Here is a 72,089-nt window from a genome sequence, read left to right on the forward strand (position 1 = left end):
CCCATTTCATTTTGTAAACTTGTATCATGTTTTGTAAATTACATTATTTTTGGAAACAGTACCAGCATGTTATTATATTCAATATACAGTATGTTTTCAGCATGTCAGACCATACAGTCAACCAGTTTGTAGCATCTCGACTCGGTGCATTCGGGTTTACGGGTGGACCGGGAAGGGGTGTTACAGAAACTCTGCGAAAAGGAGGTTCTAGCGTGTAACTTTTCAGTTGCAGGAGTACCTTTGCCTTTTGGTTATGCAGACACATGAATGACTTGTCATGAAAATTCTAAAATTTCGCCAAGCAAGACACGTATACCTCGGGAAGAACAAACTTGTCAAGAGCTAGAGGTATGCAGTAGAGTCAATATTCAATGTACCTAGCTTGGGGAACCAAAATGAGTGGTATTTGACAAGCCTACAGAAAGCATGACCGAACATATCAGACCATTATATAATACTGCACACATTAATGGAAAGCTGACTTTGAGAGTTCTTATGGACAATGTATTGATGTTGAACATAATGTTATTAAAAAATCTCTTAATTCTCGAGAAGCTAAAGGAAGATCTATAGCCACCATCATTTTGGTATTAAAATTTTCCTATGATATGTCATAAGAATATTGCTAGTGGAGATCGCTATTGGTAGCAGGATATATTTGTGGACTTTCTTTATTATTAAGTCCATTACTAGCTACAATATGTTACTAGGAAGAGACTGGATTCTTGCAAACTAGTCTATGTTGTCCTCTTTGCATAAGTTCCCGTGATTCTAAAAAATTGATAATATGAAAGTCATTTGGGTAGATCTTAAAATTTCTAAGCTAACTACAACACCCAAGAAGCATAATTATATGATGTGTTCACTCTGATTTATTTTATTAAAGTTGAAAACAAAGGACATGAGGAGGGATTTAGAAGAATTTATAGATAGTTTCTCTTATAAGGAAGGTGGTGCCACAAAATAGTTAGAATGCGTAATTATTAAAGTTTTAGAGGACCTTAACTCATCTTTTAATAGCTAATCATCTGTGAATACATCTAAAGTTGGTTCAATACCATCGTTGGCCATTGTGCCTTATAAAAGCGAAGGTGAGAGCCTGATGTCCCAGAGCTCCATGATTAAGAAACCATACATTAATAAGGAGGTGGTGGCAGTTGCAGCTACTATCTTTAAAGTTTTTCTGTAGTAACTGTTTGATAAGTTAGTGATCACCACTACATATTCACAACAAATTCACACTTAAATTGGATGATACTCGCAAAAAATATGAGGCTATTATAATATCAAAAGAAAAAACCAAGGTAAAGGAAGCAAAAAATCGAAAATTTTAAAATAATCAAATGGTTATAAATTGAAATTTAAAACAATCCTAAACATTCTAAACCAATTTATTGTTTTGAGAAAAGTGAATTTAGAACTTTAAACATATCATAATAAAAGTAATTAAGAGATTAAAATCCAACAACTGCTTTTATGGAGAATCAAGAGTAAAAACATTCTAGGGTTTTGTATTTCACTTCTTAGTTTTTATGTTAGTTTACGTATACCAATATATGAGAATTGTCATTATATAATTAGTTTAATCCCAAAACATTAATTAAATAGAAGCGGTTATCTTGCAAACTAGCAAATCAATTTATCAAGAATATAATCAAACCAATACCTTCTTTATTAGGTTATCTAGTTGCCACATTCATAACCTAATCTCTATTATTAAATCATGTATTATTCTTCATTTCGGTCAGTTCCTCAACTAATATTATATTCAAAGTTGGACATGAACATCATTAATACAATGAATTTAAGGATTTAATTAAAAGAGAAAGCAATATAAATTCAACCAATAAATCAACTAAAGAAGATTCATACACCCCTAGAATAAAGAAATTAGTTTATAGAAAAAGAATTAAATAGAGCAACTTATATGATATTGTAAAACATTATTGATCCCAATTGTTTACATAAAATAACAAAGTAAATGAATTGAAATAAATCTCAAATAGTACCTCAAAACTTCCTTGATCCAAAGGCAAAGGAAACTAACCGTTCTTACAAAACTCAGCAAAAAAATGAATAAAAGGGACCGCTTCTTTCAATTGGCTCTAATTTGCATTTTTGTGATATTTCCTCTTGATGTTTTTCTCTTTGTAATGAAGAATGAAGTCTAAGTTTACCCCCTTGTGATATCTTGTTCTCCCTCCTTATAACTCTCCTTTCTAACAACTCTATTTAAAATTTGAAAAGCAAACGTGTTTCACAATCTTCTTTAATTGAAAATATTTTAAAATTTTAGAGAACACGGGTGTTCTTCACACTGATGTTTCAACTTGATGATGAGATAAGAAAAATGAAACTTTGGTCTTAACACGACACGTCTGATAACACGTATATGTTAACCCAATGACTTGATGTTGTGATCTTAACACGACCTTCAGTATAGACCTATCATAGGTCATGTAACCCAATGGAAGTTGTGCTCAAATTCAACACAACCGTGTTGCTCTCTTTGGTAAATCATATTGAGGTCAGAATTGCTTCAATAACAAGTGTTTTCGCATCTATTTGAGAAACACAACACTTAATAACTTTTTAGCACACATTAGTTAGATTCCACTATACTTGACTCAAAACCACAAAATATAAATAAATAAACAAAAATAACTAACATAAACAAAATTAAGAACTAAAATACTTAAAATAAACTTTAAAAAAATACTATAGCAATAAGGTCACAACAATTCCTCTACACTTAAACGCTTTTTTATCCTTAAGTAAAACAAAAATGAAATAAGAAATAAAAACTAAAACATATACTTTATTTGGCTTCCTAAAAGTACAATGTACATGCAATCTTAATATATAACTCATTGTCAAAGAAGTAAATTATTAGATCCATGCATTCCAAATCAAAATTTCAAATTCACAACTTACTAAGTTATTCAAATTGAAATAACTTTACACACCTATATAGTCTAGTCTCACCAACTCACAATTATACTGAAGTCTTTACAAAGTTGATGATTTAATGCACATATCGCTCACTATTCAAGTACAACATCCATAAGCTTGCTTGTTATATAACCTGCACCAATTTAATTAGACACAACTAGGTCTAAAGGTCTTTTATTTGATTATAAAGGGGTTAAAGTGAAGGTTTGCTGCAAAGGAAAATTTAGCATAATCCTAATATGAAAGTCTTTAAGTTCTTAGGAAAAACTTTTAACTTCTAAGCTTATTCATATAAGTTTTCCCCATTTATTCCTTCTTTTTTTTCTAGCATTTTTTCTTTTTTTTTTTATTAAACTTTATAAAGCTCATATTATAAGTATCCACAAAATTTGACACTTATTTTCGAAAATCTCCCTAAAACAACTTTTAACAACTTCCTTACTCTTCTTACTTCTTAGGAGGGTAGCAAAATAGAAAAAAATAAATAAATAAAGTTTAGGTTATTTGTAAGATGATAAAAAAAAGATTAGTTTATTTAATCTCACAAGAGATTTCTATGGGTTAGCTTATACAAGGTAGGCTCTCTTTAAGCTAAATGGTTAATCCTAGATGTCTTTCTCATTCCTAGACATGTAGCTAAAGTCATGTGATCTTAGCAAGCCTCTACGAGCAAGTTCTAGTGTCCTACAACTATCATATGAACTCATTCTCAAAATATTCAAAGTATATATTTTTAATTTCTCATTTAAAGTGTACAACTACAATTAAAGGTGTTCGTGCTATTTTAACATAAAAATCAAAGTAAATAAAGTATAAAAACTTATTATGAAACGAAAATTCAATTTACTTTTTAAAATGGATTGTTCTCATTTTGTAAATTGCTTTCAGATCAAGGTCTCTTTACAAAATAACAATTTTTTTTTTTTTTTTTTGCATATGTAGACATATTTGTATCAAATTCTTAGAGTGTCAAAATATTGCCTTTAGCATAAGAAAATCATATATAATCTAAATAATTATTATTTGTCATATGCATTAGGTTTTGCCAAATTTAAATTTACATATTCTGATAATATACTCTTCCCTAACTCTTATTAATGTTTTGGACCAGCATGTGATATTAGAGCTCAAATCTAATGCTTTGTGAAAGGCTGACCAAATTGTAGGTGAAAATCCTTTACCTTTACCTCATTCTCATTATATTTTCAAATACTAATTTATATCCGTAAAGCCAAGTACATGATTGACTATCAGATTGCAGCTTGCATTTTCACCATTACAGTGGGCATGCTTGCTGCCTGCTTCGGAACATATTCATCAGTTGCAAAATTGGCTAACAATGTGATGGAAGGAAAATAAAAATCTTGATCTACTTGTGCTAAAAGCTAAATATATTCGATTATAAACAATTCCTGCCAATGACCTTGGATTTTTTTTATTTGTGTTATTCAATATGACTAATCTAAGAATATAGCGTTCTGTCAATCGGGAAAGGTTTTTAGTGACAAGAGTTGAAGATATCAGAAGTGAGAGGTCCTTCAATAATGAATGACAAGATGATTTTACTTAATTGAATTCTTTCGTAGACTTTTTTTTTAGGAAATTAGAAAAAAAAAAGTATTAGAAACAACTCTTCTTTATATACAAAATTATAAAAACCTACTTGGTAGACCTATGAGGTTACTCACAAAAAACTTAATTGTTTTATTTCTAATCAAAAATTTTTAGTAGTGTTGTTCAATAAGACTAAATCTAAGAATATGCATTTACTTGGTAGACCTATGAGGTTACTTACAGAAAACTCATATTTTTTTGTTTCTATTCAAAAATTTTGATTTGTTTACCTTCTCCTCTTAGATTCGGAATTTAATTTTTCTTTTTATCTACCTTTTGGATTGGGAATTTTATTTTATTTTATATTTTGCAATTTTGAATTGAATTCATTTATTGCATAATTTTTATTTTGGATGGTGTTTTATTAGCTTTTAATTTCATTTGAATTTTAATTGTGTTGAATAATACAATAACCGTTCTTCACTATCTCCAACGACTCAGACTATTTTTGGTGACTTCAGTCTGCAATATATATTGAAAACAATTTCTGCATGGAGACTCAATCCGTGATATAAATTGAATATTTTGCAATTTCTGCATCTGAAACAAATGATGTATATATAAAATTTCGTTGTAAGATACTTTGAGATAGTTTCAACTTGATATGCATGTACAATAGGTTCTCGGTAAGTGTTCTGAATCTATATGGTTTAGTAGTTGAAGAACCTTCATCAAAGTTTTAGAGTTCATATCTCAATAGATGATTGACTAATATGTAGACTCAGTTCATGTAAAAAATTTACAAATTGAAGAGAGCTGAGCCTATATATAATTAAAATTACCACTTAAATATTGTTGAAAGTAAATAGAAATATTAGATAATTGCAATCTGGATGCTGCTGGTTTTATTTGTTCAAATTATCTATTTTTCACCCTTTCTTCAATCTTTGCTTTAATCTTAAAGCATTATCCTCTACCTGCAAATGGTGATTTTATTATTTATTAGAGTAGCATTACAATGACGTATTTTTTCTATATGAAGTTGGTTTGTTTTATAAATGACATGTTTAATTTGATATTTATTTTGACTTGTAGATTGATGTCGGTAATGATATACAAAAGATAAAAGGGAAATTCTCTTTACACTTTAACTTCTATTTTTGCATATTTTTCTTGGGAGAAAATTAAAAGCATCTAATAGATTCTATCTACTTTTTTCGATGTATCATCTTATGGTGACCAATATTACACTTACGATTAATGAAATTATGAAAAGAGTTCACTACTCATACTTTTATTTATTTATTTTATTTTATTTTTTATTTTTTTTTTGTATTGGGTATGGAGAATGAGGATTCGAACTTGAATCAATTGTAAGATCATTACACATATCATAAAATATTTCTAATTATTTTTATTTCCTTGCGCACGAAGCGCGATATTACAGCTTGTTAAGTATAAGGTTATTAGAATTCAACTCTACAAAATTAGAATTTTTAAGTCCTCATATACATGTTTAACACATCTTCATGTTTACCTTAATTTGGAATATTAAGATTATCATCATCAAGTGAATCATCTAAATGAGTGCTAGTATTTCATTGATAAGACTCATCGTCATATGTCCATTGAGTATAATTCTCAACAAACCCATAAAAAAATAACCCTTGCTTCACCTCTATTAATTTTTTAAAGTAATAATTTATACACTTTTTACATGAACATCAAATCCTGCCATTAGTATCAACATGATCTTTTGTAAGATCTAAGAAATGGTTCTCTCTTCCTTACATTTTTTTTTTCTCCGACACTGAATTTGTTTCTTTAATTGACATATTAGCTTGAACTAAAGAATTAGAATGAAGAACCATATAAAATAAACTTTTCCGTTAATCTTTGGCCGAATGCATAATTTAACTCTTTAATTTTGAGAAAAGAAAAATATTGTGGTACTCTAACTTTTAAATCAACGTTGTGGTACCTTGAACTTCCCTTCTTATAATAATCTCACACTTCCATATAATAAAAATAACAATTTTAAGTTTTTTTAGTTTTTATATGCAAAATATTGATTTTATATTTGTTTAATACAACTTTTGAAATAATATTTTTTAACTATTCAATAAGTATTTAATCAATCTAATTTTACAAATTGAGGTATTCAATGGATCAAATAAAATATCCAATATTATAAGTTGAAGTGTTTAACTGGTCAAATTAAAAGTTCAAACTACAGGGATGAATTGTAGAACCTAAAAAACAGGTATTGAGCCCTTGCTTTTTTGGTTTTATACGAAGTACATAGTTATAGAATCTTACGGCAAAAACGGGAGCCTTCTACAAAATATCAGATAACAAAAGTTAAAAGTGACAGTAGAAAATATCACAGCAACGGAAAACACAGCAGTAGTTTCTTGGTGCCAAAAATCTTAGTATAAAACGTTTCTAATAAAATCTCAACCACCTAACACTGCAGGCTCAGCATTATTTCTGTAAATAGTTTTACAGAAGGCACTACTTTTGTCGTACCCTTTCCACCGTATGCACTTCCTGGGAATTAATCAAAATGCAATAATGGGTAGAGAAAGTTCTTTTCTATTAAATGCCATCAAGAAACTTACAAGGTATGAACTTAAAACACAACCAGAACTTTCATGAATCTTTCACTCATTGCTCATAAAATGTGACTCTAGTTACACCAAAGCAATATTGACTTGCTGGGAGCAATAGGATTCAAATGTCCTACCTTTATTAGCAAAAGGTTATATTTGTATACTACATAGGAAATCCTTCAAGTTTCTTGAGCTTTAAGCAGAATCTTCGTTCTTCCTCCTTGTTCCACTTCCTCCGCATAAATCTGGTCTGTAGCCAGCCTCTAGGATCTTCTCTACCTCCTCAAATTGTAGGCCTTTTGTTTCGGGTACAAACCAGAAAATGCATGCAAGTCCAATGCAAGAAATCCCAGCAAATAGCAAAAATGTGCCCCCAGCGCCAAGATGCTCGGTTAGAGTTAAATAAGTTTCGCTCACTAAAAGATTTGAACTCCAGTTTGTCACTGCAGCTATCCCTCCACAAATGCCTCTATACCGTAATGGGTATATTTCGGAGTTGACTATCCATGGTACAGTACCCATTCCAGGTGCATACGAAATTATATAGAGTGCAAGAAGTACAATAGCAAGAAATCCAAACTTACTGGGGCAACCTTTCTCGAAAAACACACGATGTTCTGCTCCACATGCACTTTTCATGGCCTTGGTTGAATCCACGCAGGCTCCAGGATGGTACTGATAGCAGAAAAACTTGAGTCAGTCAAAATCAAAAAGTGCATTGGTTGCTAGTTCTCAAATTTTTAGATTATTTTGACCAAACAATGCGATTATACAACTATACTTACTTCACTGGCTTTATTTGAACAGAAAGCACAATCTACTTTCAAACAAGACATGCAGTTCCATTTTGATGCATCAGTTGCTTTCAAATATGTTGGACAAGTAGAGTTTGCACCAAAATGTGCAGTGTCAATTGAACTGATCTTAGGAGCATGCGCAGAAGCTTCCATAAACACAATAGACAAGGCCACAAGGAAAGTTATGACCCCAACCATAGAAACGAGCATTAGCCTTCTCCTTCCGTATCTGTCAATAAAAGCCATACTGATAACAGTGCCCAAAGCATTGAGGCCAGAAGTAATCAGAGAGAGTGCCAATGCCACTGAGTTTGAAGCAAATCCGGCAAACTGGACTATTGTTGGGGAATAGTACATGACTGTGTTTATACCCACAAACTGCTGAGCAACTTGAACTGTAATGCCTGCATAGAGTCCCCTGCGGACTACGGTGTTTGAAAATGCACTTTTTAGTTTAGCCATTAGGCTATCCCCTATAGCTGCTTCATCTGCCTTTTCTGCTTGAACAGATGCAGCCAAGGCCTTCATCTCAATTTCAACTTCATCAGCAGAATATGTTCTCTCCAAGATTGCCCTCGCTTCCTTCTCCTTGTTCTGATGAAAGAGGAAAATTAATTATTATCTTGCATGAAAAAACTGATTGAACTGATATAACTATTATTATCAAGCTAATAGTTAGAACTATCATTCAAGACCATATTAGCAGTGACACAGAACAATCTCCTATACGAAAAGCACATTATACTGTATTTTCCTTGCCCTAAATAAAGAGATGCAATGATATAAAGGGAAAAATATTGTTGAAAGACTAATTTAGAACCTGTCTATAGAGCCATCTAGGGGACTCAGGAAGTGATAGCATCAGCACGAACTGAATAAGTGCCGGCACGCTAGCTACCCCAAGCATCCAGCGCCAAGTGCCATTAGCCTGCCCATTTTGCAATATATTAGTACAATTTAGAAGTTCATAATTTCAAAGAAACAAGTAGATTTCATTTTCATTACCCTGGTGAAGGCAAGATTGATCAGGTAAGATAAAAATTGGCCCGAAGTAATTAGCAAACCATTTGTGCTAACAAGAGCCCCTCGAATTCTTGCTGGTGAGGCCTCTGAAATGTAAAGAGGAGATGTCATTGATGCCATTCCAACTCCCAAGCCAACAAGAAGTCTTCCCACAATTATAACCCAGGGAGCAGGAGCGATAGCCATGATTATAGCACCAACAAAAAATACAACATCTGCACATAAAATAGATAACTTTCTTCCAAACTTATCATTAATAAATCCACCACAAGCAGCTCCAACAATAGCTCCGGCAACAGCCATACTCACAATGGTCTCCTGCTCATTAAGAAATGAAATATTTAAAATATTTGCTCCTCTTTTCTGAAAATTCAGTATAAAATGTAGTTATGGTAGCAAACCTGTAGCCATGTTTTCTGGTTTACAGATTCGAAATCCTCACGGATGTATAGCAAAGCACCGGAAATAACTCCTAAATCCAAATCAATAAACAAAGTTAGCTTCATAAAACACAAAACAATTAGATTATTATTAATAAACATATTTAAGAGACGAGAGGATTGGCTATCAAACAGTTAACCTGTATCATAACCGAACAGAAACCCTCCAATACCAGCTGATAGTGCAAGCCTCATAATATATGGAGTTTTCCAGGCCATCCGCCAGCACTCTGTAAACTCCGTCTTGTCTGCTTTTGCAATACCCCCTTCCACCATTTTTTCCGGCTGTCAGAGATGCTAATTGCAGAAAATAAAATTGAGCAGAGGAACTCCTGGTGAATTCAAGAACAATCTGCAGGGAAACATTCAGAAACAGAGTCATCAATTATGTATTCAAAAACATAAAGAATAAAATATATATCAAACCAAAAAATTTAAAAGCTTTTCTTTTTTTCAAGAATGAAGCAGACAGCCATTTTTAACTGGCACAAGAATGAACCATAAAGATGTAGAACCAAAAATTAAAAAAAAAAAAAAAATCAATAGATTTGTCCTAATAGGAAAAGGTAAAACAAAAATTATATGACAGTGAAATTCCCTTGACTAATACTCCATTAACACCAAAATCCCATAAACAATTCCATAAAGATACCAAGATGATTAATTAATCTAGAGCTTCAGATTGATCAAACACTAGATGCTGAAAGCAAAAAAAGGATTGATCTCTTTCTTTTGAATTTTTCTTTCACATATTTGCTTGCCAAACAGCAGCATTTGCAATGACAGTGATTACTCAAACTAATCACAAGACAAGGACAACAGCCATAAAAATATAATCAAGGCAAGCCATATTATAAATTTTATAATCTAAAAATAGCAATAATAAAAATATAAAAGGCAATTATTCTTCATCCCAAAAACTGGGATGCCACGAAGAACTAAGAAATGGTTACATTTGGTAGCTTAAATAATTTTTAAACAAAGAAGGCTCAAAAAGAGAAAGAAAAGAGGAGAAAGAAGGCAATGTCTACACAAACTTTTCATGTCTTTAAAAGAAAAATAAAGAAAAGTTTCTACCTTTACAGATGATCTGTGGACCAGCTAATTCTTCTGAACATGCATCTAAAGTTCTTGCCTTTCTCTTAAATGGGGAATGGAAATGCAGCGTTCAAGAATCATTCTAGTCCTAAACTACATATTTGTAGACTGGAAGATAAAATCTTAATTAAATTTCCATTTAAGGATTTTATTTTTTTTATTAATTAGTTTTAGAGTTCCAGGTGAAAATTAAACATTGGCAAGTGAAAAAAGTTGATGAAACCAAAATCTAGGGGGAAAAAACAAAATCCTTAATTGGATGTTTGGATATGTTTGTGCAAGACTGCAAGAGTTTTGTCCCAACTAGTTTTCTTTTTATTTTTTATTTTGTTCAAGGAAATCCTTTGGGAAAATATTAAAAATATTTAAAACATAGAAAGTCAGTAATATTTATTAAATTGCAATAATTTTTCTGATTCCTCAATTAATGCTTATTCACGGGATCTGTAGAGTCGATATGTTTACCATTTACATGCATATTGTCAATTATATTAATATTAATTCACATTGTGGATAATAAGAAAAATATATTACCTCAATCTTTTTTTTAAATCCAATTTCTAAATATGTGGACCTCATCTATATTTTTCTCTATATATGGTAAAGTATTTTAAAAATAAAATAATTTTAAAAAATAAAGATGACGTTAATGCTTTTAATTACTTTATTTTTCTAAAAAAATTATTGGTATCCAAAAATAATAATTTGACTTTTCTAACCTTTCTTTCTTGAAACTCTACTTCCTTAATTGCAATTGAGGATGAAATTGAAATAAAAATGTATTCTTTTCATTTCTTAAGATGTTATGTAAGTCAAAATGTATTTACATACTAAAATATAATTATTTTTTCACATAGTTTTATTGTCTTGCAACCACGAAATTTTTTCACATTGTAAAATAATTTTTTAGAACTGACTAATCAGTTTTTTAATTTAATTATATTATTATAAGTATGAATTCTAACTTTGATATTTTAGTTTGCCCTATAGTATCTTATTATTGAATAAATTATAATTATAATAATATTAATCATTGACTAATCAGTTTTTCCAACTTTACTTTCTGTTGCAATTTTGGAAAAATAAAAATAAATTAAAAAAGCAATGCAATTTGTCTAAATACTTTTTGGTACTGAATTGTTAATTATATGTATTTCTCTAAGGCTATAACCTGTACAATTATTTATATAATGCATTTAAAAAAATTATAACCAAATAAATAACACAACTTCATATGATAATATAAGAATTAATATAAATAATATTTTTAAATTTTTAAATAAATAGCATCATATTCAATCGTTACAATTAGTTAATTTTAGCATTAAATTATTGATACAGATAATGTTATCCAAAAGTGAGAAAAGTTTTTGTTAGGGAGACTACCTTTTTCTAGATTATCTTCTAGCTCTTTAATTTACCAACAAAAAAATAAAATAAAATTTATTTTAATGATGCATTATTTATTTTACAGATTACACATTTCTTAAAATATTGATAATATGCTGAAATAATGCGATATTATTTATTTTTCATGATCTTTTTCTATAATTACCTTTTTTTTTAATATAAAAGAATAAAATATATTTCTTTCCAAATGTGATAGTCATATTTATCAATGTTAAACCTAAAATAATATTGAAATACTAAGATTTTCCTAAATAGGACAGAATATATCATATATGGATAGAATTTCAGCAATGGATACATTTAATTTTCTATGGATTTTGGCAAATACAGAGTTAATTCCTTATCCGTACTCTATCTCTGTCACGACCCATTTCCATGGACCGGACCGGCACTAGGACCTGGGTGGGCTTAAGGCCCCCGAAGCCCGTAGTAAGCCTAACTCATTTAAGTTCCACATTCTATTCATAATTATGGATTAAGGCCCATTAACTTATTATACATATGCATCCAAAATACAGTTCATATATTAAATCTGGACTTTCATTATGCACTTACAACCCAACTGGAATACAATTGCGGAACTCTACCTTTACATTTACATATTTATTTCTGTCATTAACAGTCTTCTATAATACGTATTTCAACTCCATAGGGCTTTCCTTTCTTTCTATTACCTGAAAAAAAATAGTAGGCAGGGGTGAGCGCCAAACTCAATGAGTAGGGTTAGATAACCCTCTCACCCCACACAATCACACAGATGCTAAAATATTTCTATTTGGACACCATTTAATTATATGATCATGCAATTTGTCACACAAATGGCAATACAACAGCAATCACAGTTATTATCACCTTCATATAATCACATCACGTGGAAATTAGTCAGTGGCACCACCTGAAACCCCAACGAGCCGTCCTCACACATGGCTCGCCCTCTCATACATGTGCACCAGGGAGCCGATCCCCCATACGGCCAACTGGTCTAATCCTCACTGACCAGTCCTCTCATTGTTTTTTTTTTTCATTCTCTCTTTTCTTTTCCATACCAACAGGAGGCAACCCGGTGGTCTCCATCCAATCTAGATCATCAAGTGCTCACAACAGGAGGCCACCCTGCGGGCTACAATCAAATCTAGATTATCAGGTGCGCAACAACAAGAAGCCATCCTGTGGTTTTCCTTACAATCCATATCATCAGGTGCACACGGGGGCGCCGATCTCCCATTTTCCCGGCCGACGGTCAAATATCATATCATATCATATTTAGGATCCATATCACATGGACCGTCCTCACAAACCCATGGTGGTCCACTTCATCCCAATTCCACACAAACAAGGCATAGTATGTTCATAGCACAAGTAATCAAACAATTTTTAATATCAACAAATAGTGCATCATAATATGGCAACTCAATAAATTAATGCATGATAACATTTAGCCGTGAATGCATGAATGCAGGCGGATGGTACTAGTTATCTAACACTACTCACAGTTCTTTATTGTCCTTTACAAGGACTGCCTTTTTAGCCACATGCTTCCAGCTTTTGTCCTCGCATTTTGTATTTTATAAACCTTTAAAATAAACAAGAAAATTCTAAATAAGAGTTTTAATTCAAAAACTTATATTTCACATTCGTTTATTTATTTTTGCTACCGGTCATTTAATTCACTTGTTATATATGCATATATATCTAGTTTCTCTCATTTATATAAATAACTATTCTAATTTATAACCTTTAGATAAAATCTCTAAATATTCGGTGAGAAATATTGTATAATGATAATGCTAATATTGTATAGTATTTCTTAATACCTCAAATTTTCGTCGTCACTACTTCTTAAGAATATAACTAAAATTCGGCAGCATTTCCTCTATAAACTGGACTATCCAAATTTTTCAAATTTTCACAAATCCACACACACAGTTCATCCATCGGGCAACTTCATATCCACTAATCCCGTCCGTCATAACCGTCATTTATTCGGTCACTTAATTCACATAATCCATTATAATTAATTGTTCTATAACTATTTATTTGTTAATAAAATTCCTAAAATTTATTATTAGCTAGGAATATATATATATATATATATTTTTTTTTTTGTACCAACCTTATAGTTATAATTAATATTCATAAAATATATTTAATAATATTTAATTTAATTTACTTAAATACTTAATTAAGTTCATTAATTAATTAATTCGGGATTTATTCAAAAATTGCAAATTAAGCTTTAGAGTGTACCGATTGAAAATCAGATTTCATTTCCGTCATCCGCGTGAAGAGGAGAGCATTCTGTCTCTTGAAGTCTCGCCGGAGTCTCGCCGGCCGGTCGCCGGACCGCCGCCGCCGCCGCCGTGCACGGTGGCCGAAAAATTTAACCTTCACCAAAATTGACAAACAATACATCATTTCATTCGTTTCGATGAGAGGATCACTAATATGTGTTCAAATCAAGGTGGGTGTGAACCAGTTGGCCGAAAATTGGCCGGAAATGTTCGATGGTACCCACTTTGGGTTTTCCGATTCCGGCCACCATACTCAACACCGTAACAGTCAAATGAAAGAAGGAGAAGAGAGGAGTCGATCGGCACCTACCTTGAAGTCTCAGGTCGCCGGAAACGGCGTGAATGGCTGAAAGAATTGCTACTATGGCGTCGCACCTTTCGATTGAATTTTCTCTCAATCCAGGCTCAAATCGCGCAAACCAAGGCTTGAATCATACTCCTTGCGATGAGTAGATATTTTTAGAGTATTTATTTGCCGGATTTGGTGGCCGGTGGTCGGAGAACGAGAAGAAAAGGGGAGGGGGGTTGTTGAGAGAGAAGAGCGAGAGAGAGACCACTGAATCTCTCTTCTCGTTTCTCTTTTCTTTTTTTTTTTTCTTTTTTTTTTTTCTAGAATTTTCTAATTGGTGGATGGGGTTTGGGTCGATTCGAGTCTGATTTGGTTTAAATCGTGGTTTTAGCTTGGTTTTTCAATTGGTTTATGGATTTTTCATCTGGTTTTCGAAAAATTAATTTGATTTTTGGGTCCGGTTCAATTTATTTGATTATTTTGTTCAGTTTAGTAATATTTTCTCAATTTATTCATAAAATATTAATACCAAAGATATTTAATTTTAGGCTGATTAATTTATATAGTTGTTACATATATATAGACACATTTTTAATCGATTAACAATTAGTGTTCCATTTTATTTTCATCGAAATTTTAAGTATTATCCAAATGAAAATTCTAAATAATATGTTTTTGGGCTTGGGCCCAATTCGTAAAACTTTGGGCTCAATTAGAATTACTCGGTCTTAACAGCCCATATTATCATAAATCTGGATTTTTGATTTAATGAAAATTCAAAAGTTTTGAAAATAAAAATCCGGGGTATTTCAATCTTCCCCCCTTAAGACAATTCGTCCTCGAATTGAAATCTCGTGGGAAAGAATAAGAATGGATGCATGGGGAATTTTAAAGTCACAAGAAATTGCTTCCACTACCAAGGAGACAGCTCAAAAGCGAAAATACAGATCGAGGAAAGGCAGTGAGTGGGGTATTCTGGTTGTACTTCTACCGCCAATTATCATATTTAGAATAATATTTCGTTCAAGCTACATAGTACCACCTAGCTGAAGCTTATAAGGAGTTTTATTATATTAATCTTCAATACTATCATCGTTCGGCTATTGGAATCTTTAGAAAATCGCTCATTAAATAAACATCTTTCAATAAAACCGAGTTTAGCAATAAAGGCGTAATAGTAATAATGTACATTTTTCTCAAGCTTATTTACTTTCATTTGAAAATTAATTTCTTACGCAGAACAATTTGACATTCAATTTATTTATAATAAGAATTGATTCATTTAATTTCCATATGTTATGACTAAATCTTTTCTTAACCAAAGTTGAAAAACTGTTACTTTAATCCAAAATTTTTAAGAAAAATTATCTTGTAATTCCCGTTGTCTATATTGTCGCAGGATTATTCAAGATTACTCTATCAGTTCTTTTTATACAAGTTCAATTCTTCTTATAATATATTTATTGTACACTAGCGCAATAATTTAAATAACTCATTTACTAAGCATATCCTTACACTATTAGTTATCTTACTTTATAGGGATCTCCACACTTTCTATCTAATCGTCGTACTTATGTCTAACACTTATTCCTTACTTTATCTTAACATTTATCATTAAAGTTGACTTTCATAATAACCTCTTATTTCACCTATGTTGCTTGTTAATTCCTATTAAGGATAGTGAAACATGCTTATTAAGTATTTCATCCACTTAGTTTCGTTATACTACAAATCATGATTTTTCATGGCTTATCCGATCACCATCATTTCAACCTAATATTTATTATTTCAATATCAGTTCATAAATCCCGACCTAACGCTGTCTTACAATTTCGACATCACACCAATTAATTAGATACCAATAACTCAATTTCTTTCACCAAATAATGCGTCAACTAAATAGTTTATTCGTTACCATGTGAAATTTCAGTTTATACTTTAATTCTAAGATAATAGCAAGGCCCTAATTCATATTTATAATACATAAGCTAATTGTTTAATCTTCCATCCAAGTTTTCACTTATAATATCATCTTATCTATTTCACCCGTCTTTAGTCCATTAGTCTTTTCTTATTTAAGTCTCGCAAGATATTAATTCATCTTATCATCTCTAATTTCTCAGGTTAGCACAAGCCTACATACATCTCGACTTAATTCAGGTCTTTCCTCCTTTTGCTAACACATCAAAATTACCTGACGATTCACTTCACTAGATTCCTCTATTCTCTTTTCTGTAAGGATGTAAATTTATTAATTCTAATATTTATCGAAGAGTTCGGAGAAATTAATTGCCACATGTTTCAATTGTGTTTTATTAACATATCTTTTAACTCCAAAACATCCCCTAGAGTTGAATAATTTTCTTATGATATGACAAACTTCCCAAAAGTTTAAATTTAATTATCAAGTCTATCTAGTCCTGATCTATCACAATTCCTTATAATCAAAAGGCATAGTACTAAAATTTCGATTCTTAATATATCTATTTCTAAGTTTCACTGGTCTGTATTTCTTATTCCCAAGTTATCTCATATCAGACATTTCATCAAATGTGTCTACTAAATATTTTTGAGCAATTTAAAAGTCTTTATTCACTAATATTTCCAATATACATTGTTTCACTGATATAAATTGTTAGATTAATCGTTTATTTAAAAATTCGACTAATGAGTTGACAACTAAAGCCTAGGTTGACCATCCTATGGGTAACTGACTAAAAAAAAAAAAAAAAAAAAAAAACAATTTCAAAATAATTTTCCTTTTTCTACTTTTAAAAATATTGGCATGTCACTCACACATGACTTTGAAATTCTTATAATAAAAATTTGCATTACATTAATTTCATTTAAATACCAATATCAATCGCAGTATAAAAATATTTTCATCAAATTTGAAAATCAATACCCACTGTATTTTTGAAAACCTTTTGGTATTTTACAAAAATCAATTGTCTATCTCCACGAGGACAATCCTTAAGTCATCTAGTTCAAGTCTACTATCCCATATTTCATTCCAAGAACATTCTAATCTCCATCTTTACTGTTGCTTTCACTGTTACTAGTCTATCAAGTAAATTGATCCACACTTTAAATTTTTCCAAAAGTTATTATTATTATTATTATTTTATTTTATTTTTATGTTTATTTTTTTATTATTATTATTATTATTTATATTTATATTTATATTATTCTTATTATTGTTATTTTATCTTTATTTATTTAGTTATTTATTTTATCATCATTTTTTTTTATATGCATATTTCTTACATCTGAATATATATATATATTTTACTCCTTTCCCGATCTATTTCTCATTATTTATCCTAGTATTTCACAGTAGATAAATTAGCTGACCATATTATCATCATCGGCTTTACTACTATTGAACATCCCCTAGTTTTATTCAAATTCTTTAGATATTTAATTCATTTTAATCTTTCTTTTATCCTCCATGTGTCCTCATTTAAGTCTTATCTTAAAAGAGCTTAATTATGGGTACATGAATTGTAAAACCATCATTCTACACACAATTGAATTCCATTCTAAAGTCATTGCTTCTTAAATGTCCTTATTCTAATTCTTCAATCTCTACTTCATCACTATGAGTTATCTTTGACCTTTATCCCTTTCCAAATGTTATTAAATCTTTATTTCATTCTATTTAGCACCTCGATCTAATTTTCGTACTTAATTCTTTAAAGCAGATTTTATATAAATTTTCTTATACTTAGATTAATAAATAGTATTAGTCCTTTCTACATAACTCCCTACCTAGATACATTAAATTCCTTTAGTTTATTAAGTTTTCCTACAGCATCCAGTTCCTTTCCCCATTCATTTCCCAAGTTATTTCATCATCTTCTACATTCATTTTATTAGAATAGCTTTATGAACTTAGTCTAACCCATTAAGCATCCTACATGTGCTAGAATCTTAATTATATCATATATAATACACTTACTACAGTTTCACCTTACTACATTTTTTTTTATTATTATTTTTTTTAGTCCTAATGTAGTCCTCGGGATAGACAATATGATAAAAATAAATAAATAAATAAATAAATCAAACATACAATCATTGTAAATAATTTAAATTGTAAAATCAGATAAATTTTTGACATGCCGACAAAACAATAAAAATCAAACAATTAATTGCAACTTCAAAACAATTTCCAATAAGCAAATAATAAAACATTTTTCTCGAATCAAAGTTCAAATAAATTCACTTTCATATTGTCTTTAAAACTTCAAATTCTTTTCCAAACAATTTCAAATAACTTTCGAAGCAGTGTCTCTTGTCGAATCAAGGTGTATTGGGTGATCAGGCCATTACACCAATTTTCAACTGATCTTCTGCTTCAAAATAAATGGAGGGAATTTAGCAAAACTCAATATTTATTTTATAAACGTCAGTTACCCAGACCTGTTTATACTTCACTATTATTTCTGTACTTTTAATTCTCGTCCTAAGTTTCATACAGATTTCCTTCCATCCTCGTGCACGATGCGTCCACCGGCACTAAAATGAAATTCAATCCAGACTACAGCTCCTTTGCTGGTTACGGCCGATCCCAACATAGGAGCTCTCTATTTAATTTCCTATGTTCCGCAATTGATTCCTAAGGCCCAACTTATGCTCTGATACCAACTTTGTCACGACCCATTTCCATGGACCGGACCGGCACTAGGACCTGGGTGGGCTTAAGGCCCCCGAAGCCCGTAGTAAGCCTAACTCATTTAAGTTCCACATTCTATTCATAATTATGGATTAAGGCCCATTAACTTATTATACATATGCATCCAAAATACAGTTCATATATTAAATCTGGACTTTCATTATGCACTTACAACCCAACTGGAATACAATTGCGGAACTCTACCTTTACATTTACATATTTATTTCTGTCATTAACAGTCTTCTATAATACGTATTTCAACTCCATAGGGCTTTCCTTTCTTTCTATTACCTGAAAAAAAATAGTAGGCAGGGGTGAGCGCCAAACTCAATGAGTAGGGTTAGATAACCCTCTCACCCCACACAATCACACAGATGCTAAAATATTTCTATTTGGACACCATTTAATTATATGATCATGCAATTTGTCACACAAATGGCAATACAACAGCAATCACAGTTATTATCACCTTCATATAATCACATCACGTGGAAATTAGTCAGTGGCACCACCTGAAACCCCAACGAGCCGTCCTCACACATGGCTCGCCCTCTCATACATGTGCACCAGGGAGCCGATCCCCCATACGGCCAACTGGTCTAATCCTCACTGACCAGTCCTCTCATTGTTTTTTTTTTTCATTCTCTCTTTTCTTTTCCATACCAACAGGAGGCAACCCGGTGGTCTCCATCCAATCTAGATCATCAAGTGCTCACAACAGGAGGCCACCCTGCGGGCTACAATCAAATCTAGATTATCAGGTGCGCAACAACAAGAAGCCATCCTGTGGTTTTCCTTACAATCCATATCATCAGGTGCACACGGGGGCGCCGATCTCCCATTTTCCCGGCCGACGGTCAAATATCATATCATATCATATTTAGGATCCATATCACATGGACCGTCCTCACAAACCCATGGTGGTCCACTTCATCCCAATTCCACACAAACAAGGCATAGTATGTTCATAGCACAAGTAATCAAACAATTTTTAATATCAACAAATAGTGCATCATAATATGGCAACTCAATAAATTAATGCATGATAACATTTAGCCGTGAATGCATGAATGCAGGCGGATGGTACTAGTTATCTAACACTACTCACAGTTCTTTATTGTCCTTTACAAGGACTGCCTTTTTAGCCACATGCTTCCAGCTTTTGTCCTCGCATTTTGTATTTTATAAACCTTTAAAATAAACAAGAAAATTCTAAATAAGAGTTTTAATTCAAAAACTTATATTTCACATTCGTTTATTTATTTTTGCTACCGGTCATTTAATTCACTTGTTATATATGCATATATATCTAGTTTCTCTCATTTATATAAATAACTATTCTAATTTATAACCTTTAGATAAAATCTCTAAATATTCGGTGAGAAATATTGTATAATGATAATGCTAATATTGTATAGTATTTCTTAATACCTCAAATTTTCGTCGTCACTACTTCTTAAGAATATAACTAAAATTCGGCAGCATTTCCTCTATAAACTGGACTATCCAAATTTTTCAAATTTTCACAAATCCACACACACAGTTCATCCATCGGGCAACTTCATATCCACTAATCCCGTCCGTCATAACCGTCATTTATTCGGTCACTTAATTCACATAATCCATTATAATTAATTGTTCTATAACTATTTATTTGTTAATAAAATTCCTAAAATTTATTATTAGCTAGGAATATATATATATATATATATTTTTTTTTTTTTGTACCAACCTTATAGTTATAATTAATATTCATAAAATATATTTAATAATATTTAATTTAATTTACTTAAATACTTAATTAAGTTCATTAATTAATTAATTCGGGATTTATTCAAAAATTGCAAATTAAGCTTTAGAGTGTACCGATTGAAAATCAGATTTCATTTCCGTCATCCGCGTGAAGAGGAGAGCATTCTGTCTCTTGAAGTCTCGCCGGAGTCTCGCCGGCCGGTCGCCGGACCGCCGCCGCCGCCGCCGTGCACGGTGGCCGAAAAATTTAACCTTCACCAAAATTGACAAACAATACATCATTTCATTCGTTTCGATGAGAGGATCACTAATATGTGTTCAAATCAAGGTGGGTGTGAACCAGTTGGCCGAAAATTGGCCGGAAATGTTCGATGGTACCCACTTTGGGTTTTCCGATTCCGGCCACCATACTCAACACCGTAACAGTCAAATGAAAGAAGGAGAAGAGAGGAGTCGATCGGCACCTACCTTGAAGTCTCAGGTCGCCGGAAACGGCGTGAATGGCTGAAAGAATTGCTACTATGGCGTCGCACCTTTCGATTGAATTTTCTCTCAATCCAGGCTCAAATCGCGCAAACCAAGGCTTGAATCATACTCCTTGCGATGAGTAGATATTTTTAGAGTATTTATTTGCCGGATTTGGTGGCCGGTGGTCGGAGAACGAGAAGAAAAGGGGAGGGGGGTTGTTGAGAGAGAAGAGCGAGAGAGAGACCACTGAATCTCTCTTCTCGTTTCTCTTTTCTTTTTTTTTTTCTTTTTTTTTTTTCTAGAATTTTCTAATTGGTGGATGGGGTTTGGGTCGATTCGAGTCTGATTTGGTTTAAATCGTGGTTTTAGCTTGGTTTTTCAATTGGTTTATGGATTTTTCATCTGGTTTTCGAAAAATTAATTTGATTTTTGGGTCCGGTTCAATTTATTTGATTATTTTGTTCAGTTTAGTAATATTTTCTCAATTTATTCATAAAATATTAATACCAAAGATATTTAATTTTAGGCTGATTAATTTATATAGTTGTTACATATATATAGACACATTTTTAATCGATTAACAATTAGTGTTCCATTTTATTTTCATCGAAATTTTAAGTATTATCCAAATGAAAATTCTAAATAATATGTTTTTGGGCTTGGGCCCAATTCGTAAAACTTTGGGCTCAATTAGAATTACTCGGTCTTAACAGCCCATATTATCATAAATCTGGATTTTTGATTTAATGAAAATTCAAAAGTTTTGAAAATAAAAATCCGGGGTATTTCAATCTCTTCCTCTCTCCTCAATTAATAATTATATATTTTGGTAATATATCCCTTTTAATTCAAATTAATTAACCATGATACGGTGTGAGCAGAATGAGTTGAAATTAAAATTATTATTTTTCTCTTTCTTTTTGTAAAAATGTAATGTTCTAATTAAAGAGAAAAGAATGAGTATTTTGTATGAACAAAAAATAGAAAACATGAAACATAGAAATGAATTACTCACCAGAAAGAAAATGTAGCTCCTCAATTAGTTTCCAGAAATTGATGTTTCTTATCTCTTAAACTATCGAAACCTCTGAATTTTTTAGCCAATTCTAATTTGAAAGAGTGAATAATAATCGCACATTTCAATTACCCTTTTAATATATTTTTTTCATTTACCAAAATTAGAGGATAATTAACAAATTTCCTCATTTTAAGGTCCACATGCTAGTTGGAATTTGCTGTTTTTTCTTTTTGGTTTTGTTTGTTTTCTTATGGTTTCTTTCTCTTGTCTGAAGAATTTTTTTTTTTTTTTTTTATTTTTGGATTTGGAGTCCGGAAAATTTGGATATTTGTCCAATCAGATGTCAGTTACCAAATAAATAAAAATTTCTTAAAAGGGGAAAAAGGCTAAAGGATTTCTTGTCCAATTAGACAATTACAATTAAATTCAGTGATAGATTATTTATGGTAATATTTGATTTATCTAGTAAATTTCTATCTGTTTGCCTTAAATACGCAAAATACAATTTATGGAAATTCATTTGACTCCCATTTACAAAAATGAATTATTAAGATGACACCATGATTTTGCATAGAAGCTTTTATTTTAAAAAAATACAATATCTATTTTATTTTAAATAATGGCATGTTCTTGTAAGTATTTAGTAAATTTTTTAATCAGCATCCGTTAATAGCTAATAGAAATTTCAACACTAACCATTGAGTTCATCAGTTATGTTTTTAAACTTTTTCGTATTATTTGGTAGTTGATTTATATTTATATTTATATTATATTTGAAATTTGTTATTCTTAAAAAATAATTACTAATAAAATTAATTTTAAATTAATATTTTTATAATCATTTTATATATAAAAATAATAATTTTATTTAAAAATTATTATAAATTTACTTAACATTTTTATTATATAATACATTAAAATAAGAAATAATACATTTACATTATATATATATACTTGAAATAATACTCTATAAAAAAAATTAATAAAGAAATAATCCAATTAGAGTATTTACTTGAAAATGAAATAGAATATCAGGAGAGTTATAATTATATATATATATATAAATATATATCTAGTTTTAGAAGAGTTAAAATATGATTACAATGTGGATAACAGATTATCCTCATTGTCCTTGAATTCTCTCTTGATGAAACACCTGACCTTTTACCACAGGTACCTCCTCTTCCTTACCATAGCAAGCAATCTTGTTTTTGTTTTAATTTTAAGGGTATGTCCGCTAAAATAGTAGTTGTTCGCTATTTTAATAGCGTTTAACTGTTAATCGTTCAAGTAACTTTTTATGAAATATTAAAAGCTAAACGTTACATGAATTAACTTTTTATAAAACGCTAACTTAAAATCTAAAAACCTAATTCAAATACTATATTACCGAATACTATAAAAAATAGATTTTAGTATTTTGATCAGTAAAAAAACTAAAAGTTACTTAAAAAAACTGTTGCCGAATATGACTTAAGAACTTTGAAACTTTTGTTCTTCAATTTTAAAACACATAAAAATGTAGTAACCGAAATAATTAAATTCCGTCAAATGTCATAATTGAATTTTAAATCTCATCAAATGAAGAGCAAATCATCATTGAATAATAAATGGTGTTGAGAAAAAAAATGGTTAAAAGAAGAGAAATGTTGAAAAATTTCTCGAACAAGATAAAAACAAATGCTAAAATATTACATAGTCTCACCACCATAAGAAAGTGCCACATTAACACATTGTAAAAACTCCATATTTCTCCTATACATATATACACACACTTAGATTATATTAACCTTATAAAAATAGTTACTAATAAAATGACATGTTTTTCAAATTAATATTTTTATATCATCATTTTATTTATATGTATTCAAAATAATAAATAATTATCAATCAGGTGTTGTCTAGTTGATATTCTATGTAGAGTCAAAATATGTTCCCAACTAAGGGTGGCCACGGTTCCAGAACCTACGGTTTTGGTTCCAAATTTCCGAACCGAAAATTTCCGGTTCCGGTTTGGAACCGAACGGTTCCAGTTCCGGTTCGTCGACGGTTCCGATCGATTTTCCGACCGGTTTTCTGGAAAATCGCATAATTTTAAATTTTAAATTTTGAAGACCGGTTTTCAAAATTTAAAAAATTTGTGAAAGTTATTTCTAAAAAAAATACACCTAAAAAATTAAAAAATGCTTCAATTAAATTTATTTTTTTAAAGACTTGAACTTATTTATTTTTTAAAAAGAAGTCTTCAATTGAATTTATTTTTTGTTTACAACAAAATTAAAAAAAAAAACTGACAGTTTCTAACGGCAAGAACCGGCGGTTCTAATCTGCCGGAGAACCGGCGATTCCATCCAGTTCCGACCGGTTTGTGGAACCGCCGGTTTGCGGTTCCAACAAAACTAGAACCAGAACCGAAACGGAAATCTCCAGTTCCGATTCCAGTTCGGACCGGTTCTGGTTCCCACCGATTCCGGTTATGGTTCGGGACCGGTTTGAACCACCGATTTCGGTTCCCGGAACCATAATATGGCCACCCTATTCCCAACCCATATAGAATCCAATGAATAATAAATAAATAAATAAGTAAATAATATTATATGAACTTAATTACAATGAATATTAATATGAAAAAATAACTTTGATGCTTATTATTTATATAAGGTTAATAAATGCAAAAACCTCACAGAGGGATGTTTTAGTCATTTAGAGGATTTGAAAGAATTGTTTAAGTGGTTTGATGTTTGAAAGAATTGTTCAAGCATTTCCCCTTATATGACATGTTGAGTATTATTCATTCTGCAATTTGAAGTTCATTTTGGGTAAGATTGAAATGGTGTTTGGAGTTTATGTAAATAAATTTACCTATAATGATGTTGGGAACATTTTTATCTTTTTCATGCTATTATAATGTAAATTTCATATTTTGTGTAATTTTAGCAATTTGAATATCATTACAGAGATTGAGTATAAACTTCTAGTATGGTGATCTTAGAGGAATTTTAGTATTTTGGTACACTTTAGGTTAGATGTAATGCACTATAATGTAATCAAAGTTATAATGCAATGAAAAATATATTGTTCATTAATATGTTTGTTTTCATAAAATAAATTGCAACAAAATATTTTTCATAATTTTTCGTTATTTGGGATGTTCGGAAAAATAAGTCAACGAAAAATATTTTCTTGTTCAATGGAAAATTAAGTCATTTTTAAGGAAAGTGATTTTCCATTTTCAAAAGAAAAACATTTTTCAGACGCTAATAAACTTATTATAACATTATAAATCTATATTTTTTAATTTATTAATCATTGGTAGCTACTACCACTAGCCACCACGACCACCACCAATGACTTCCATAATTTGGCTTTTTTTTTTTTGTATGCTTCTCATATTTAACGATAAAATTTTTAAAATACGAAATATTTATTATTATTAATATTTTATAGCCTTATAAGTTACAAATTTTTAATATTTTTAACTAATTTTCAATATTGCAACCAACGGCAGATTAGTTATTTGAAAAATATTTTTCCTTGGAAAATATTTTCCAAAGGTTAGTTACTTTTCGAAAATAGAGAGAACCATAATCATCATACCTTTTTTATATTTGAGAATATGTAATGTAATTAGCATATCACCACCACCAACAATTGCTCCACCACCACAACCACCAACACCAGCACCACCAACACTCCACCTCCATCATCACCACCACAACTATTACTCTATCACCATCACCACCACTATAACCACTACTTCACTGTCCCCACCACATCATTATTAATACAAAAGTAATATTTAAACCAAAAGTTATTTATTATATTACGTTATTAAATTAAATTGGTTTAATTTTTTTAATAATAATATTTATTATTATTATTATTATTATTATTATTATTATTATTTATTCAAGCTACAAATCTAAAAGAGCATTTTAAAAAGTTTAAAATATATTATTTAACTTCGGTTCGAAATCGGGATAAAATTGAAACCGGCGGTTCCAAAATCGTCTTAGATACCGCCTAAAAGCGGTTCGATTCCGGTTTCACCTTTTTTATAACCGTAACTGACGATTTTGAAACCAAAACAGGCAGTTTTGGAACCATGGTCATGTCTAATTAGAGGCCTTCCTACTTATCATCATTCTCACACTCACACATTTATCAACTTCACAAATAATTCGCACATATTAGCATTAACAATATATATAAAAAATCCCATATCATTTCACATAACATGACAACTCCTAATCATTTCAATTCGTTGCTCATGAAAATTATTTGTATTACACGCTATTGCATCCATATTGTTAGATCATATGAGATTTGTCTTGGAAATTATGAAACTTGAAAAAAATAAAAGACTTGAACTATGTATCAAGTCATATTTATATTTTATTGGATACATTTTTTTTTTTAAGGGAATGTATTTATTACTATGTATTTGTATTTATTACTATGTATCTTTAACTCCTATATAAGTTGAGATTTTCTAATGAAATGAATCAACAAGAGAGAAGTTCATCTCTTAGAGTCTCTCATTTTTTTACTTATCTTTCTATCTTGCTCCCATTACCTTTTATAATTGGTATCAGAGCATTCCTTCTTGAAGGGACAATGAGTGAGTGAAAACAAGTAAGGCAACCTCATCAAAAGATCTTATAAACACCTCATAATTTTTTTCAATGGCTTCTAGCAGTTTTTTAGTTCAATTACCTCCTGTTTTTTCAGGTGAGAATTATCTAGTTTGGGCTATAAAAATGAAAGTTTATCTCAGGGTATATGATCTTTAGTAACTTGTAGAGATTTGGAGGGAATCTCCACCATTGCCCAACAACCGAACACTTGCACAAATGAAGAATCATAGTGAAGAACATACGAAGAAATACAAAGCCATTTCTTGTATTCATTCCACTATTTTAGAAACCATTTTTGTAAAAATCATGGCTTGTGCACCACCAAAAAAGCATGGTATAAGATCAAAGAAGAATTTCAAGAAAGTGATAGGACAAAGGAGATGTAAGTCCTAAATTTGAAAAGAGAATTTGAGATTCTGAGAATGAAAGAATCTGAAACTGTCAATGAGTATATTGATAACCAGATTCGATTGCTTTGAGAAGATCTTAATGATAGCAGAATCTTAGAGAAAGTTCTTATGAGTCTACTTGAGAGGTTTGAAGCTAAAATTTCCTCCTTGAAGGCTCCAAGGATCTCTCACAACTCTCCATCACTGAACTTATCAATGCTTTTCAAGCTTTGGAGCAAAGAAAAGCTGTTGGACAAAAGGATGCTGTTGAAGGTGCCTTTCATGCTAAACAAAAACAAACAGAAATTATTCTAACAAGCACTTGAGGTCAAAATCATCACGTTAAAAGAGAAACTGATGGCAAAGAAGGTGAGAAGAAAAGCAAATATCCACCATGCTCTACTTACAACAAGACAACTCACTTGGAGAAAAATTATTGGAAGAAAGCCAAGTGCAATAATTGTGGCAAACTTGTGCATATTAAAAAATATTACAGGCAAAAGAGAAATCAAAAGTAGAAACAATGTGCAAATTTTATTGAAAATAAAAGGAAGATTGAAGAACACTTTTTTCTTTATGGCTTCTGACACTTTCACTAGTTGACACTTGGTCCTTGGATAGTAGTGATAGAGATATACTATTAACCATGCAAATGTAATAGTATAGTTTTGATGTTTTTCTTTGAACAATTATTTCTATGTATTTAATTGGAGATTTGCATTAAATGAATAAAATTTTCAACATATTTTATAATAATAGTGTTAGTGCCTTTGTATGTATCTAACTAGACCAAGTAGAGAATAATTGTTTTATACTGATTTTTAAAACATATTCTCTAGGACATTAGAAATAAGATTTATGTTCTTGATCTTAATTTAATTAATATGAGCAAGTATGTTAGTTATATGCCCTATAGCCAATTTCATTGTTTATCTTTTGGATATAATATTTCATGCAATAAATATTTTATTATTAATAAAACGCATTATTTATTTATCTTTTATATTCTATTGATTGAATCTTAGTAAAAGATAAAGTCCATAAGACAATACTGCTTTGCGAAATAAATTATAATGTGGTTATAATTATGAGTTTTATATTTGCATTAAAGCAATGTCTCTAAATATTCCTGGTCAATGTTCTCCTCATTATTGGACTATGATTAAAGCTGTTGAGAGTAGTATATATTATGTTCTTTCTTTAGGGAAACAGCTGTTCTCATAGGCTGAGATATATGTGAAATATAGAACTAATATATAGGTGCTTGTCATTTAAACAAGTCCACTGAATTAACCTGCATGAGAATTCCATATGGAGAGTTACCTGTGTCTATGGAATACTCAAGTGATGGTTGTGTAAGTAATTCTTTGACTTGAAGTTACTAAGTTATCTTGTATAGGGATGGTTATGTTTTGATTCTTCATTCACATTATTCATTCATGAATAATGAGCAATGATTTTTTGGACATAATAGGAACTGTATGGAGATACTTGTGTAATTAAGAGAAGATTCATCACCCTAGATAAATAAGGAAAAATATTCTAATTGTTCTCTATTAGTATTAATTAAGAAATCCTTGCGCAAGGTAGAATGAAATTAGAAAATTAAATTTAGAATTTCATTCAAATGATCAATGACTAATATTAAGAAAACTAAAATGATTTAGTAAAGCAAACACACTCCATGCCTAATTTCTATATCAGAACATTAATGATGAAGGAATATTAATTTTATGGATGACCTATCATGCGTTTGAACTTGTAAACTTTAATAATATTTTACACTTTTTCACACAAACAACAATAGTTTTAGAATTTTTGGCTTTTACCTACAGCATATCAATTTAAGTCGTTAACGTAACTTTAAAACTAAAATTTTCATAAATTTTATTGCCTCCATTTTTTTATTTAGAGAAAATTTCCTTTTTGGGTGTATTTTTTATATAGAGAAAATTACTCTACATAGTAACTTTGGGATGCAACCCAAGTTAAGAAGACTAGAAAGCCCTTGGAGTATATGTGTTTTTTAATATTGAAGCTCAACAATCAAGAAAAGTGATAGACATAAATATTCCTAGCATTTAATGCACGCGTATTTCAAGTGACAAGTTATCAACTCGCTTTTTCATTTTGTTTTTTAGTAACAGCGGTTGTTTTTATAAATTTGACAATATAAATATAAACTTAGCCCTTATTTGTATGTCTTGTAGTAGGATCCAAAAATGAAAATCGTACACTAAATGAGCCAGCTACTCTTCCAAGAAGGGCTGGAAGAGTGCCTTCAGTTGCAAACAATAATGTTGAGATTCTGAAAAAATTGGATGCAATTACTACTCTTTTAGCCACATTGGTGGAAAAGTTAGATAAAAGCATTGAGTAAACATGGAAAAGTAGTGTAAAAATTAAAGAGGTGTAGTCTTTTATTGCTGATTTGAGCAATTTCACCAAGGAACGGGTCAGTATTCTGAGATTCTTGAAACACCTATTGAAGAAAAAAGTGGCAAAAAAAGTAAAGATACGCCAGAAGGTAGTGGTCATCAAGCATTCGTAGACTCAGATGAGACCCAACCTCCTACACAAGAACCATGAAAAGTAGGAAGTTTATTAACTCTCAAGATCCTTTTGCAAGTGATAAGATAGATGATCCAGTAGGAAAAGTTATGAAGGACGCACTTGCTACTATTAATGCTAATCTAGGTAAGAATGTGACAATAAATGGGTTAATGTGGACTTTTATTGGTAATAATTGTGCACTTTCTAATTATCTTTTGTTTTTTTGTAAGCCACTTAGTAGCCTTTTATTTTTAGTGCTTGTGCACTTTTCAATAGTTTTTTATTTTTCTGTGTTAGTTAACTATTGTAAACTTCTTTAAGCCACTTTGTGGGTTTTAATTATTAGTTGTGCACTTCTGTAAACGATTTGTGACCATGTTTTTAGTACTTGTGCACTTTTTCAATGATTTGTTTTCTTTGTCTTTGTTAACAGTTATGAACTTCTGTAAGCCACTTTGTGGCTTTTTAATTATTAGTTGTGCAGTTTTGTAAGCTAATTTGTGGCCATGTTTTCACTACATGTGCACTTTTTCAATGTTTTTTTTTTCTCTGTGTTAGTTAACGGTTCTGAAATTATATAAGCCACTTTGTGATCTTTTATTTATTAGTTGTGCACTTCTATAAGTCATTTTGTGGCCATGTTTTTAGTACATGTGCACTTTAATGATTTTTTTTTTCTCTGTGTTAGTTAACTGTTTTGAACTTCTATAAGTCATTTTCTGTCTTTTAATTATTAGTTGTGTACTTTTGTAAGTCATTTTGTAGCCTTGTTATTCTTAGTTGTGCACTTTTTCAAATCCTTATAATGGTTATACTCTTTTGTAAGCCACGTTGTGCCTTATTATTATTAATTTTGCACTTTTCAAAATGTGAAGTTGTCACACATTTTGCTAGTGTGCACTTTTTTAAAAAATTGTGCCTTCAAACGCACATTAAAACTCGAATTTTAGGAGGTCACTCATATTGTAGACAATTTGAATCACATCATTAATTGTAATTCCATTTATATGTGGTCAACATTTAGAAGTCGAAGAGTCTGATTGTAAACTCAAGAAATTTGGCTCCAAATTCTATTTTATTTTGGTCGTAGCATTTGAGCACTACTTTTTGAATTTTCTTTTAAATTTGGAGAAACCAAACTTTGCTTTTAATTTTGAATTTAAATTGAAAAATTATTCAAGTTTAAACAAGTTAGAGTCAAATTTTAAGTTTTGCCTCATTTATTTTGGCCAAAAATTTTTGGAAATTTGTGACCTTCAATGAATAAGTTCAAAAATTTGACTTTTAATTTGGCTCCAAAATTTTTTTCGTTTTTATGCATATATTATGTAAAATGTCCTCGTTCTAATAAAGCCAGAAGAGCTAATAAAGAAGGTTGGAAGTGATATCCAAATGATGCAAGTAGGCAATAAATGCATTTTTTGGGACACCTTTTGTGTCAGCTATTGTTACCATAATTAAAGATGAAATGAAGGGCATTTTAAGGAGAAAACTTAATTTAACTAATTTTTTTAATCCAAAAGCTTTTTCTGTTTTCTCTAAATAAAAAAAATGGAAGGAGTAACTATTTAATAAGAATTTAATTGATCTAATTTTATAAGTTGAAGTATTCAATAAAATTATTTTGCAAATTAAAGTATTTAATAGGTGTAATTTTATAAATTAAATTAATGAGTTACCGTAAAAAGTAATAATGCCATAAATTTATGAGTGCATTTATATATTTAGCCCAAAAAAAGAGTTAAAGTAACTACATAAACTAAGCGCAAATACTATTCCCCATAAGCCACTATGAATTATCGTTTAGCATGATTAAAAATGAGAAAATAATTAAAATTATTTTCTGAAATATATTTAAAGGGAGTGGAAAAACACTATTTACATAACAGTGTTTTCTTATTTTAACCATTTAGTATTTTTTAATTAGAGCGATGCTATTTTGCTATCTGTTGACAATTTTATCCTTATCGCTTCAATTTGTACAATATTATCTTTTGATTATTTAATAATTTATTTATGTTAAGATAAAAAATAAGTGAAAAACTTGTGAAAGGTAATTTATAAATCATTAAAAATTATATTACTTAATGGATAGAATTTGAAAATATTTAAAACACGAAATATGAATATATTTTTATATATCTAAAATTTTTTATAGTAAAAAGTGATAAAATAGAAAATATTAAGCTATGTGTGGTTCAATGTAATCAACTATGGATATTAAATTATAGAGTTGATTGCAATGTTTGGATGAAATTTGCTTTTACTCCATAATTTAATGAGTATTACAATTGTAATTATCATTACTTAAAACGATGTATTTGCTATTCCATCCAAAAAGCTACGTAATTGTCATTCTATTACATTTCTCTTGAAAGTTGAATCCTAATCAAAATCAATCCAAAATGTACCATATACTATCACCCCACCGCCGCCACTATATTATTAATTATTCTTTTATTTCAGTATAGGAATAGGAAGAATAAAATGCAAAATCACTAAAAAAAAGATCAAAATACCAATTATTTTATATTGTAATTTAATTTTTCAACAAAAATAAATGAAATTATATGTAAAAGAAAATTTCAATCACTTTAACTTTTATTTTATTTTGTTATGTTATATTTTTTGGCTTATTTTCTTTTAATTTATTGTCCAAATAATTTTTGTAAATCTAAATGGCCTTTAATAGCTTGATATAATGAATAACTTTGGTTCAAATATTTCTTTTATATTAATAATGATATGGTAGTAGTGGTTGAGGTGGTGGGTGTGGTTAGACATGAAAGTGGGATGGGTACCTGCAAAATTTACGTTATCCATACCTAAATTCGCTTAAAACGAACTCATTTAAAATTGCTTTTGAAATAAACATACTCTTATAGGTTTAAAATTTTAATATCCGCACCTATTCCACACTCATTGAACTAATACCAAACCCGCTTTAAATGGAGATGAAAATAAACGGTAAGACTAGCAAAGAAAAAGTATGAATGAAGGACAATTTTAAAATTCTAGTCATTTAATATATTTTTTGAGTAATTATTATTATTATTTTTTTTCGGTATTTGATGATATTAGAGTTTGGAGCTTTAGATTTGGATTTTAATTTATTTTAGTTTTACTAAAATACTAAGTCCAATATACACTTAAATTTTCACTTGAATTTTATTATATTTAATAGTTTTAAATTAAACAATGGATTTTTGTGGGTAGAGGGTATTCGCAACTTTATACTCATATCCAAGCCAAACCCATGGTGGATAGTTAATTTGATACTCACCTTGTCCCAAACCCATTTAATCAATATCTAAATCTGCTGTAAGTTAGTTTTTGCGGGTTGGGTACCCACAAAAAAATTGCGATGCTTCCATCCCAGTGGTAATGGCTAATTATATTACATATCTACAAAATAAATAAATGGAATGGTCATTACATTCCATAAATTTTTTTCAATTACATGACCAAATATAGTAGTAGAATATTGATTACATTCTATTACAATACATTTTTATTGTATTACATCTTTAATTACATTATCTTACATTATGTCCAACCAAATATAACTTAAATGTGAATTTCATATTTGTCATAAAAATAAATATGTACTATTAAAATAGAAATTTGAGAGCACAATGTGAAGTAAAAGTAAAAAAAAACAAAATAAATTTAATAGCTTTAAAATGATTATGATAAAATATTTATATTACCAAAGATAATACATAGCCTTTTAAATAGCACTAGTTTTGTGAACATACGTTACATGATGTTTGTACTTGTTATTTATACTCGTGTGTTTATACTCGTTGATTTTTACTCATTTTTAGTAGTAATTGAATGTATATATATAATTAATATATATATATATATATATTATATTTTTATAAATTATGAATTTTTTATATTATTAAAAATCTAAGAGTATTTATGAAATAATAAAATAAAAAAATTTAATAATTATATAACTTTTTAAGAAAAATTATAATTAAAAAACAACAAGATATATTATTAAAATTGATATTTTATTCTAAAAAAATAAAATATATAATAAAAATTATTATTAATAACATTATTGGACTGGTCCTTGTAAAATTGTTTGTAAATTTTCTTTTTTTTTTTTTTTTTTTCTGATTCTTTTGCTTTTCTGTGAATTTATAGTTTTGCTATATATAAATCTATGTTTGTACTTATTTTTCTACTTGTGCAGTTCCTAATCGGAGAATTCAACTCTAAATTTGATGGTTGAATGTTGATTGTATATGTGAACTTTAGAAATTGGGACTGCAAATTTCCTTTATTTTTATCTAATTTTTATTGGTTTTCATATTTCTGCCTCAAGAATATTGAGATTTTAGGGCTTTTCTTATGGAAATGGGTTTTTTTTTTTTTTTTTTTTTTTTTTATCTTAGTTTTTGCTCACAAAATAAATAAAAAATGTTTTCTTATGTAGGGCTAATTTTTGTCAGTTTTCATATTTCTACCCTAAGGATTTGGGAAATTTTTACTGAATGCAATATTCTGGATGTCTTCTATCGAATAGAAAGATATTTGATTATGAATATAAACGAATGCTAAAAAAAGTTTCATTTTTTTCATATAGTGTGTGTCATGTTAGAAATTTTCTTTTCTAGTATTTGCTATCCAGGAAAAAGTATTTTCATTTTGAATTTATGTGCATTTGTTGTAAAAAATAAAAGAAAGTTACATTATCTTTTTGATTTATGATTTTGTTTTATATGATTTGATTTGCAGCCTCTAAAATTATTACTTAAACTACTGATTGTTATCAGATTAATGTTGATAAAAAAAAAAATAATAATAATAATAATAAAACAAAATATGATACATCGAATAAAGTTGTTTATAATATTTTTTTGTGAAAATTTAGTAAATTAACATAACCAATTAAAATTAAATTACCTTTATTTTTCTATCAATAAAATTAAAATTCTAAATGATATTTTTATGAAGCCATAAACTTGATAGTGATGTGTAGGAACCCAGTGTTCCCCTCCTCTATTCTTTCTAATAGAATTTAGATTCAAATAGAAAATTGACATAACCAATTAAAATTAAACTACTTTTATTTTTCAACCAATAAAATTAAGGTTTTTAATGATATCTTTGTCAATCCAGAAACTTAATTAATTAAAATGTTAAATAGAATATATGAAACAAGAATAAATGTGCTTAAATTAATTTTTTATTCTTTAATATTTATCCTTTATGAATCTAAAAGGTATCAAAACATGATTGATGTTAAAACTAAAAAAATAATAATAATTAGGTCCACTGATTCAAAAAATATGTAAAAACTTGAGAAAAAAAAAGTTACAAGAACTAAATATAATCTATAAGAAATTAATAAACTTATATTTATTACTAAACTATAAAATTTAATTAGAATATTAGGAGTAAAATAATTAATAACTCTGAAAATAATTAATACCTCCATGATTATAATGAATATTGGACTTAAAAAATATCAAAAATTCACTACAAAAGTTATGAATATAATAAAGTGGTAAAAGTTAACATGTCCTAAATATATATTTTTAGAAGAATATTTAGCCTTCTAAACTGCAATAATTGATCCCTCATATACTTTACTTGACTACAGGCCTCAACTGTTGTAATAATAAATCACATAGTAAAACAGATATTTTCAATATAAACTACAGTTCAAAAATAAAAAGTACTATTAATTAAAACTGTCATAGGAGTGATAAATTCATTAAAGCCAAACTATCCTTATTTATAATGTAAAAAATTGAAGAAGAAAATCAATTAATAAAATAAAACAAATCAAAAATTGTGAATTATTAGAATTCCAAGAGATGAAATTCCAACTATTTTGAGAAAATCACACTATCATTTTATTGGAACTCTTATACTCTCTGATTCTCTGGAGGTAATGTTTGCTTTCTCTCAATTAGCTCTAAGAGGCCTATTCATAGTATCCATTTCATCAATATAAATTAATTCAATATAAATTTTGATATTATACTATCCATTTCATCAATTCAATGAAAAATTAAATGTATTTTTCACTTTTTTACTTTATTCCCTTTTTTTTTTTTTTTAAAAAAAAGAATTATTCGGCACGAGCGTTATTTTCTAAAACTAACCATTAGTGATAATATTTTAATTATATCTCAATATTATCGAAGAATTTACCAAGATAAACTGCTCACTTCTCTTCTAGGGCTCCAAAAGAAAATCTTTATCCTTCTTCAATCTCTCCATAGCTCCAGCTTCCAAAGTAATGTCCACATCAATGCTCCTTCCTCCACTCTTCCCTGGATATAAATATACCATCCCGTCAAACCTATTATTAGATCCACTTCTCACACTTTCTGGTTTGCCCCAACCAAAATCCACCTCATAAACCCGAAACCTTGGCGAGCTACCAATAGCTATGCAATTCACTCCTATATCCTTTGAATGGCGAACCTTTGGTGCACTTTCCCATTCTTTGGCTCGCTCCTCTATGGCTTTCGCATTATGAGCTTCAATCGTCTTTTGTATAACGGAAGCCCCAAATTCTAGTGGGTTCCCCAGTAATTGTCCGACAGTAACTGCTGTGAATATGGCCTTGATTAAGTTGCCGAAGTAACTATCCGGCATTGGTGGCTCTACCCTTTTTCGGCAATCGGCGAAGATGATGAAAACTGTTGATTCCTCCGCTTTTAGTTCACGTGCGCGGCTTACGTGGCGCCAAATATGGGCTGTAAGTGATTGAAATGTGGAGTATGATTTTAAACCGTCTAATGGAGGATTAGTGTTGACTATTGATTTGATCCTGTCAATCGCAGTTTCGGAGAATTTGAAGACTTTCTCTCTCAGCTCTGGAGCTGCTGACTTGGCATCACAGTGGGATGTGCTCTGTCGGTCCGTGGATAAGGAGATATCAAACTTGACGCGTGTGTTGCGTGCTTTGGTGCGTTCAAGGAATGGGGGAATGGATATTGAATGGGACCCCTTGCATATTTCAGCCCATGAACTCATGAAGTGCCACGTAGAGGTTCCATCCAAGATGGCATGATTGAAAGCGCAGCCCATTGCGAGTCCGTCTTTTAGCTTGGTTAGCTGAAGAAAAAGCCAACAAGGCAACAAACACAATAGTTAGTCAGCGGCTGACAGTTAATTTTACTCTGAACTTTTTTTGAGATTATTATTTTATCCTAAATCCATCTTTATATACCAAGCACCCTAAATTTATTAACCTAATTATAATTATACATTAATTTATGATGTAATTGCATCATAAAAATAAATTAGAGCATCCTAAACTTATCGATTTATTATAATTTCACCCTAAAAGCAAATTAAGGTTGTAATTATAATTAAAATATTATAAAAATAGAGTCCATAATCAATCCAAACTTAGTTGAAAGCAATACATGACATTTGAATGAAAAGAAAGAATTTATCATTTTGCCTATTTTGTCCTTCATCTTATATCTTTCTTCCCTTGTAGAAAATTACATAATGGCTATAACTATAGTTATAAAAGAATTACTATATTTAACCTTGAATTAGTATCAAACTCATTATTTTTGCATCTTAAAGCTTGTTTAGTTTTAAAATCAAAGAAGCAACCTTGATTTTTTTTTGTTTATATAAATATTTGGGTTTGATTTTATCATTTATTATTTAAATACTTGGATTAGTTATGGAGTCCATTTTTTACATTGTTTTAATCAAAATTCTAACCTTTGTTTACTTTTAAGGTGTAATTGCAACAAATCAATAAGTTCAGGTTGTTACAATTAGAGATGGAAACGGTGTGGGTATTTTAGGGTATCCGCTTTGTTCCAATAAGTTTGAATAGGATATGATTAGTTATAAATGAGTTTGTGACGGATATGAATAGTGAAATTACTACCGTAATGAGTACGAGTAGGGTACAAATATAGGTTTTTTGACACCCGCTACCCGTTACCCATTATTGAGTACCCACGGATATCCTATCCACTATTAATAAAAATTGTATTTTAAATAAGTTCAGATTTGGTTAATTAAAATTCGCGACTACCCTACCCATATAAGGGCATTTTAAACGGATTTTAGACGGGTACGGATAGTAAAAATTTAAAATGGGTTTGAATACGGATACTTAAATGAATATCAAAATGGGTTTAAACAGATATGAGTAGTAAAATTTTAAATGGATATGGATACAGATAACTTAATTTCAAGGATAGCCGCCTTCTTCCATCTCTAGTTACAATTTACTTTTAAGGTACAATTGCACCTTAAAAGTAAATTAGAAGTGTAATTGCAACTAGATTGATAAGTTCACGGTGTGTAGGATACAAGTATTGATTTAGAGTGAAATTGCAACTGCTCAAAAAGTTGAGGATCAAAATTGAAGGTTAAGCCTTGGTGAGCCTAACTGATCTGAGTTAATTTTTATGGTAAAGGTCAATGATATAAGAATTTGCAATACATCACTGCATACAATTATATGTTCATAATATTTGATTTATATGTTTACACAAAGTCACCTATTATGTTTACTAGCATTTAACAACATGTTACTACTCGGTATGTTTAGGTTTTATTTTTTCCAAATATGGTTGATGATTTTTTTTAATATTATAAACTTTTATTGCTTAAACGTAATTATTTTTATCAAATTTACGTTTTAAAAATTACTTATTTAAATCAAATGTTAACAATAAATCAAATTTAAATTATTATATTCTTACCATATTTAAAATATACCATATTTAATAGACAATATAATTTTTTCTTTTTTCGTATCTAATCTTTTTTTTTTTTTGGTATTAGAATCTTATTTTCTTACTAAAGTTAGTATATCATATTTAACATATTATATAAATTTTTTATTTATAAGATTGAATTATGATATGCTTGCCATATTTAATACATACCTTATTTAGTATATAATAAAATTTCATATTTTATCTAGAATTTGAATTTAAATAGAAAATTAATATAATCGATTAAAATTAATTTACTTTATTTTTTCTACCAATAAAATTAAAATTATTAAAATATTTATATGCTTAGAATATTTAATATATACCTTATATAATATATAATATAATTTCTTATTTTGTCCAATAGATTTAGATTTAATTGAAAAATTAATATAACTAATTAAAATTAAATTACCTTTAATTTTAACAAATAAATTAAAATTTTTAATAATATTTGTTAATCCATAAACTTATTAAGGACCTTTTTAGCAATTCTAATGTTCCCACTCCCATTTATATATATATATATATATATATATATATATATATATATATATATATATATATAGTTTAATGATTATGTATTCCTCCTTTCATTCGGTTAAATTTTACACATTTTCAAAATATTAATTAATAAATATTTATGAGAATATTTAGAAGTAATTAATGAAGTTCTTCAATTTTATCCTCATATTAAATGTAATAACTATTTTTACAATTTTCTAAAAGATAATTTAGTCGACTAATGAATATTTTGTTATAATTTAAATAAATCAATTACTTGAGTCACTGTACAACAAACATAAACAATCTATATTTGTGAACGGAAAGAATAATTAAATACTGAATGAGATCGGACAATTAGATCATTTTGTTTTGAATGAATCATAAAATTTAAAAAAAAAAAAAATGGCATGCAAGAGTATATCTAAGTCAAGGAAAGATTAAGAAACTAAAAATTTAGGACTCTGGTCCAAACCTAATCATTAAAAAAAAAAATTATACAGGAAGTTATGATTTACCTGCACTGCCAACAAAGGCCTGTGAAGGCCCTCCAAGTTCAAGACCCCATTCCATGGGATGAAGTCCTTCAAAGTGGTGGTGCTTCCATCCTCAGCCGTTAGATCATCCACGCTTATACCCTCTGCAATTGCTTCTACAAGCTCTACACCTTCCATGTTATCATCATACTCAATCCTAAACACACCTTCTTCATCTTTTCCAATCTTCGCAGCCAGCAGATAAAAATCTTCCAAAACCACCCGTAAGCTATCTTTCAATTTCCCTACCATGTTCGCAAAGCTGTCATTGCTCCCCTTGTACAGTAAAAACTTCTGGTTGTAGTAAAAAGCCAGATATGGAAGATCGAAGGTAATTAATTGGCATTCTCTTCTTCCAAGTTTCTTGTTGGGCTTCACATGGGACTTGCTTGTGATTTTCACCTTCATGGTTTCTTCCTTGCTGTGATCTACTACTTGGGAGGCCATTTTTGATGAGTAAAGAATCTAAGCCAAGAAATGCTCGGAAGCTAAACAGGGACGCAAAAAAAAAAACTTATAGATGGATTCATTGGACTTTAGTTATGAGATCATCATCACCATCAACGACCTTCATTCGAATTTAGCCTTGCCAAATGGTGTTGAACTTGATCATGAAATATTGCACTCCGATGGATGAGATGGGATGGAATTGGGAAAGTATTGTTTACCCTATGATAGGAGCTTGTGGGAATGTTAGGGGCAGAATCCGTAGAACTTGCGAGCCATTTTAGCGGGGAGGTTATCATGTTGTGGAGCTTAAGGAGTCCCCTAAGTACAAGGCAAGCTTGTGGTGCTCCAATATTTCATGTTTTCTTTAGCAAGCAAGACCAATAATTTCAATAGCATTTTTATTTCGTGATTAATTAATAAAGCAATGGTATCTACAGATTAGTTGTGTGATTGGTCTACTTTTTAAGAGTTTTCACTAATTTAACGAAGAAATGCAAGATTACCTTGTAAAGAGCTTTGTATAGCTATTATATTCCATGCCAGATGCACATGTTATACCGTCACAGTTACTTTCATCATTATGTCATTGCTGTATATTTATGTGCACATGTTATACTGTCATTGCTGTATATTTATGCTTTTCATGATTATGTCATTGCTGTATATACTCATAGCTGTATATTTATAAGGCTTTCATGCCTAAGTAATAATAATATAATTTTTAGCTTCCTCTTCATGGTATCAGAGCAGGACTTGCTGCACGCTTGGGTGTCCACTCGATGATGCACAACTCCAGGGTCAGCGTCAAAGTACCGCCCTGTGTCTTGTCTCCTCGTGGTGTCGAAGCAATGGCGGAGTCCTAGGCACCACAGCTCCTCGTGATGTCAAAGCAATGGCGAAGTCCTAGGCATCACATCTCCGGGCGATGTCGAAGCAATGGCGGAGTCCTAGGCATCGTACCTCTATCCGGTGTCAAAGCAATGGCGCAGACCTCAGGCACCGAGTCGTGTATGGGAGCATGTGTTTCGGGGGCAGGCATGGCTACATAAAGTTAGAGAAGTGGGTCGAAGTGGGGCGTAAAGCAAGGACGGTCCAAGGGCGAGTCGACTTCCCTCGGCACGAGGACGTGCCTGGTTTTGAGTGGGGGAGGATGTTACGGACAAATTCCGTAACCGTGCAAGGCCAGCATCAAAGATGCGTACCAAGCTGCGTTTCAACCTGCGTGGGTTGGGGCGGCTTAGCGGATTAGGGCGTTCTGTCCCAGTGGTACCATTACCCTATGCAAAGTCTGCATGCAGGCAGGGTAGTGTGCTGCTCGGGCACAACTGGTCGAGAGCTGGGCCGCTCTCCTGATGAGCCCATGGCAGGGCGAAACCAGTGTGGTATGGTATGGCGAGGCTTGCCTCGGAGCTATGCGGGAGGGCTCCCGGGGCGCCGCACGGGCGCAGTGCTGCGCGAGACTCTATGCCCGTGACAGAGAAGTACCCCTTGTGTTTATCTTGGTTCTTCTCCTAATCATTCTGGACACATATGCTTGGATAAGGACTCGGGTAGGATTTACATTGCAAAACATGTTTCTTTCAAGGAAAATGAATTTTTATTTCACACAAGTCAAACTACTACTGCCCAGGTGTCTCCTTCCTCCTTGCAAACGTGGCTGCATCTTTGGACATTTCCTAATTTATCAAGTGATGCTTTGGTGACCAATTCTAATCCAGGTAGAACACTTTCTTCTTTATCTGATTTTCCTTCCTTAAATTCATTGAGTCATAGTCTTCCTTCATCTCCTCCTCACCTTGACCACACAACCCCATCTGTTCAACATTCAAATTTAACAACTCCCTCACCTAATCCTTCACCCAACCGCAACTTATCCTCTACACTCCCAGGCCTTAATTTGTCAATTGATCTCACCCACTATGACACTTCACATGATCCCACCCATCCTTCCTCTTCACCTCTTCCTGCCTCTCCTCCACGTGTTCATCCAATGTCCTTACGTCCATCCACCATGGCCAAACGACAATCTCATTTTTCCACTCTCTCCTCCACTTCTAAACCCAGACTTGACTACAGCAATGTGGAGCCCATCACCTACACCCAAGCTAAATCATACCATCAATGGCAAACTGCAATGCAAAGTGAGATTGATGCCTTACTTGCTACCAAAACTTGGACCCTTGTTCCCAAGCCACCAAATGCAAATATCGTTCGTAATAAATGGGTTTATCGCATTAAGAGAAAACCCAATGGCACAGTTGATCGCTATAAGGCACGGCTAGTCGCAAAGGGTTATCATCAACAATCTGGAGTTGATTTTCATGAAACATTTAGTCCCGTTGTCAAAGCCACTACCATACGTACCATTCTTGCTTATGCTACAACTCAAAAGTGGCCTCTTCGACAACTTGACGTCTCAAATGCATTCTTGCATGGGTATCTTGATGTTGATATATATATGGAGCAGCCAAAAGGATTTGTTGATGCTTCCAAACCCCATTATGTCTGTAAGCTTGCTCGTTCTTTATATGGACTCAAACAAGCTCCACGAGCTTGGTTTGAGCGGCTGAGCACATTTCTATTTTCTCTTGGTTTTATTTCCTCCAAAGCTGACACATCTCTATTCATTTATACTAATGGTGCTACCAAGATTTTTATTCTTGTGTATGTAGATGATATTATTATCACAGGTACTTCTACTCATGTGATTCAGTCCTTTATTGAAGCATTACAACGAGAATTTCCAATCAAGGACTTAGGCAACCTTTCCTACTTTCTTGGAATGGAAGTCATTAATACACAAAAAGGATTGCTTTTGAGTCAACAAAAGTACATTCAAGATCTTCTCCAACACACGGGAATGGCTAATGCTAAAGGATGTTCCACGCCTATTGCTACTGTTCCTCCGTTGACTAAAGCTAATGGCATTCCACTTACAGACGGCACTCAATATCGCCAAACTGTTGGTGCCTTACAATATGCCACAATAACTCGGCCCGACATCACCTTTGCTGTCAACAAGCTATGTCAATATATGCATTGTCCAACTGAACTTCATTGGCAAGCTATCAAACGATTGTTACAATACTTGGCTGCTACAATCTCTTATGGCTTATTTTTCTCTCCAAATTCAAATTCTGCTATCCAATGCTATACTGACAGCGACTGGGGCGGTTGTAATGATGATCGTCGTTCTACTAACGGTTATGCTATTTATCTTGGCTCTAATTTAATTTCTTGGGTGGCAAAGAAACAACCTACCATAGCACGATCTTCAATTGAAAGTGAGTATAAATCTATTGCAAATGGTACGGCAGAAGTTCTTTGGCTGCAATCACTTCTTCGTGAACTTGGGGTTGAATCAGCCACTCCTCCCACACTTTGGTGTGACAACATTGGTGCTATTTATCTCTCCTCCAACCCAGTTTTCCATGCTCGTACAAAACATATTGAACTGGACTATCATTTTGTTCGTGAGCGTGTTGCTTCAGGTCAACTTCAAATTAAGTTCATTGCAAGTGAGGACCAGATTGGGGACATCTTCACCAAGCCTCTGCCTACAGCTCGTTTCCTCTTCTTGCGCAACAAACTTCGCCTACTTCCCCGGCCGGCATCTGCTTGATGGGGGGTGTAAAGAGCTTTGTATAGCTGTTATATTCCATGCCAGATGCACATGTTATACTGTCACAGTTACTTTCATCATTATATCATTGCTGTATATTTATGTGCACATGTTATACTGTCATTGCTGTATATTTATGCTTTTCATGATTATGTCATTGCTGTATATACTCATAGCTGTATATTTATAAGGCTTTCATGCCTAAGTAATAATAATATAATTTTTAGCTTCCTCTTCATACCTATGTTGTGTAATCCATATATTATTTCGGCCGATTGAACCTTTCAATAAATCTAAAAATACGTAATGTTATCTAATTTCTTTTGTGCATATCATGTATGGATTATAATTTAAATATAATATTCTTTTATTGGCTGGATTGCATTTGATCCAAGTTCTAAAACCTACTGAACAATGTAATTTATTTCTTTGAGTTAAATGTAATCTCTTGATTGTCTCCTATGCTAATAGTCTTTCTTAGCTGGTCGTTAGATTTACTTTGAATAGAATATTGATAATTATTTAATTTGATTACTTATGTATTCTGATAATTTTAATCTATCATCTATCTACCTAATACAAATTAATTGTTGACAGAGCATAATATATATGTCATGTCCTTCTACAAGTCCGATCTGATCATCTTTAAATTTCGTCCTTCTATTGAAGAGGAGATGTGCACTTCTTTCTACATAATTATCCAAATAATAAATGTTATAGACAAAATCACTATAATGGTGACAAGAATAACTCAAAACAAGATCTCATATCAAATTTCAAAATATAGATAACAATAAATCTCAATTTAGTATATCAAAAGATATAAATCTGAGAATTATTGTAGGAAGACAACAAACAAGGGAGAGGGTGACCATCGGCCACCATGGAAAGAAAAAAGATAGCTTTTAAGTTTTGGGAGAAAGAGAGACGGCAATATTGTGTGTGTGTGTGTGTGTGTATATATATATATATAGAGAGAGAGAGAGAAACAAGTGAATCTAGTTAAGGCAAAGAGGCTAAATCAGCTTATATATTTAGAAGGGCCAACAGGATGTTCATTAACAAAAGAAGACCTTATTAAAATTCATTCAGGAACATACTGCAAACTGAAAAAAAAAAAAAAAAAAAAAAAAAAAAAAAAAGGAAAGAATAATTGGTCCATTGCGCACTATTTGAATTTGGATGATAAGAATCAAAGGTTAATTCAAAATCTATAAATTCCTTATCATGCAACAAAAATATATAATCAAATATAACAAAACTATAAATGATTAAGATTAAGACCAAGAAAAATCTTTCTTCCAATTGATTTCATCATTGCTAAAATAAAACCCATCTTCTCTAACTAACCAATAACATTTCTTGAAAAGGCTACACCGATCAATATCCCTTGGTATCTTAAAAGCATCAAACTTTCTTCTCCTTTCATCCCATTTCATAGTGCATATATAGTGATTAGTGCCCAGACTGTTAGTCTTAAAGCTCCAACTGAAGTCATCGCCTTCTTGGAGCGCACGGCCACCCATTTCTTCCACCTCCGACGAGCACCATATGACTAAAGCCAGTGATGAGTTGTTTGTAAATCCATTGACGATGCGTACATCATATTCGACCCCTACAAATCGCTCAGGTTGATATACTGAAAACAAAATGATGGTTATGGCTAAGCAAAATATTACCAGAATGATTACTTTCCTGTTGCTGTAGAGAGAGGATTTGGAGTTTATGATGCGGGCCATTATTGCTTTTTTCTTTTTTAGTATTGTTTTTCTTTCAAAAATATATTATATATAAAATAAATAGGAAATGTTTTTGGAAGGTTAATTTGTTTTTGGTTAGTACACCCAAATCCCATATATGTCAAATAAATATAAGATGTATTTGGAAGGTTAATTATTTATTTATTTTCAGGCAATATATCTTTTCTTTATACTTAGGCCACCGGTAGTATTCAGGTGAAACCCATATGATCTTGCAAGTAAAAATTTACCAGGGATGCTATCCATTATACTGATTCAACCTTTTTTTTTTTTTTTTTGGAAGATCCATTATTGACAAAATATTTATGTTATGAGTGGTCTGGATGATTCTTTTTTTTTTAAAAACATATTTGTTTAAATTGCAATCTGCATATCTAATGAATAAATTGGCAATTTAGTATGTATTGTTATAATATGATTAGTATTGGATCTAAAACTTTGGAGCTATTGTTAACCAATTTTATTTAATTACATATTAATTAGTTTTCAGTATTTAAAATCTTATTCGGCTCCCATATGTTAACAGTTGAAAATTATTCAATAAGGTCAATCTGTTGTATTAACTATAATTTAGAGGGAAATTTTATTTTTCTATTGTTCAACTCCTTCTTTCTAGCTGTCTCTCCATTTTTTTCAAACCCTAGAAGCTCTTTTTTCTTTTTCCATGGGCAGCCACTAGTGAGCTCTCACCGGTGGTCATCCCTTTTCTCTTTTTTATTTTTATTTTTATTTTTATTTTTTTTAAATAATCCCCATATTTACAAATCTGAATAATTACTGCCTAAATATTGAGATTTATTGTTGCCCATATTTTGGGATTTTGTTCTCATATTTAATTTTGAATTATTCTTGCAATTATTATGGTGATTTTGTCCAAGGTATTTTGTTATTTGGATAATTATACAGAAAGAAGTGCAAATCTCTTCTCTAGTAGAAAGAAGAAATTTGAAGGTGATCAGATTGGATTTGTAGAAAGACCATAGAATCGAACAGTGATCATAAATAGCTAACATGTGGAGCAAACAGTCGCCTATGACATAAGTATTATACTTTATCAATTCGATCAGATGCTTCAAATTAAGATTGTGTTTTTTTTATTCTTTGTATAAGTGGTTTATTATTAAACTTTCTATACAGAAGTATAGAAAAATATTGATTTTTATCTCATATCTATATACATTTTTCAATTAATGAAATTTTGAGTTTGATTTCTTCTCAAAAAAAAAAAAAAAAAAATGTCCAACTAATTCATGCAACTGATAACTCATTTGTCCCAATAGCTAAGTATAATTAGTATGAATTTTAACAAGCAAACGATAGTTAAGGAGTGTCAATTAGCTATTAACTTCATCACATGTATTTTGATTTTTTTTTTCTTATCAACTGTTAGTTGATTTGTATTTATATGATATTTGAATAATAACAATCTCATAAAATATTTTTTCCAAATTAATAATTTTATTTTATTATTGTATTTATAATTATTTAAAATAATAAATATATCTTAAATATTACTAGCTAATAAAAAAATTCAAACAATATTTTATATTTATATAATATACTAATATAGAAAATAATATATTCAGTTTTTTATTTTGAGAATATTGAATAATGATAAATATTTAATCTAATAATTAAGAGTCCTTTTTTTTAAATATTGAAAGTATTCATTTTCATATCCTTCTGAAGAATAGTCGAGAAAAATATGACTTAATATGGGAAGTATAACTATAAATGCAACGCTTGGATGCAATTGTTAAGCCTACAAATTCAAGTAATTAAATGTCAAACATATATTCAGAAAGAAATTGACATAGTTACCAAAATTGATAGCCAATTTATGATAGAAAAATCTCAATTTTTGTAAGCGAATTATTTTATTTGTTGTGCCAAATTACTATATATATGTGTGTAAATCGCGTGGGAAAATACTGTTGTCATAATGATGATTTTTCATTTGGCCCTTTTACTTTTCTTAATTACATTTTTATTCTATAATGATTTTCTTTTTAACCATTCGTTTTTGTCCTTCCACTTTTTCTTTTCTCTATCACGTCTTTTACATCACATCGATTTTTAAATTTAATTTCTTTTTCTAAATAATTCAAAGCATATATTTATAAGTTTTTATTGTGTAATATATTGTATTATACTTTCTCTGTTCTTTTTATTTAGACACAATTGATTTTTCACTAATATTAAGGAATTAGTTAAACTAACTTTTTTTTTTTTCCTTTTTTTGCCTATACTAGCCCTAAAATCAAATTAACTACTCTTCTACAATGCAAATAAACTTTATTCACGTTTCTTGGATTAATACAACTACAAATGCGTTGTCTCCCTTAAATTTTAAAGGGATTAGCTATGTTTATTGGTTAATTAATGGGATATTAACTGATCACATTAGAAATGAAATTTCAAAAATTCAAAACTTAATTTTGGGCTCAATTTACTATAATTTAGTAGCCTCTTTTTTAATTTGAATTATAGAGTCTCCTCAACTTCATAAAAACATGAGAATATAAATTTTGATTGAAATAAAACTAGAAATTTCAATCCACAACTTTTTCTTCTAACATGAATCTATCGAATTAATTAGACCTCAATGATTTTCCTCAAGCCTCGCACACAAACTTATAAGTTGTGTCATATGCAATGAGCTTCCGATAGATATAAATGATTCTTTGATAGAAGAAGAGGTTGTCCTTAGAGAGATAGTTGAAAATCATCCATCTGAAAATGCAAGAAAGGCAAACGAAAAAAATATCTCTAAAGATTTAAAGAATTCAATTAAGACATTGTTATTAGTGAGATTCAAAAAGGTTCATTAACTGCGCAAACTTATGAAAAAGTTGCGGCCACTTTTTTCATATCCAAGAGGTCAGTGTATAAGATTTAGAAAAATGCAAAGAAAGTCACATACAGCCAAAGTGTAATGAAATGCTCATGGAATAGGGGACACAATCGTGTGGAAATGAGCAGATTCTAGTACTTGTTTACCCAAATAGAATATTTTTGGATTTTAATTCGTGTTTATTTCATTTACCATGAGTTCTCAATTCAAAGGAATGCCATAAACTGTGTCATTTTTGAAAAAAAAAAAAAAAAAAAAAAAGCTTCATGCCAAGTATCTAACATCAAGTGTATAAATTACATAAACATTAAAAAAAATATATGGACACAAATGCTTTCATTTTGGAGAATAAAATTAGGATTGCACACATGTTGGTTATTATGATGAACTTACAGTCAATGGATTTTTTGATTTAAAAAAGAAATCCTCATATTTTCTCTTAACAATTAATGGTCAACTTAATCCTTGTCTTTTACACTATCTTGGAATTTTTCCAAAAGAAACAAATTAATAACAAGGATAAACAAGACATCTCAATTTGGCATACTTTCCAAAAGTTCCAAATAAAGTAATTTTGTCTATAAAAAAATTAAAAAAGGAAAGTTTGTCTATATAAAACGAACGGAAAGAGTATTACTGGGTTTTTGTATTGTTTGAAATCTTCAAAATTTAGCTTTGGGATAAATTTGAATAGTTTTCAAATAAAGTCATGAAATGTGAATAAATGCTTCAAATAATATATATATGTATATAAATATACGCACGCGCTCACAAAATTCTTCAAATAATAATATCTATCAAGTGAGACAAATAAATGGCTTTGCTTTTTATTTGGGATATTTTATATGGGATTCCCAGTCAGCTGATGTGTTGGTAGAAGGTGGGACCCTATAATAGCCACGTCAACAAATTTCAAACGGATTTTAACTGAGGTCATAATTGTTAATAAAAAATAAGTTGCATGTATTGATTGAAAAAAAAAAAAAAAAGAATTAGTTAAAATTATTAAAATTTGTAAAGTTTAGGATTTATTTGACCATTAGGCCTTTGTATAAAAGTGATTCATTTGGTATTAGTTGTCAGCCAAAAATTTTGAAGAAGAAGAAGAAAAGAGATGAAGCGGTGTGCAAATAAAGCAAAGTAATATGCAATTCTTTCACAACACACAAGGCAACAAGCAATCCTATACCACAATCATAACGATGGTGTCCAACCCCACCTTGGATTGTAAACATAAACTTTATAACTTACAAGAATCAATGATTTAATCTTCTATGTAAAAGGTAACTCTATACATCAAATCAGCTATTATATACGATAAAGGAACATAAATATAAAAAAACAACCAACATATAGTTTATTCAATGTAAATCTCAGTCTTAATAAAATAGAACAAATAATTGTTCCAAATTCAATATTATTACAATAAGCATGGTTAATAATATAAACTCTATCACCCTTTTAATATGTGACTTTTATTTCGTATTATAATTAATATAATTATCTAATCATTTGATATGATTTTCAAAATCAAACATTGTATCAAAGGTTTTTATAATGCATTTCGGGGACTCTATAATCAATTTTTTACTCAATGTAAGGCTAGTAACTGTATGGAGGCTACAAGCAAAGTCAGATATGCTTGACTCACTGATTAGTTGGCACTAAAGCATACATCTCTTATTCTCTTTCCTTGTATGAAAAAAGGAATTAGGTTTTACTGTTGATTTGCTGGTGGCAAGTCTCTCTACTGGCTATAAATAAATTTAGGAACCAAAAAATATTATTTAATTTGATATATTTATTGAATATTTATAGAATAGATAAGACTTTTACTTTTCTTGGGCACAGATGAAGAAGGCTAGGAAAGCCTAGGTACTTGATATTTGGAAGTCGAGTTCAGTTTAATTGCTTCCATTTTTATGTTAAACCAAGTAAGGAGTAATCTTCATCGATCATGGGCATTTAAACCTTCCCAAAAATGTTCCCAAATTTCTTACTTAGATCAATGGTGAAGCAGACCGTTATAATATGATCGGGAGTGCTGCCTATGGAATCAATTGCATTGTTATGGCATAGCATAGTTCCCAAGGTTTCCTTGGGTGATGACTCCTTTTATTCTTTTTTCAATTTAGATGATTCCCATACCTTTTCGATAGACTAAGTAAGACACAAGTGACTTGGGAAGTACCTAAGCGGACACGACTACCCACAACATCATATAACTCTTTACAAGCAGTTTGCGATAAGGACTCATCTCGAAAAACATTGTAAGCCTTTATTTTTTCATCATCTAATTATTGCATTCCTAAGGCTCAACCTTCTTGTAATATCAACAAAATTGTAATAATCCATTTGCAAATAAGTTAGCTTATTATGCCCCTAAGAGTCTGGTAGTAGTGCTTGATCTTATGTGGGTAATGTAATGTAATAGGATGCTAACTCATTATGTTAATTCTCTTCATTTGTTATAATAATCGAATTTCAGTTGTTATTATTGTTGCCATCTTCTTCTGCTATTTGAAATTCCTCTCTTACATCTTTATATTCATGTTGATATTATGACAAAAAATACCATGAGAGACAACCAAGCAAACAAAAAGAAAATCCATAGAGAATTTTTATTTTCTATTAATGTATTATATTATATTATATTTATTAGAGAATGTAGCAATAAAAAAGAATAAAGTTTAATTTATCTTTATGGTCTCGTAAGCTCTCATAGCTTTTTCTCTCTTACAATCCTATTTTACTTTTGCATCCATGGAACAAGATTTCTCACATCTAGCCATTGCCGATGATGAGGATGAAGGACTACCTGTCAATGAAGCTTCTCCGACACCACCCCTTACCTACGAGTTTTGCTTAGTAGGGATGTTTCTCACCTATATTGTGGTGAACTTCTAGTCCATGAAAATTACCTTTGTGGATTTGTGGCATCCGCTGGGAGGAGTTACCATCACTGATTTGGGGGCTAAGAGATTTCTGTTTCGCTTCTTTACCAGGGTGAATTTTGATAGGGTATTAAACGGGGCTTTGTGGACGTTCAATTATCATCTCCTTGTTTGGAGTCTGATAAAAGATGATGAGGACCCATTGGAGATACCACTACGGTTTGCGGATTTTTGGGTGCAAGTACATAGTTTGCCGGTTGGTCTAATGTCACAGTTAGTGGCCAAAGCATTAGGGAGTTTTTTGGGGTCTTTTGTTGACTATGATAAACAGAAAAATTTTTCTGTCTTTAATAGTTTTATGAGGATACGGGTTAAGTTAGATATTAGACAACCTCTATGGAGGTGAAAGAAACTAGTTGATTCCCTTGGTCATGTTCATTACGTCTAGTTCAGGTATGAGAAGCTCCCTCTATTTTGCTATTTGTGTGGTCGGCTAGGCCATACTGATTCGTTTTGTGAGTTGCAATTGCGCATGAAGAAGGAAGACCTGAAATCGGCATGGGATGACCGGGTTAGAGTTCCCAATTGCCGGAATACTCAATGGACAAGTCCATGGTTATGTGAAGATAGCAAGTTTGACATTCCTTTAATGTCGGTGAATAATATGGGATATGGTGGAGATGATTCATCATTTTTGAATTTCCAAAATTTTCGTGCTTCCTTTTACGACATGAAAGTTAATTTTGAAGATGTTAATAACCAAGCGGGCTACATAGAAACAAATAATGATTTTATAGGCTGTAATACATCTAATGGGCCTGAGGATGTGACCTTGGATGGTATTGCATAAATTAAAAAAAGACTTAGAAGCTTTATAACTGATCCGACTATTGTTGTTTCCTCTACTCTAAAGGATTCGACTACTAGCAAACCCGTGTTGTCTTCTACAACATGACCCAATGGAGTGGTTGGTCCTGGAGAGCGGGATGGCTAAGAGCAATGAAGTTGCTAAGTTGGAACTGCTGGGTGTTGCATAAATTAAAAAAAGACTTAGAAGCTTTATAACTGATCCGACTATTGTTGTTTCCTCTACTCTAAAGGATTCGACTACTAGCAAACCCGTGTTGTCTTCTACAACATGACCCAATGGAGTGGTTGGTCCTGGAGAGCGGGATGGCTAAGAGCAATGAAGTTGCTAAGTTGGAACTGCTGGGTGTTGGCTTAAGGGTCAAATTCTAATCTCGAAATTTTGATGATTAAAACAAAATAAATAAATTTAAATTATATTATTTGTGCTAATATTATTTTATGCAGAATTCTTATGGAAAGAAAACGAACAAGACAAGTCCTACAAAAATCCATAGTATGTGAAGATATCCAAAGACCCTAGTAGTTAGGTATTTAGGATACATTGTAGGATAGAGAGAAAATTCATCTATAAGCACAAAAACTAATTTTTTCTCTCATCAAAAATATTTTTAAGAAATTAGATTCTTCAAAAATAAATTCTTTTTGTTTTCGAAAATCCTTTAAAAGAAATCAAAATGATTCAATTACCTAAAATTAAATAGATTATGTCTCTAAACGATTTTGGTAATAAATCGGATGTTTTCTTTTTCGGAAATTATCTTTGAAGATCTAAAGAATTTTAATTTATTCTCTTACCTAAAACGAAGGAAGATCTCATCTTTTTCATTTTTTTTAGTAAGTAGTATCTTTTTGAAAAATATTTTCCAAATAAAATGCTTTCGAAAATCTTTATGTTTAAAGGAAAGGAAGATCGTCTTTTATTTTCTTACCAAAAGGATAAAACAAATTTTTGGTAACTAAGATCTTCGTATCTTCTAAATAAGGAAAGCAAATATTCTGATTTCAAAATAAAATATCCACTTTCTAAAAACGAGAGTCACAAATCTCTCTATAAAAAGGAGTTCTCACGCTTTGAACTAAGTGGAAGAAAGAGTTTTCGTTTTAAGAGTATTCACCGATTGATCAAATCCTTTATCTCTCAAAACTTACTATCTGCCCCCATTTTTCTTTTCATCTTTACACTTCATGTTTTTATCTTTAAAGAGAAAAGAACTTTTATAACTACTTTTGAAAAACGGTTCCGTGTTCTAAATGATTTTTTAATCTGAAAAACTGTTTTTCCTATGCTTATATTTGTATTTCTGTCTGTCTATTTAGATTCTGTAATCTTTAGTAGACAAGTTTTTTTTTATTTGATAAACAATTGTGTAATAGCTTAGTTTAGAAGCTATTGTGAAAGAGGTTATCAAGCAACTTTCTCCGTGAGAGAGATTCTAATGTCTTAAATTGAGTTTCTGTACTCTGCCAAAAACAGAAAGGGTTGAGGTTAACTAGAACCTTTGGAAAATCTAGTGGGATAAAGGGTAGATCTAGGTGTTGATCTATTGCCTTGTACTGTTAGTTTGTCTCTGTTTTCGCCTTGAGATCCCATACCCCGGAAGGACCTCGGAAAACTTTTGCTTTTACTAAATTTTATTTGAATTGTGATTTTATTTAACAAATGGTGACAAAACATTTTAGGAACGCGATGCCGATAAATTAGTCTTATAAAAATTTTGAGTCGCCACCCATTATTTCGGCAATGACTTCATTTAACCCAATTTTATTTAAGGCCAATTATTTGAAAAACTGGTCAGGCGCACCACGTGCGATTCTAGGTAAGGGAATTGGGTACGTCGATCCATTGGAAGCTGACGCCCGGAAAATCGGCCTCTTTTTAACCTATAATTTCTAATTTATTTTATTTTAGAAAAGCCAATTTAGTTAATTAAACCCAACCCGAATAAATCGAACCGAGTTCCTATGTGGAAAATTAATTAATCATCCCAAATAAATCCATTTATTGCATTCATAACCATTCAATCCATATCAATCATCCAACCCATAGCAAAAATAATTAAAAGACCCGCTCTTGCCTTATAGTTAAAGGCGGGCCACAAACCGGATTTAAAATATAATTTAAACAATATAAATTCAATAAATCCTAAAATCCCAAAATCATATATGATAGTAAATTAACCTATTTGATTTGATTAAAACGTAATCTGCCCATTATTGGTCATTTCTTGAATAAAAAATTTAAGCATTTATTCAATTACACGAAATTAAATAAAAAAGGTGAAATTATTCTGGAACCCTAGAATAGTTGCGTCACGCAGCTGTTCTATGAAGAACAGTTGCGTGACAGAACTCCTAGTTGCGTGACGCATCTGTTCGTGACTTTATCAAAATTCTCAAATTCATCAATCACTTATTTAAAAAATAATATTAAATAACAAAACATAAACGAAATAAATTTATTGATCACGAACAGTTCCGTCACGCAGGTGGTCCGGACAAAGTCAACTTCTTTTGGACATGAACAGTTCCGTCACGCAGGTAGTAGCTGTGTGACGCAGCTGCTCTGGTCCGTAACTACCATTCAAACTACCATTTTTTACGTTTTTTTTTTATCTACACTTGTTTAATATTACTCAGAAACACTCAATAATGGGCAGAATACTATTTAATCAATATCTAACTACCCAAACCCCAATAAAATGGGTATTTAATAAATAAATAACTAAGAAAGTAATAAGAAAGGTTTAGATGATTACCTAACCCTCAGATTTGAGGATTGCACGAGGTTTGAATGCCTTAGGAATGTTGTTTCAGAATCACAGAAAGCCTTTTGCAAAGTTTTAACCAAAAGAACCCCTTTTTCTTTTCTTTTCTCTCTTTTCTCTTCTTTTTTGTGATTTTGGTTTTAACCTATTTAATCTCTAATGCTTCGTTTTTCTTCAAGATGACTCAAAAGAGTTCTTGTAGAAACCCTAGCCGCAAATGCTCTTTTTGTTCTCCAAAAGAATCGCTCTTCGTTTTTTTCAAAAAGTCCCGTATAAGAGATAAAAATGTTGTATTTATATGGGTAGGGCAACAGAACAGAGCTGCGTCATGCAGCTAACAGTTGCGTGACGGACCCGAGAGCTGCGTGACGCAGCTCACTTTTCGTACAGTTGCCACGTATCTACAAAAAAAAGCGAAAACCATTACACGGGCTTGTCCAAGTGATGTCATCCTGGTTAGAGTTGCGTGACGCAACTACTAGTGCCGTCACGCAGTCGTCACGCAACTTATAACTGTGTGACGCAACCCTAGCGCAGGTCAGACTCCTTGAACCGGTTTGAATCAATTTTTGGTTTAAAGGCTTCTGGTTGACCCTGATTCCTTATTCCGTATCCTTATATCCTCATCGGGTTAGGCGGGGGCATAAAAACATGCGTCAACAGTCTCTTACCCTTGAAAAGAGATATCATAGTTGATGATCTCAAGATGAGTCTTGGGGAGTGGATGTAGGCGAGTTAGTGCCGAACCACTATAAATCACTGTGTTAATCTTTTTAATTTCTGAAGTTTTGCTTGATACTATTTTACTTACACTTCTGTTTATATTTTAGAAATGCTAAAGTTGTTAATGAATTTGATGTTCTAAAACTGAAATAAGTCTTATCTTCTCTGAACATTAGAACTTTGAAATTCTGATAAGTGAATATACCAAGTTCTAAACTGTTCTTCTATTTTCAGTATATTTCACTACTTGGGTTTCTAATTAGTTTTCTAAACTTGATTAAAGCTCTGTGAAGCAGTTCTAATTTCAATAACTGTCTCTCACACAGTCTTATATGATTTTCTAAACTTTATGAGGAAGTTCTAAATACAATAGCTTTCCATCATAAAGAAGTTCTAATATTGAATAAGACATTGCGAAGCAGTTCTAATTAATAGCTGCACTTTGCATAGTCTGTCTATAGAACATTGTGAGGAAGTTCTAATCCATAATCTATTCTCACAAGTTCTTTATTTTTCCGCTGCACTTAGAATTCTATATTTTGTTTTTAAATTCTAAAATATTTTTAGAAAACCCAATTTTTCCCCCTCTTGGGTTGTGCCATACATATACGGGACCCACACTGGGGACTTTGCAACCCCTGGATAGTTAGTGTGCTAAGGGACTTAATCTTGAGCTATAGGCCGGATGTAGAGTTCTTGATGGAAACAAGGGTTTATGGAGCTCGTATGGAGGAATTGTATAACATGCTGCATTTTGATAGTTGTTTCTCGGTTGACAGATTGGGTTTGGGGGGGGGGGAGGTTTGTCTCTCCTATGGAAGAGTAATGTTAATCTTACCATTACAAGTTACTCTCTAATTTCATTGACTGTCGAATTTCTGGGGTAGAGAGTGACTGGAGAATGACCGGTTATTATGGCTTCCTGAAATGAAATTGGCGTAGAGCATCATGGAATTTAATGAGAGCTCTGGCTGCGCGTGTTTCACTTCCTTGGCTTTATTTAGGCAATTTTTACGAGATAGCTACTAGTACTGAGAATTTTGCTGGTTCTCCTCAACCTTTATTTCTATTGGATGCTTTTAATGAGGCTTGCAACAATTGCAATCTTGAGGACCTGCCTCATGTTGGGTCATTTTTTACATGGAAGACCAGGCGGGGAGCGATTGGATCGTTATATGTCTACTGCTGACTGGTCCATTATGTTTTCGGATGCAACGAGTCGAGTACTATTAGCTCCAGTTTCAGATCACTACCCGTTGATGGTTCACACCAATTCATAGGTTAGTGAGACAATAACTCGTCCTTTTAAATTTGATAATGCTTGGCTTTTTTATGGGGACTTGGAGCAAGTTGTTAAAAATGCATGGGCCAGCCCTTTAGGGGTGGGTTTTTTATCGAAGAGGGACTATTTGACTCATCAGTTATAGTAGCGGGGTAGGGATCATAACTGAGAATTTCGGAGGAGGAAGGCTACCATTAAACGCATGCTTGAGGATGAGTACATATTGCAGAATGGGTCAGCAGCGTGTGAGTTAAAGTAGGAATAGAATAATTTGTTAGTGCAAGAAGATCTTCACCGTCGTCAACAAGCTAAATTATTTTGGTACAAGCATGGAGATAGAAATGCCAAGTATTTCCATGCTCATATCAAGCAACAAAGATGATTCAATCATATTGAGAGGATGTGAGATGAGAATGGCGTATGGGTTATGATCCACATGACATTCAACAGTAAATCATTCACTATTATAATACTGTGTTTGAGCGTGGTATGTTAGATAAAGCACGATTGCTTAGTTTAGTATCCTAATGAATTTATGAGGAAGCTAATGCTTGGTTTACAGCCCCTTTCTCCATTGATGAAATTAAAGAGGTCGTGTTTCAAATGCATCCTAATAAGGCTCTAGGGTCGGATAGTCTAAACCCGGCTTTTTACCAGAAGTTTTAGCATGTGGTCAGGGAAACAATAGCGGATGATTATTGTCTTTGGCTACAACAAGGTATTTTTCCTACTTCCTTAACTGATACCCTTATTGTTCTCATCCCCAAGAATGATAGTCTAGAGTGTCTAAAGGATCATAAGTCGATCGCTTTATGTAATGTATAAAATTTCATCTAAAGCCCTTGCTAATAGGCTTAAGCACTTTTTACCGAATATTATTTTTGACAATCAATCAGCTTTCATCCTAGGTCGTTTGATTACTGATAACATTCTTGTAGCCTTTGAAACCTCACATAATATAAAATGGAGAACTAGTAATGGTATGGGTTCATGTGCTTTTAAAATTGATATAAGCACGACTTATGATAGGGTTGATTGGGAGTTCTTAAGGGATATGCTTAGACGTTTTGGTTTTTTTGAGCAATGGGTTAGTTGGATGTCCTTGTGCTTTTCGAAGGTAAATTATAAGGTCAATTTTAATGGTGCCCATGTGGGTCCTATCAGGCCAGGTAGGGGACTTAGGTAACGGGATCCTCTTTCACCATACTTGGATCTTATTTGTGTTGAGGGCTTATCCTTTTTATTTTTGGATGCCAAAAGGAGAGGTTTGGTTCATGGTTGTAGGGCTGATGGTAGATGTCCTAGTATTTCTCACCTTCTATTGGCGAATGACTCTAGTTTTTTCCTTATACCTAATGTTTTTGAGGCGTGTAACGTTAAATCCATCCTTTCTGAGTATGGACGAGGTCAATCTGTCAATTTTGGAAAGTCGGTTATTTTTTTTTAGTCTGAATGTGAATGGGGATTTGAGGAATAATATTTTGGGTATTTTGAATGTCCATCTTCCTTTAAGGACGGGTAGTTATTTGGGCTTGCCTTCCCTTATAGGTCATAACAAGCGACAGATTGTTGGCTTTATTAAAGATAGGCTCCGGTGCCGGATCAATGGATAGATTAATAGATTTTTCTCTAGGGCAGGCCATGCAGTTCTTCTTAAATCTGTAGCAAAAGCTATCCCCTCTTTTTGTATGAGCATTTTTCTGCTTCCTTTATCTATATGCTCTGAGTTGCATATTATAATGAGTAAATTCTGGTGGAGGGGGAAGGGAAATGAGGGCAGGGGAATTAATTGGTTAGCCTGGATAAGATGTGTAGCCTTAAAAAGGACGGTGGTATGGGCTTTAGGGATTTGCATTGTTTCGACCTTGCCATGTTGGGTAAGCAAGGAAGGAGGTTGTTAACCAACATCAACACTCTCCTCTATAGAATCTTCAAAGCTAAATATTATCTGGAGGGGAATCTTCTTAGTGCGTCTGTAAGGAGAAACCTGAGTTTTGTGTGGAAGAGTGTAGTGTTTTCTAACGGGATGTTGAAGCAAGGGGTTATATGGAGCTTAGGAAATGGAGAGGATATTAGGGTGCTAGTGATCCTTGGATTCCAAAAATTGATTCCTTTTTATTGGAGGATGGTGATGCTTTTGTGGATTTGGATATGAGGGTGAAAGATCTTTTTAAGGTGGGGAATAGGAGATTGGATATTGCTAAGCTTATGGAGTTATTTAGTATTAGGGATATTCGTACTATTATTGGGATTCCACTTGGTCCTTTTGATAATAGGGAAGTTCTTATTTGGCATTTTGACAAAAAAAGGGTTGACACGGTCAAGTCGGGTTATCATATGAGTTTGAAGTTTATGGGTAGAGATCCTACTAAATTAGCTGGTGAAATTTGAAGTAGGCTTTGGAGTTGACAGGTTTTTTCGCAAGTGTACGAATGAGTAGAGTATCATCCCACGAAGATTGTATACCAAATATCAAAATTGCGTTAACCTACTATTATTTAAACGACAATAAGGAAAATTATTTTAAGAAATTAAATGAAAAGAAATAAAAGAAAATAAAAGAAATCAAACAAGACAATTTGATGAAAAGAAATCAAGGATTAAAAACTACTAGGGATTTTGACTTCACTTAATTCTATCCAATTTATTGTATTAGTTTGATAATCAATTTTAATTGTTCAAGTAGGGGGAAACAACCCTAAAATTACTAATAAGCTCTCCCGATGTATTATTAGCTATTTTCACCCGGTCTAATTACCTATCTTCCAATAGAGAAATCAAACATGAATTAAATCATTAAGTTTTATGGTTTGTTTGTGAATTCATAAACTAAGGTCGTTAACTTATGAAAATTCCCCATGAGTCAAACCATATAGCTTTCGCATAATGTTATTATTCTCATGTGATTTATTACCTTTTTTCATATCAAAAACCCTTCTCCTGATAGTGATTAATGAAATAAATCATTTCAGGGGAGAAACTCTGCCTAGAAACATTAAGTTCACTAATAAATTACACTTTGAACAAAGTAAAGCAAATCTAATACTATAAATTGGAATAGAAATTAAGCTATATCAAATCCCTAGTATGAGAGTTTAGTTCGACATAGTAATTAAATAAAAATCAATTAAACCTGTAAATAATCCCATAAAGAATAATAAGCAAAAAGAGAGTTTAGAACCAAACTAGTCAACTATGGGTTTGAGCAGCTTCCTTGAATCTTGACACCAACTTAAATACTTAAGTCTTAATGAGGGAGAAAATTATCTATAAAACAATAGAACCAGAGATGGTATATACAATGAATGGATTCCACCCCCGATCATGGCTAGTCTCTCTCTCTATATAGACTTTCTGGAATAGTTTCGTGTTCGTTTAGTAAAGTGAATCTCTATTGAGCAATAAATCTTTTGGAGATAGGAAACTATTTAAGCTTTGTATTTCTTCCTAATTAGGACTCTCTCAGCATTTAAATAGGATTTAAACTTGATTGGCATGTCAGAAAAGCATCTCATGCAGGTCCATGCAAGCGGCACAGGCCAGAGTTATCATTTTCGGCCCAATATGAAGTCAGGCATTCAGCACGGGCATGCTATCTGGCACGGCTTGGGCATGCTCTTTGGCACGACTTGGGCATGCTAGACTCTGAACCTCTGTTGAATTTATCTTGAACACAACACGGGGCACTGGATAACACGCCCAGGGCATACCAGCCTTTTTGCTTAGGTACACTCTTTTCTATATTTTTGGCTGGTTTTCTATAAAAATGCTACAAAATTTTCTAAGATCAAGTGAAATGTGATTCAAGGAAGCTTTAAACAAAAATATAAATAAAACAAAATAAAAAGTAATTAAAGTAATTAAAAATACTAAAATTCCTAGTAAAAACTATATATATTAAAAATATTATAAAAATAACACTTATCAAAATTCTCCAAACTTAAACAATTGCTTGTCCTCAATGAACAAAACTAAAAACAAAAGAAAAACAAATGCTAAACAAACTAACAAAGCTAGCTTAATATGGTTGGGGATAATTATTCACATAAAAAATTATTAACATGAAAATAAATCAAGTGTTTCTTATGCTAATTATATTCTAGCAAAAATTCAATTCTCAATAAAAAAACATTCTTTAATTTAAACATAAGTTAATAAGATTTTCAACACCAATAATTATTCAAACTATGACAAATAGAATATGAATTTTCATAAAAATTATTTAACCTTTAAATAAGATGTTTAACAAAATAAATCCAACATTACATAGGCAAAATTAGTAATCCCTTCTCCACAATGGAAATGAAACACAGTTAGAAAGATCAAAAGGTTTTTATTTAGATTTTAATGAGTTTTAGGGATATACTTTAGCTAAACAAGGGAAATGATAACAGGATAGACAAAAAGAATGCATAATCTCAGGATTTTCATTACATCAAAAAAATTTTTTTTTTTAAAAGAGAGATTACCGTGGAATAATTTACTAGCACAATATTAGAGGCCATTTGGCAAGGATTATTCTTCTTAATTTTAATGTTTTGATAAGAACTTTCTTGCTATGATTCCCCAAACTTGAATTTTGATTACTTTTTATTTCACGGGGTGATCTTCTTTTTTTCTTTTTCTCTTTGATTGCTAGCATTAATGAATTAACTCTCATTTTTATTCTTTTTTTATATATATTTTAATGTAGCTAAACCAAATTATTATACATTCTTGTACTTAGGGTAAGGATTTGACTTGGTTTAATAGTTATGTTAAACAAAGGTAAACAATAAAATTTGGATATAGGCTTCAAATTGGTTGTAAAGGTCATAATTTAATATAGGTGGCCCAGGCTAAATATGAAGTTCAACAAAGAATGCTTAAATCATCTCTTTCTAAATGTAAGCATTTAAAATTTTGCCTCAAAGGGAATTCTAATTTTTTCTAGGAATGCTAAGGTTAAATAAATTTTGATTAAAACATACTTGTATGCCATAAAATTCACAAAAATAATTGTTTATGATCTTAAAAACAAATAGTTAAATCAAAGAATCATGTTAAGTTAAAATTTTAAATTAAAGCTTAAACATACTAGACTAGAAAAATAACTAAATTTATCACAAGTTACTAAATTATGATAATTTTCAAGCTTGCTCACAATTATTCCAACCATATTAAGCTAATGAAACAAATAAAACTAAAATTTTAACTAAACTTTTCCTTCTTCCAACTTAATGTAGCACATTATGTTGAATAATCTTTAATATAACATAGATCTATTGTTCATAGAATTTGTTTGATAGAAATAGACAATAAGCGGAAGCCTACCTTGATCCATAACAACAGATCTATGTTATGGGTTACCTCGTTGCGGCAATTCGATTCTCACCTTAACAGCAGATCTATGTTTTTTCCTCTGGCCTTTTGTCCGTAAGTTTTCTCTCAATGGTCAGAGAATAATCAACAGCTACGGGAGTTTCTTTTATGAGCTCTCTCAAACAAGCTATCACCGTTTGTGTTTGAGGCAGCCGTGACACTCTCTATTTTGTTTTCTTTTCTGTGTTCACCCTAAGCTGTCGATTCCTTTTACTTTTATAAGGCAGAGGAAGGGTATTAAAATCCTAACTGGCTCTTATCCATTAAGCCCAATAACCATCATCTTGGGCCACCTTAATTAGAACCAGCCCTTTAATCACATAGGCCACATACAGATTATTAAATAATCTAACAATCTCCCACTTGGCCCATGTGCATTTCATGAGTCTATCATGTTTACCTTAATTTGAATTAAGATGATTGGATTATGGCGGTCACAAGTCATTAATCGACATGATTCCTTCCATATATCACAGACCACTTCAATTCATAAACTTTAGTGGAGAAACTATTCAACAAATAATACATTATCACAATCAAATGTTATTGTTATCTCACTCAAACCATTATTGTATACAACTATAATGTAGATAACACATAAATAAGCAAAACACATCTTTAATTGAATTCCCAAGTGTCACAATAATATGAGCAAAACAACCATATGTATATATACATACAAGTTTAAACATTATGCTAATAAGAACTTATTTATCTATAATGCCCATCCTATCAACATGGCCAGTGAAGATTTTGGGCAGTAAGCCTTTAGTTAGCGGATCCGCTATCATCATATCAGTACCGATATGCTCAATTGACACTTTGTGTTTTTGCACTTCTTCTTTCACAGATAGGTACTTTAAATCCATGTGTTTTGCACCTTTAGAGTACCTATCATTCTTAGATAAGAAGACAGCTGCGGAATTATCACAGTAAATTCTCAACGGTCTAGCTATACTGTCGACAATGCCTAGACCAGAGACAAAGTTCCGCCACCACAATGCATGAACAGTGGCCTCAACGCATGCCACAAATTCAGCCTCCATAGTGGAAGTAGCAATGATAGACTGCTTTCCATTTTTCCATGATACTGCTCCTCCAACTAGAAGAAACAAGTAGCCAAATGTAGACTTTCTCGAATCTACACAACCAGCATAGTCTGAATCCGAGTATCCCACCACTTCTAGATGGCTGGACTTTCTATAAGTGAGTATATGATCCTTAGTGCCTTGTAAATACCTAAGTACTTTCTTTGCAGGTTTCCAATGGTTCATCCCAGGATTACTTTGATATCACCCTAACATTCCTACGGCGAAACTAATATCCGGTCGAGTACATGTCTGAACATACATTAAGCTCTCAACCACTGATGCATATGGAATAGACTCCATCTCTTTACGTTCCAAATCATTTTTAGGACATTGCATTTCGCTGAACCTATCTCCTTTCCAAATCAAGCTTCTTTTCATGTGGATTATATATCCTTACTTCCGCTGAGCAACTCCAAACATGAAGATGCCTCAAACTAGGTTTCCTTTCCATCCACAGTTCATAAGGGGTCATAGGAACTGCCTTACTAGGAACCCTATTAAGTAAATATGCAACAATCTTTAATGCATGCATCCAAAATGATAAAGGTACAGTACAATTATTTAGCGTACTCCTAACCATTTCCATAAGAGTACGATTCCACCGTTCAGCTACACCATTCTGTTGAGGTGTACCTGACATTGTGTATTGCGCACAAATGCCACGACTTTCAAGGAAATTTGCAAATGGACCTGGACATTGTCCATTTTCATTAAATTTACCATAATATTCACCACCTCTATCAGATCTTACCACTTTAACTTTTCTATTTAATTGCCTTTCTACCTCATTAATGAATATCTTAAGGATATCCACTAATTGAGACTTTTCATGCAGCAAATATACATAACCGTAACATGATAAATCATCGATAAAGGTAATAAAATATTTTTCACCACTCCAAGAGGGAACATCAAAAGGGCCACATATATCAATGTGTATAAGTTCAAGTAATTCACTGCTTCTTGTGGCTGGATTCTTTAATGTGTGCTTAGTTTGCTTACCTTTAATGCTATCTATACACACGTCCCAGTCAATGAAGTCCAATTGAGGTAAGATTTTACATTTCACTAACCTCAAAATCCTTTCATTGGATATGTGACTTAACCTTTGATGCCACAAGAAAGTAGAACATTCATTATGTGCACTACGTTTATTACCTATATTGTGTTCAACATTAAACAGGGATTCAATAAATTCAGCATCAAGATTAAAACGATACAAACAATTAATCAAAGTACCAGAACCATAATATTACTTATGTTTGTATAATGAAAAAACACCATTACAAATCTTAAAAATGAAACCAACATTATCCAACCTCCTTACAGAAACTAGATTTCTAGCACATTCAGGAACATAGAGACACTTTTCAAGATTCAGATAACAACCAGTATCCAGGATCAATCTATAAGTCCCAATTCCTTCTATTCATGCCTTCATTCTGTTTCCCATGAATAAGAACTTTTTAGTTTCGTTTATGGGTTGGATCGAAAGAAATCCCTGTATAATATGAGACACATGAGTAGTTGCACCAGAATCTAACCACCAGGTATTATTAGACACTTCAAAAATATTTGATTCAAAACATATTGAAACATAAAGTATACCTTTCTTTTCAAACCAAATCTTCCTTTTCGGACAGTCCTTCTTGAAGTGACCGTTCTTCCTACAGAAGTAGCACTTTAATTTCTTACAGATTTGGCCCTCATTAACCTTCATTGTGGCACTGTCCCTTTTCTTGCCTTTCTTCCCTAATTTGTTGTTGCTGCTGCTAGCTCCATTATGAAATGTGAGATTGACGGAGTGTTCCTTCAATTTCTTTAATATCCCTTCCTCTTATATCAACATGGCCTTGATTTCCTGAATGTTCCATTTTTCCTTAAGGGTGTTGTAATTCACGTGGAACTGACCAAACTCAAGAGGAAGTGAGTTAATAATAAATTGAACTAAAAAGGATTCATTCACATCCATTCCCATTGATTTCAGTTTGGCTGCCAAATTTTGCATGCCAGTCACATGATCATGAATGGATTGTGACCAATCAAACTTCTTCATCGTCAGCTCACTCATCAAGGATCCTATGATGGACTTGTCAGCTATGTCCGATTGAGAGTATTCCTTAATTTTCAGCATGTACTCTCTCGCATTGTCTACCCTGGGCATTGATGGCTTAACATTTTCAGCTATTGTCATCCTCATTAAGTTCAAGCTTAGCCTATTAGACCGCTCCCAAGCCTCATAATGAGACTTGTCAACTTTAGTGCTGGTCTCTATAATGGCTGCTGACTTTTCAGAGACTAATGCTAGATCCAAGTCCAGAACTCCTAATTGATAATGGATTTGTTCGGACCAATCAGCATGGTTCAATCCATTGAACTTAATCAACCCAGTGCCCATAGCAAACATTTTAAAAGAATCTACAACATTATACATATACTCATGCGTTAATACTTTGAGTAAACATAAAATGGATTCAAACAAATAACAACCTTAATTATGCATCTAGATTCACCTTTGGGTAATATTTAAATGCATAGCTTTAATCAATAATGATGCCAAGAAGAAAAATACTTTAATAGACTTTCATTGTGGAGCAACTTGCGATCCTTTATGCAAGTCAGAGAGAAGCATGCCCCGTACTTCTCTCTAAAAGTCAAGGCACGGTCGTGCTCATTGCAGCACACCCCGTGCTTCTCTTTGGAAGTCATGGCACGGCCGTGCTCATTACAGCACGCTCCGTGCTTCTTTCTAGAAGTCAGGGCACGCCTGTGCTACTCTACAACATGTCCTGTGCTTCTCTCTGGAAGTCCATAGCATGCTCGTGCTCATTGCAGCATGCCTGTGCACCTTTCTGGAATCCAGTTAGTTTTTTTTTTTTTTTTATTCCTTTCAACCATTCAATAATGCTCCATACAATATGTATGTTATCTTTGGATATACATTCATATTAATTAGTATAATGATAAGTCTCTTTAATGTCATTGATTATAATTAATGTCTACCTTTGGGTAACCTAACAAGTTATAATCAATGATCTCAATTGTTCACTGTTAACTTTCATGTTATTTAACGGTATCACACAAACATGAACAATTGAAACATGCATAATCAATGTCTAAAATAATCCAAATAAGGCCACTTTGGTGACTAACAAGTTTTCCATTTATTAAACATTGATTTATGCAAAACTTTTATGAGATTGAATTAAGATCTTAAAACTTTAACGACATAACACAATAATATGTTATAGCCATTCTCTATAAATTACAGCAAAATAATTTATAAAGAAAACGAACAGTTTTCAAATTTCTATAATTTTGGCTTCGTTCAATCATCACAATACAAAATTAATTTTCCATAAATTAAGCCAAACAAAACGCTATCAAACAAATCTAGAACAGGTATAGGCTCTGATATCACATGTTGAATAATCTTTAATATAGCCTAGATCTATTGTTCATAGAATTTGTTAGATAGAAATAAACAATAAGCGGAAGCATACCTTGATCCATAACAGTAGATCTATATTATGGGTTACCTCGTTGCGGCAATTCGATTCTCACCGTAACAGCAGATTTATGTTTCTTCCTTTGGCCTTTTGTCCGTAAGTTTTCTCTCAATGGTCAGAGAATAATCAACAGCTACAGGAGTTTCTTTTATAAGCTCTCTCAAACAAGCTATCACCGTAAGTGTTTGAGGCAGTCGTGACACTCTCTATTTTGTTTTCTTTTCTGTGTTCACCCTAAGCTGTCGATTCCTTTTACTTTTATAAAGCAGAGGAAGGGTATTAAAACCCTAACTGGCTCTTATCCATTAAGCCCAATAACCATCATCTTGGGCCACTTTAATTAGAACCAGCGCTTTAATCACATGGGCCACATACAGATTATTAAATAATCTAACACATTTTCCCCAATGTGTGCAAAAATAAGACCACTTCTCCAAACTTATCATATATTATTAAAAAAAGGTGAAAAAATAAAAATAGAGTTGAGAACACCTTATCACCATTGTATTGAAAAATACAATAATACTTATGGAAAAGATTGGATGATAGCCAGGCTAGATTCTGAAAATGGAAGAAACTATGAAAAAGAAAAACGAACAAAATATCCCACATACTGAAAATAAACTAGAACAAAACAAAATAAAACAACAGGAGTTGTAAATAATAAAAACAAAAAAATAATAAAAAAATAGGAAGCATTTTCACTTTACAAGTGCTCGAGGAGATTAGAGAGAGTTGGAGGGGATGTTTAAGGAGGTATAGTGGGTGGTTAAGGCTTTTAAAAGAGAAGGGAAGATTTAGGGTTCGATTTGTTAGAAGTTGATTCAAAATAGGATATTTTTGACAGCTCTTGCTTTGTTAGATAGTTGCTAATAATTCTCCTATTTTGTCTCTTTGTTTGTTAAGTCAAGGCACATTACTGTTAGTGCCATATTTTTCTATTATTTCGGTTATATGAATGGCTATAAATAAGAGAACAATTCTCTTGATTTAAGAATCTAATGAGAGTGCTTCTTTCATCTCCTTTCATTATTGTTTAGTCTCTTAGTCTTTCTATTCTTATTGCTTAACTTGATGCAGAAGTGCAGTTATCAAGTTTCTAGTTTTTACCCAACATTGTGGTATCAGAGCCAAGTTCAATTTTTGACTGGGCTAGTGTGAGTAAAAATAGAGAGAGAGAGAGAGAGAGAGAGAGAGAGAGAGAGAGAGAGAGAGAGAGAGAGAGAGAAACACGTAAAGGAGTGAAACACAATAGGAAATTAGTTCATGGCTGTGAATGGTATTTCCTTTTCCACACAGCCACTCATACCCATCTTCAATGGAGAGAAGTATGAGTTTTGGAGAATCAAAATGAAGACACTCTTCAAGTCCCAAGATGTATGGGAATTAGTTGAAAGAGGTTTTGCAGATCCTGACACTGATGAAGCAAGGCTAAAAGAGAACAAGAAAAAAAGGATAACAAGGCCTTATACAGCATTCAACAAGTTGTTCATGAATCAATATTCTCACAAATTGTAGTAGCAAGCACTTCCAAAGAGGCATGGGCGACATTGTAGAAAGAATATCAAGGCACAACAAATCTATCACGGTCAAACTTCAATCACTATGACGTGAATTTGAGAATCTAACAATGCAAAATAATGAGACAATACAAGTCTTTTTGTCCACAGTAGTGAATCATTTGAGGTCATATGGTGAAAAATATACTGATCAAGTTGTGGTTGAGAAACTTCTAAGGATCTTAACTCCTAGATTTGATCATGTAGCTGTTGCTATAGAAGAATCCAAAGACTTATCTATTCTATCTTTTGATGATTTAAAAGGGTCATTGCAATCTCATGAAGCCAGAATGAACAGTAGATCAATTGAGAAAGTAAAAGAAAAGGCATTTTGGGTCAAAGCTTCCCCATCAACCGGTGATTCAAGAGCCACTAGTAGAGGCAAAGAATTCAACAAAGGAGGTCACAAGGGTAGAGCCAACAGTAGAAGCAGAGGTAGAGGAAGATCCTATGGGCAAGTTGATTATAGGTAGACAAATGATGGTTCAGAACCTGCAGAATGAAAATTTTATAAAAGCTTGGTGGGTGGACTGATTTATTTATCTCACACAAGGCCAAATACAACCTTTTCTGTTGGTGTTGTTTCTAGGTTCAAGCACAGTCCTTCTAAGCAACATCTTGGAGCAACAAAAAGAATTCTACGGTATGTTGCAAAAACTTTGAGTTTCGAGCTTTGATATACTGCAAGCTCGGATTTCAAGTTAAAAGGCTTTACGGACAGCGATTGGGCAAATTCTCTTGAGGATAGAAGAAGTATTTCTGGTTAGGTATTTGTTCTTGGTTCATGTGTAGTGTCTTGCAGCTCAAAAAAATAACCAACAGCAGCCTTGTCATCAACGGAAATAGAATACATGGCTGCAGCTGCCTCAGCTTGTCAAGCAATTTGGCTCCGAAGGTTATTGAAGGATCTTAACCAAGAACAAAAGGAAGCAACTGAGATTTTCTCTGATAACAAGTCCACAATTTCAATGTCAAAAAATCCAACCTTTCATGGGAGGACTAAACAAATAGACACCCGTCATCACTTCATTCTGGAGTTAGTCAAAAGTGAGCAAATTGTCTTGACTTATTGCAGCACCGAAGAACAACTTGTAGATGTTCTGACTAAAGCACTCTCGCTAAAAAAACATTCGTACGTCAGTTTTTGTTTTGGAGTTTGTGATTTTGAATCAAGGGGGTGTGTTAGAAGTTGATTCAAAACGGGATATTTTTGACAGCTCTTACTTTGTTAGATAGTTGCTAATAATTCTCCTACTTTGTCTCTTTGTTTGTCAAGTCAAGGCACATTACTGTTAGTGCCATATTTTTCTATTATTTATGTTATATGTATGTCTATAAATAAGTCAACAATTCTCTTGCTTTAGGAATCTAACGAGAGTGCTTCTTTCATTATTGTTTAGTCTCTTAATCTTTTTATTCTTATTGTTTAACTTGATACAGAATTGCAGTTATCAAGTTTCTGGTTTTTACCCAACAGGATTTGTGTGCGATTTCTGAAGTCAACTCGCCCTTGTAAACACTGAATCTGTAGCATGGCATGGGGGTTCTGGGTAGCACGCCTTGCCCGTATTAGAGCCTGACTATGGGCATAATTTTTCTCTGGAGACAGCACGGGGGTGCTAGGTAGCACGCCCTGCCAAGCTCTAGCACTTTCAATCAGTTTTCAAGCCTCTTTAATCCTTCCTTGACCTACAACATGAATGTAGAACAATAAAATAAAAGAAAATAATGGTTTAAAGATGGGGAAAAAAATGAAAAAATACAAATAAAAAAAATTGCAAAGGAAAAGAAAGAAAATGATAGGTTGCCTCCCATTAACATTTTGCTTAAAGTCTTTAAATTCGACTTTTGACAAGTTTATCGAATAACAGCTTTCGCCCATAGTATATATCATGTAATATCACACATAGGGCTTGGTTGAAAATGCCCTCAAGATTGCCTAGTATGAGAAAATTTATACTTGTCTTATCAACAATATCTCGCTTTGAATTGTGAAACTAGGGAAAGAACTGTATTGGATCATGGAGAACAGAATTTATTAAAGGTGGTATCATTGGAAAGAAAGGATCTTCCAGTAGTGTCTATATAAAGACCATTGATAAGCTCAAATCAATAGTCTCAATTATTTCTTCATCGACCAATATTGCTTTCTGCTTGTCTTCAGTTAAACTCTCACCCAATGTCCCTTCCAATTGTACCTCACTTTTTTCAGGTCATTAATAATCGTGTCTGAAAATAAGAAAGTGAGATTTAATCCGTCTTCGAAGGAGTTGCATTCTTCACATGTAGGCTTTACTTATTCTAAAGGTGCAAATTCCCATGAAGTTTCCTCATAATTTACCTTGCGCTTATTATCTTGATATCTATTAGCTACCATTGTTGCCAATTGCGCTGCTTGTACCTCCAAATTCTCCATTGTCTCTTGTTGGATCTTAAAACTCTAACAAGTTTCATGCATAAATTCCATGTGAGATTTAGTAAGGACAGCAATCACATCCTCTAAATTCTTCTGCTTCTCTTCTTCACGCTCAAAATTTGGAGGGTATTAGTGATTTCAACCCTGCTTTGAAGGATCCCAATGTCAATGGTAGTCAAAATCTACCATATCATTTAACATGTAAAGTACATCTCCATAGCTTTTTTTCGGAAGGTGAATAATCCCATAAAGAATAATAAACAAAAAGAAAATTTAGAAACAAAAACTATTCAACGATGGGTTTGAGCGGCTTCCTTCAATCTTGACACCAACTTGAATACTTGAAGTATTAAAGAGAGAGAAAATTATCTAGAAAATAATAGAACTAGAGATGGTATATACGATGAATAGATTCCACTCCCAATCATGGCTAGTCTCTCTCTTTATATAGACTTTCTAGAATATCTTCGTGTTCGTTTAGGAAAGTGAATCTCTATTGAATAAAAAATCTTTTAAAGATAGGAAATTGTTTATGCTTTGTATTTCTTCCTAATTAGGACTCTCTCAACATCTAAATAGGATTTAAACTTGATTGGCACGTCAGAAAAGCATTTTATGCGGGTCCATGCAAGCGGCACGGGCTAAAGTTATCGTTTTCGGCCTAATATGAAGTCAGGCATTCAACATGGATGTGCTATTTGGCGCTGCTTGGGCGTACTAGGCTCTGAGTCCTCAAGGTGGTTGCAGCACCGGCCGTGCTTGGATGAGCACGTTCAGAGATTGACAGCCTCTTGTAGCATGGGCATGCTCTCTGGCACGGCTTGGGCGTGCTAAACTCTGAACCTCTGTTGAATTTATCTTGAACACAGCACGGGGTGCTGGATAACACGTCCACGACATGCCGACCTTTTTGCTTAGGTACACTCTTTTCTATATTTTTGACTGATTTTTTTATAAAAATGCTACAAGATTCCCAAGATCAAGTGAAATGTTATTCAAGTAATTAAAACTAATTAAATAAAACTAAGTAAATAAAATTAGATAAAAAATAATTAAAGTAATTAAAACTACTAAAATTTCTAATAAAAACTATATTAAAAATATTATAAAAATAATACCTATCAGGAGCCTGGACCTCCCTCTAAAAATTTGTGATTTTATGTGGAAGGTTGTTGGGGATGTGCTTCCTACAAAGGAAAGATT

General features: G+C 31.8%; 3 protein-coding genes and 2 long non-coding RNA genes across 6 annotated transcripts; all 5 read right to left on the reverse strand.

Annotated features, from left to right (window-relative positions):
• Nucleotides 1–6,935: 6,935 nt before the first annotated feature.
• Nucleotides 6,936–10,729, reverse strand: INT4 (inositol transporter 4). Of its 2 annotated transcripts, none has more exons than XM_012218636.4 (7): nucleotides 10,456–10,729; nucleotides 9,519–9,730; nucleotides 9,340–9,410; nucleotides 8,921–9,256; nucleotides 8,736–8,843; nucleotides 7,904–8,509; nucleotides 6,936–7,793 (listed from the first exon to the last, which is right to left on the reverse strand). In XM_012218636.4, exons 2-7 carry the CDS (start codon nucleotides 9,652–9,654, stop codon nucleotides 7,314–7,316), a joined length of 1,737 nt encoding a protein of 578 aa, XP_012074026.1. In that variant the 5' UTR covers nucleotides 9,655–9,730; nucleotides 10,456–10,729; the 3' UTR covers nucleotides 6,936–7,313. The 2 variants fall into 2 exon arrangements, with proteins under 2 accessions (XP_012074026.1, XP_037496287.1); XM_037640359.2 differs by lacking the exon at nucleotides 10,456–10,729 and adding an exon at nucleotides 10,031–10,315.
• A 1,659-nt stretch (nucleotides 10,730–12,388) lies between these two features.
• LOC149498414 (uncharacterized) lies at nucleotides 12,389–14,774 on the reverse strand. The gene is made up of 4 exons (XR_016319412.1): nucleotides 14,488–14,774; nucleotides 14,134–14,271; nucleotides 13,378–13,459; nucleotides 12,389–12,560 (listed from the first exon to the last, which is right to left on the reverse strand). It is a non-coding gene; the product is annotated as an uncharacterized LOC149498414 (long non-coding RNA).
• A 4,489-nt stretch (nucleotides 14,775–19,263) lies between these two features.
• Nucleotides 19,264–21,651, reverse strand: LOC149498415 (uncharacterized). The gene is made up of 4 exons (XR_016319413.1): nucleotides 21,365–21,651; nucleotides 21,011–21,148; nucleotides 20,253–20,334; nucleotides 19,264–19,435 (listed from the first exon to the last, which is right to left on the reverse strand). It is a non-coding gene; the product is annotated as an uncharacterized LOC149498415 (long non-coding RNA).
• Nucleotides 21,652–35,511: 13,860 nt separating this feature from the next.
• LOC105635561 (BAHD acyltransferase DCR) lies at nucleotides 35,512–40,426 on the reverse strand. Its single transcript, XM_012218635.4, has 2 exons — nucleotides 39,713–40,426; nucleotides 35,512–37,050 (listed from the first exon to the last, which is right to left on the reverse strand). Exons 1-2 carry the CDS (start codon nucleotides 40,175–40,177, stop codon nucleotides 36,163–36,165), a joined length of 1,353 nt encoding a protein of 450 aa, XP_012074025.1. The 5' UTR covers nucleotides 40,178–40,426; the 3' UTR covers nucleotides 35,512–36,162.
• Nucleotides 40,427–45,024: 4,598 nt separating this feature from the next.
• On the reverse strand, nucleotides 45,025–45,548 carry LOC149498416 (S-protein homolog 2-like). Its single transcript, XM_089718461.1, has one exon. The coding sequence runs from the start codon at nucleotides 45,539–45,541 to the stop codon at nucleotides 45,080–45,082; it is 462 nt and encodes a 153-aa protein (XP_089574587.1). The 5' UTR covers nucleotides 45,542–45,548; the 3' UTR covers nucleotides 45,025–45,079.
• Between the last annotated feature and the right edge of the window lie 26,541 nt (nucleotides 45,549–72,089).

This window comes from Jatropha curcas, chromosome 2 (genome assembly GCF_041381405.1).
Source record: "Jatropha curcas cultivar XTBG-Jc1 chromosome 2, XTBG_Jcur_1.0, whole genome shotgun sequence".
Lineage (NCBI taxonomy): Eukaryota > Viridiplantae > Streptophyta > Magnoliopsida > Malpighiales > Euphorbiaceae > Jatropha > Jatropha curcas.

What these genes read in the sequence shown, in the direction of transcription:
- INT4 (XM_012218636.4), bottom strand. Translation starts at nt 9,654, where the DNA reads ATGGTGGAAGGGGGTATTGCAAAAGCAGACAAGACGGAGTTTACAGAG. An exon ending in TCTGTTCGGTTATGATACAG is followed by an intron (nt 9,411 to 9,518) that starts GTTAACTGTTTG and finishes ATTTGGATTTAG; the next exon opens with GAGTTATTTCCGGTGCTTTG. An exon ending in TCAATCTTGCCTTCACCAGG is followed by an intron (nt 8,844 to 8,920) that starts GTAATGAAAATG and finishes CAAAATGGGCAG; the next exon opens with GCTAATGGCACTTGGCGCTG.
- LOC149498416 (XM_089718461.1), bottom strand. Translation starts at nt 45,541, where the DNA reads ATGGCCCGCATCATAAACTCCAAATCCTCTCTCTACAGCAACAGGAAA.
- LOC105635561 (XM_012218635.4), bottom strand. Translation starts at nt 40,177, where the DNA reads ATGGCCTCCCAAGTAGTAGATCACAGCAAGGAAGAAACCATGAAGGTG. An exon ending in GGCCTTTGTTGGCAGTGCAG is followed by an intron (nt 37,051 to 39,712) that starts GTAAATCATAAC and finishes CTTTTTCTTCAG; the next exon opens with CTAACCAAGCTAAAAGACGG.